Below are 72089 nucleotides of genomic sequence, written 5' to 3' on the forward strand. Positions count from 1 at the left end.
TTAGTTTAGATATATGTGTTGGGTTGGATCTATGTGTTAATTTAGATATATGTGTTGTTTGGAGATATGTTAGTTTGGATATTTGTTAGTTTAAACATGTTTGTTAGTTTAGATATATGTTTGTTTCGATATATGTTAGTTTGGATATATGTGTTAGTCTAGATATATCTGTTAGTTTAGATATATGTGTTACCCTGGACATATGTGTTAGTTTAGATATTTGTTAGTTTGGATATATGTGTTAGTTTAGATATATGTTTGTTTAGATATATATGTTGAGTTGTATCTATGTGTTTGTTTAGATATATATTAACTTTAGATATGTTAGTTAAGATATATGCGTTAGTGTGGATATATGTGTTAGTTTATATATCTGTTAGTTTCGATCTATGTGTTTGTTTAGATATATATGTTACTATGGATATATATGTTAGTTTAGATATATGTTACTTTGGATATATGTGTTAGTTTGGATATATGTTAGTTTAGATATATGTTTTGGGTTGTATCTATGTGTTTGTATAGATATATATTAACTTTAGATATGTTAGTTTAGATCTGTGTGTTAGCCTGGATATATGTGTTAGTTTAGATATATGTTAGTTTGGATATATGTGTTTGTTTGGATATATGTTAGTTTAGATATATGTTTTGGGTTGGATCTATGTGTTAATTTAGATATATGTGTTGTTTGGAGATATGTTAGTTTGGATATTTGTTAGTTTAAACATGTGTGTTAGTTTAGATGTATGTTTGTTTCGATATATGTTAGGTTGGATCTATGTGTTAATTTAGATATATGTTTGGATATATGTGTTTGTCTGGATATATGTGTTAGTTTAAATATATGTTAGTTTGGATATATCTGTTAGTTTGGATATATGTGTTAGTTTAAATATATGTTAGTTTGGATATATGTGTTAGTTTGGATATATGTGTTAGTTTAAATATATGTTAGTTTAGATATAAGTGTTGAGTTGGATCTATGTGTTAGTTTAGATATATGTGTTGGGTTGTATCTATGTGTTTGTTTAGATATATGTTAACTTTAGATATGTTAGATTAGATATATGTGTTAGTGTCGATATACATGTTAGTTTGGATCTATGTGTTAGTTTGGATATATGTGTTAGTTTAAATATATGTGTTGGGTTGTATCTATGTGTTTGTTTAGATATATGTTAACTTTAGATATGTTAGTTTAGATATGTGTGTTAGCCTGGATATATGTGTTAGTTTAGATATATGTTAGTTTGGATATATGTGTTTGTTTGGATATATGTTAGTTTAGATATATGTGTTGGGTTGGATATATGTGTTAAGTTAGATATATGTTTGTTTAGATGTGTTAGTCTGGATATATGTTTTAGTTTGGATATATGTTAGTTTAGATATATGTTTTAGTTTAGATATGTGTTAGTTTAGTTATATGTGTTAGTTTAGGTATATGTGTTACTATGGATATATGTGCTAGTTTGGATATATGTTAGTTTAGATATATGTGTTGGGTTGTATCTATGTGTTTGTTTAGATATATGTTAACTTTAGATATGTTAGTTTAGATATGTGTGTTAGCCTGGATATATGTGTTAGTTTAAATATATGTTAGTTTGGATATATGTGTTAGTTTGGATATATTTGTTAGTTTGGATATATGTTATTTTGGATATATGTTAGTTTATATATAAGTGTTGGGTTGGATCAATGTGTTAGTTTAGATATATGTGTTGGGTTGTATCTATGTGTTTGTTTAGATATATGTTAATTTTAGATATGTTAGATTAGATATATGTGTTAGTGTGGATATATGTGTTAGTTTACATATGTGTTAGTTTGGATCTATGTGTTAGTTTGAATATATGTTAGTTTGGATATGTTTGTTAGTTAACATATATATAAATTAACACATATATCCAAACTAAAATACATGTAGGTTGGGATATATATGTTAGTTTAGATATATGTGTTAGGTTGGATGTATGTGTTTGTTTAGATATGTTTGTTTATATGTGTTAGTTTGGATATATGTTAGTTTGGATATATGTGTTAGTTTATATGTGTTAGGTTGGATCTATGTGTTTATTTAGATATATGTTTGTTTAGATGTGTTAGTCTGGATATATGTTTTAGTTTGGATATATGTTAGTTTAGATATATGTGTTGGGTTGGATCTATGTGTTAGTTTAGATATATGTGTTGGGTTGTATCTATGTGTTTGTTTAGATATATGTTAATTTTAGATATGTTAGATTAGATATATGTGTTAGTGTGGATATATGTTAGTTTAGATATAAGTGTTGAGTTGGATCTATGTGTTAGTTTAGATATATGTGTTGGGTTGTATCTATGTGTTTGTTTAGATATATGTTAACTTTAGATATGTTAGATTAGATATATGTGTTAGTGTCGATATACATGTTAGTTTGGATCTATGTGTTAGTTTGGATATATGTGTTAGTTTAAACATGTTTGTTAGTTAACATATATCTAAACTAACACACATATCCAAACTAACATATATCTAAGTTTGGATATATGTGTTAGATTATATGTGTTAGGTTGGATCAATGTGTTTGTTTAGATGTGTTAGTTTGGATATATGTTTTAGTTTGGATATATGTTAGTTTAGATATATGTTAGTTTGGATATATGTTAGTTTGGATATATGTGTTAGTTAACATATATACAAATTAACACATATATCCAAACTAAAATACATGTAAGTTTAGGTATATGTGTTACTATGGATATATGTGTTAGTTTGGATATATGTTAGTTTACATATATGTGTTGGGTTGTATCTATGTGTTTGTTTAGATATATGTTAACTTTAGATATGTTAGTTTAGATATGTGTGTTAGCCTGGATATATGTGTTAGTTTAGATATATTTTAGTTTTGATAAATGTGTTTGTTTGCATATATGTTATTTTAGATATATGTGTTGGGTTGGATCTCTGTGTTAAGTTAGATATATGTGTTGTTTGGAGATATGTTGGTTTGGGTATATGTTAGTTTGGATATATGTGTTAGTCTGGATATATGTGTTAGTTTAAATATATGTTAGTTTGGATATATGTGTTAGTTTGGATATATGTGTTAGTTTAAATATATGTGTTGGGTTGTATCTATGTGTTTGTTTAGATATATGTTAACTTTAGATATGTTAGTTTAGATATGTGTGTTAGCCTGGATATATGTGTTAGTTTAGATATATGTTAGTTTGGATATATGTGTTTGTTTGGATATATGTTAGTTTAGATATATGTGTTGGGTTGGATATATGTGTTAAGTTAGATATATGTTTGTTTAGATGTGTTAGTCTGGATATATGTTTTAGTTTGGATATATGTTAGTTTAGATATATGTTTTAGTTTAGATATGTGTTAGTTTAGTTATATGTGTTAGTTTAGGTATATGTGTTACTATGGATATATGTGCTAGTTTGGATATATGTTAGTTTAGATATATGTGTTGGGTTGTATCTATGTGTTTGTTTAGATATATGTTAACTTTAGATATGTTAGTTTAGATATGTGTGTTAGCCTGGATATATGTGTTAGTTTAAATATATGTTAGTTTGGATATATGTGTTAGTTTGGATATATTTGTTAGTTTGGATATATGTTATTTTGGATATATGTTAGTTTATATATAAGTGTTGGGTTGGATCAATGTGTTAGTTTAGATATATGTGTTGGGTTGTATCTATGTGTTTGTTTAGATATATGTTAATTTTAGATATGTTAGATTAGATATATGTGTTAGTGTGGATATATGTGTTAGTTTACATATGTGTTAGTTTGGATCTATGTGTTAGTTTGAATATATGTTAGTTTGGATATGTTTGTTAGTTAACATATATATAAATTAACACATATATCCAAACTAAAATACATGTAGGTTGGGATATATATGTTAGTTTAGATATATGTGTTAGGTTGGATGTATGTGTTTGTTTAGATATGTTTGTTTATATGTGTTAGTTTGGATATATGTTAGTTTGGATATATGTGTTAGTTTGGATCTATGTGTTTATTTAGATATATGTTTGTTTAGATGTGTTAGTCTGGATATATGTTTTAGTTTGGATATATGTTAGTTTAGATATATGTGTTGGGTTGGATCTATGTGTTAGTTTAGATATATGTGTTGGGTTGTATCTATGTGTTTGTTTAGATATATGTTAATTTTAGATATGTTAGATTAGATATATGTGTTAGTGTGGATATATGTTAGTTTAGATATAAGTGTTGAGTTGGATCTATGTGTTAGTTTAGATATATGTGTTGGGTTGTATCTATGTGTTTGTTTAGATATATGTTAACTTTAGATATGTTAGATTAGATATATGTGTTAGTGTCGATATACATGTTAGTTTGGATCTATGTGTTAGTTTGGATATATGTGTTAGTTTAAACATGTTTGTTAGTTAACATATATCTAAACTAACACACATATCCAAACTAACATATATCTAAGTTTGGATATATGTGTTAGATTATATGTGTTAGGTTGGATCAATGTGTTTGTTTAGATGTGTTAGTTTGGATATATGTTTTAGTTTGGATATATGTTAGTTTAGATATATGTTAGTTTGGATATATGTTAGTTTGGATATATGTGTTAGTTAACATATATACAAATTAACACATATATCCAAACTAAAATACATGTAAGTTTAGGTATATGTGTTACTATGGATATATGTGTTAGTTTGGATATATGTTAGTTTACATATATGTGTTGGGTTGTATCTATGTGTTTGTTTAGATATATGTTAACTTTAGATATGTTAGTTTAGATATGTGTGTTAGCCTGGATATATGTGTTAGTTTAGATATATGTTAGTTTTGATAAATGTGTTTGTTTGCATATATGTTATTTTAGATATATGTGTTGGGTTGGATCTCTGTGTTAAGTTAGATATATGTGTTGTTTGGAGATATGTTGGTTTGGGTATATGTTAGTTTGGATATATGTGTTAGTCTGGATATATGTGTTAGTTTAAATATATGTTAGTTTGGATATATGTGTTAGTTTGGATATATGTGTTAGTTTAAATATATGTGTTGGGTTGTATCTATGTGTTTGTTTAGATATATGTTAACTTTAGATATGTTAGTTTAGATATGTGTGTTAGCCTGGATATATGTGTTAGTTTAGATATATGTTAGTTTGGATATATGTGTTTGTTTGGATATATGTTAGTTTAGATATATGTGTTGGGTTGGATATATGTGTTAAGTTAGATATATGTTTGTTTAGATGTGTTAGTCTGGATATATGTTTTAGTTTGGATATATGTTAGTTTAGATATATGTTTTAGTTTAGATATGTGTTAGTTTAGTTATATGTGTTAGTTTAGGTATATGTGTTACTATGGATATATGTGCTAGTTTGGATATATGTTAGTTTAGATATATGTGTTGGGTTGTATCTATGTGTTTGTTTAGATATATGTTAACTTTAGATATGTTAGTTTAGATATGTGTGTTAGCCTGGATATATGTGTTAGTTTAAATATATGTTAGTTTGGATATATGTGTTAGTTTGGATATATTTGTTAGTTTGGATATATGTTATTTTGGATATATGTTAGTTTATATATAAGTGTTGGGTTGGATCAATGTGTTAGTTTAGATATATGTGTTGGGTTGTATCTATGTGTTTGTTTAGATATATGTTAATTTTAGATATGTTAGATTAGATATATGTGTTAGTGTGGATATATGTGTTAGTTTACATATGTGTTAGTTTGGATCTATGTGTTAGTTTGAATATATGTTAGTTTGGATATGTTTGTTAGTTAACATATATATAAATTAACACATATATCCAAACTAAAATACATGTAGGTTGGGATATATATGTTAGTTTAGATATATGTGTTAGGTTGGATGTATGTGTTTGTTTAGATATGTTTGTTTATATGTGTTAGTTTGGATATATGTTAGTTTGGATATATGTGTTAGTTTATATGTGTTAGGTTGGATCTATGTGTTTATTTAGATATATGTTTGTTTAGATGTGTTAGTCTGGATATATGTTTTAGTTTGGATATATGTTAGTTTAGATATATGTGTTGGGTTGGATCTATGTGTTAGTTTAGATATATGTGTTGTTTGGATATATATTAGTTTAAATTTGTGTGTTAGTTTAGATATATGTGTCAGTTTGGATATATGTATTAGTTAACATAAATCTAAACTAACACATATATCTAAACTAACATATATCTATGTTTGGATATATGTGTTAGTTTAGACATATGTTAGGTTGGATCTATATGTTTGTTTGGATATGTGCTTTAGTTTATATATTTGTTAGTTCAGGTAGGTTAGTGTAGATATATATGTTACTTTGGATATGTGTGTTAGTTTATATATATGTGTTAGTTTAGATTTGTGTTAGTTTGGATATGTGTTAGTTTGGATATATGTGTTAGTTAACATTTATGTAAACTAACACATATATCCAAACTACCATATATCTAACTTTGGATATATGTGTTAGGTTGGATCTATGAGTTTGTTTGGATATCTACTTTAGGTTAGATATATTTTAGTTTAGATATGTTAGTTTAGATATGTGTTATTTTGGACTTATGTGTTAGTTTGGATATATTTTAGTTTAGATATGTGTTAGTTTAGATATATGTTAGTTTAGATCTATGTTAGACCCAAAATAACACATATACATAAACTGTCTTAGTTTAGATATGTTAGTTTGGATCTATGTGTTAGTTAAAATATCCGTGTTAATGATGATATACGTTTGTGTTAGGTTAGATATGTGTGTTAGTTTGGCTCTAGGTTTGTTTACATATGTGTTAGGTTGGATCTATGTGTTAGTTTAAATATGTTTGTTTAGATACATGTGTTAGTTTAGATATATCTGTTAGATTGGCTATATGTGTTTGTTTAGATGTGTTAGTTTGGATATATGTTTTAGTTTGGATATATGTTAGTTTAGATATATGTTAGTTTAGATATATGTGTTTGTTTAGATATATGTTAACTTTAGATATGTTAGATTAGATAAATGTGTTAGGTTGATATACGCGTTAGTTTAGAAATGTGTTAGTTTGGATCTATGTGTTAGTGTGGATATATGTTAGTTTGGATATGTTAGTTTAGATATATGTGTTAACCTGGATATATGTGTTAGTTTAGATATATGTTAGTTTGGATACATGTGTTAGTCTGGATGTATGTGTTAGTTTAAATATATGTTAGTTTGGATACATGTGTTAGTTTGGATATATATGTTAGTGTAAATATATGTTAGTTTGGATACATGTTAGTCTGGATATATATGTTAGTTTGGATACATGTTTTAGTCTGGATGTATGTGTTAGTTTAAATATATGTTAGTTTGGATATATGTTAGTATATATATAAGTGTTGGGTTGTAGCTATGTGTTAGTTTTGATATATGTTTGTTTCGATATATGTTAGTTTGGATATATGTGTTAGTCTAGATATATCTGTTAGTTTAGATATATGTGTTACCCTGGACATATGTGTTAGTTTAGATATTTGTTAGTTTGGATATATGTGTTAGTTTAGATATATGTTTGTTTAGATATATATGTTGAGTTGTATCTATGTGTTTGTTTAGATATATATTAACTTTAGATATGTTAGTTAAGATATATGCGTTAGTGTGGATATATGTGTTAGTTTATATATCTGTTAGTTTCGATCTATGTGTTTGTTTAGATATATATGTTACTATGGATATATATGTTAGTTTATATATATGTTACTTTGGATATATGTGTTAGTTTGGATATATGTTAGTTTAGATATATGTTTTGGGTTGTATCTATGTGTTTGTATAGATATATATATTAACTTTAGATATGTTAGTTTAGATCTGTGTGTTAGCCTGGATATATGTGTTAGTTTAGATATATGTTAGTTTGGATATATGTGTTTGTTTGGATATATGTTAGTTTAGATATATGTTTTGGGTTGGATCTATGTGTTAATTTAGATATATGTGTTGTTTGGAGATATGTTAGTTTGGATATTTGTTAGTTTAAACATGTGTGTTAGTTTAGATGTATGTTTGTTTCGATATATGTTAGGTTGGATCTATGTGTTAATTTAGATATATGTTTGGATATATGTGTTTGTCTGGATATATGTGTTAGTTTAAATATATGTTAGTTTGGATATATCTGTTAGTTTGGATATATGTGTTAGTTTAAATATATGTTAGTTTGGATATATGTGTTAGTTTGGATATATGTGTTAGTTTAAATATATGTTAGTTTAGATATAAGTGTTGAGTTGGATCTATGTGTTAGTTTAGATATATGTGTTGGGTTGTATCTATGTGTTTGTTTAGATATATGTTAACTTTAGATATGTTAGATTAGATATATGTGTTAGTGTCGATATACATGTTAGTTTGGATCTATGTGTTAGTTTGGATATATGTGTTAGTTTAAACATGTTTGTTAGTTAACATATATCTAAACTAACACACATATCCAAACTAACATATATCTAAGTTTGGATATATGTGTTAGATTATATGTGTTAGGTTGGATCAATGTGTTTGTTTAGATGTGTTAGTTTGGATATATGTTTTAGTTTGGATATATGTTAGTTTAGATATATGTTAGTTTGGATATATGTTAGTTTGGATATATGTGTTAGTTAACATATATACAAATTAACACATATATCCAAACTAAAATACATGTAAGTTTAGGTATATGTGTTACTATGGATATATGTGTTAGTTTGGATATATGTTAGTTTACATATATGTGTTGGGTTGTATCTATGTGTTTGTTTAGATATATGTTAACTTTAGATATGTTAGTTTAGATATGTGTGTTAGCCTGGATATATGTGTTAGTTTAGATATATGTTAGTTTTGATAAATGTGTTTGTTTGCATATATGTTATTTTAGATATATGTGTTGGGTTGGATCTCTGTGTTAAGTTAGATATATGTGTTGTTTGGAGATATGTTGGTTTGGGTATATGTTAGTTTGGATATATGTGTTAGTCTGGATATATGTGTTAGTTTAAATATATGTTAGTTTGGATATATGTGTTAGTTTGGATATATGTGTTAGTTTAAATATATGTGTTGGGTTGTATCTATGTGTTTGTTTATATATATGTTAACTTTAGATATGTTAGTTTAGATATGTGTGTTAGCCTGGATATATGTGTTAGTTTAGATATATGTTAGTTTGGATATATGTGTTTGTTTGGATATATTTGTTAGTTTGGATATATGTTATTTTGGATATATGTTAGTTTATATATAAGTGTTGGGTTGGATCAATGTGTTAGTTTAGATATATGTGTTGGGTTGTATCTATGTGTTTGTTTAGATATATGTTAATTTTAGATATGTTAGATTAGATATATGTGTTAGTGTGGATATATGTGTTAGTTTACATATGTGTTAGTTTGGATCTATGTGTTAGTTTGAATATATGTTAGTTTGGATATGTTTGTTAGTTAACATATATATAAATTAACACATATATCCAAACTAAAATACATGTAGGTTGGGATATATATGTTAGTTTAGATATATGTGTTAGGTTGGATGTATGTGTTTGTTTAGATATGTTTGTTTATATGTGTTAGTTTGGATATATGTTAGTTTGGATATATGTGTTAGTTTATATGTGTTAGGTTGGATCTATGTGTTTATTTAGATATATGTTTGTTTAGATGTGTTAGTCTGGATATATGTTTTAGTTTGGATATATGTTAGTTTAGATATATGTGTTGGGTTGGATCTATGTGTTAGTTTAGATATATGTGTTGGGTTGGATCTATGTGTTTGTTTAGATATATGTTAATTTTAGATATGTTAGATTAGATATATGTGTTAGTGTGGATATATGTTAGTTTAGATATAAGTGTTGAGTTGGATCTATGTGTTAGTTTAGATATATGTGTTGGGTTGTATCTATGTGTTTGTTTAGATATATGTTAACTTTAGATATGTTAGATTAGATATATGTGTTAGTGTCGATATACATGTTAGTTTGGATCTATGTGTTAGTTTGGAAATATGTGTTAGTTTAAACATGTTTGTTAGTTAACATATATCTAAACTAACACACATATCCAAACTAACATATATCTAAGTTTGGATATATGTGTTAGATTATATGTGTTAGGTTGGATCAATGTGTTTGTTTAGATGTGTTAGTTTGGATATATGTTTTAGTTTGATATATGTTAGTTTAGATATATGTTAGTTTGGATATATGTTAGTTTGGATATATGTGTTAGTTAACATATATACAAATTAACACATATATCCAAACTAAAATACATGTAAGTTTAGGTATATGTGTTACTATGGATATATGTGTTAGTTTGGATATATGTTAGTTTACATATATGTGTTGGGTTGTATCTATGTGTTTGTTTAGATATATGTTAACTTTAGATATGTTAGTTTAGATATGTGTGTTAGCCTGGATATATGTGTTAGTTTAGATATATGTTAGTTTTGATAAATGTGTTTGTTTGCATATATGTTATTTTAGATATATGTGTTGGGTTGGATCTCTGTGTTAAGTTAGATATATGTGTTGTTTGGAGATATGTTGGTTTGGGTATATGTTAGTTTGGATATATGTGTTAGTCTGGATATATGTGTTAGTTTAAATATATGTTAGTTTGGATATATGTGTTAGTTTGGATATATGTGTTAGTTTAAATATATGTGTTGGGTTGTATCTATGTGTTTGTTTAGATATATGTTAACTTTAGATATGTTAGTTTAGATATGTGTGTTAGCCTGGATATATGTGTTAGTTTAGATACATGTTAGTTTGGATATATGTGTTTGTTTGGATATATGTTAGTTTAGATATATGTGTTGGGTTGGATATATGTGTTAAGTTAGATATATGTTTGTTTAGATGTGTTAGTCTGGATATATGTTTTAGTTTGGATATATGTTAGTTTAGATATATGTTTTAGTTTAGATATGTGTTAGTTTAGTTATATGTGTTAGTTTAGGTATATGTGTTACTATGGATATATGTGCTAGTTTGGATATATGTTAGTTTAGATATATGTGTTGGGTTGTATCTATGTGTTTGTTTAGATATATGTTAACTTTAGATATGTTAGTTTAGATATGTGTGTTAGCCTGGATATATGTGTTTGTTTAAATATATGTTAGTTTGGATATATGTGTTAGTTTGGATATATTTGTTAGTTTGGATATATGTTATTTTGGATATATGTTAGTTTATATATAAGTGTTGGGTTGGATCAATGTGTTAGTTTAGATATATGTGTTGGGTTGTATCTATGTGTTTGTTTAGATATATGTTAATTTTAGATATGTTAGATTAGATATATGTGTTAGTGTGGATATATGTGTTAGTTTACATATGTGTTAGTTTGGATCTATGTGTTAGTTTGAATATATGTTAGTTTGGATATGTTTGTTAGTTAACATATATATAAATTAACACATATATCCAAACTAAAATACATGTAGGTTGGGATATATATGTTAGTTTAGATATATGTGTTAGGTTGGATCTATGTGTTTATTTAGATATATGTTTGTTTAGATGTGTTAGTCTGGATATATGTTTTAGTTTGGATATATGTTAGTTTAGATATATGTGTTGGGTTGGATCTATGTGTTAGTTTAGATATATGTGTTGTTTGGATATATATTAGTTTAAATTTGTGTGTTAGTTTAGATATATGTGTCAGTTTGGATATATGTATTAGTTAACATAAATCTAAACTAACACATATATCTAAACTAACATATATCTATGTTTGGATATATGTGTTAGTTTAGACATATGTTAGGTTGGATCTATATGTTTGTTTGGATATGTGCTTTAGTTTATATATTTGTTAGTTCAGGTAGGTTAGTGTAGATATATATGTTACTTTGGATATGTGTGTTAGTTTAGATATATGTGTTAGTTTAGATTTGTGTTAGTTTGGATATGTGTTAGTTTGGATATATGTGTTAGTTAACATTTATGTAAACTAACACATATATCCAAACTACCATATATATAACTTTGGATATATGTGTTAGGTTGGATCTATGAGTTTGTTTGGATATCTACTTTAGGTTAGATATATTTTAGTTTAGATATGTTAGATTAGATATATGTGTTAGTGTCGATATACATGTTAGTTTGGATCTATGTGTTAGTTTGGATATATGTGTTAGTTTAAACATGTTTGTTAGTTAACATATATCTAAACTAACACACATATCCAAACTAACATATATCTAAGTTTGGATATATGTGTTAGATTATATGTGTTAGGTTGGATCAATGTGTTTGTTTAGATGTGTTAGTTTGGATATATGTTTTAGTTTGGATATATGTTAGTTTAGATATATGTTAGTTTGGATATATGTTAGTTTGGATATATGTGTTAGTTAACATATATACAAATTAACACATATATCCAAACTAAAATACATGTAAGTTTAGGTATATGTGTTACTATGGATATATGTGTTAGTTTGGATATATGTTAGTTTACATATATGTGTTGGGTTGTATCTATGTGTTTGTTTAGATATATGTTAACTTTAGATATGTTAGTTTAGATATGTGTGTTAGCCTGGATATATGTGTTAGTTTAGATATATGTTAGTTTTGATAAATGTGTTTGTTTGCATATATGTTATTTTAGATATATGTGTTGGGTTGGATCTCTGTGTTAAGTTAGATATATGTGTTGTTTGGAGATATGTTGGTTTGGGTATATGTTAGTTTGGATATATGTGTTAGTCTGGATATATGTGTTAGTTTAAATATATGTTAGTTTGGATATATGTGTTAGTTTGGATATATGTGTTAGTTTAAATATATGTGTTGGGTTGTATCTATGTGTTTGTTTAGATATATGTTAACTTTAGATATGTTAGTTTAGATATGTGTGTTAGCCTGGATATATGTGTTAGTTTAGATATATGTTAGTTTGGATATATGTGTTTGTTTGGATATATGTTAGTTTAGATATATGTGTTGGGTTGGATATATGTGTTAAGTTAGATATATGTTTGTTTAGATGTGTTAGTCTGGATATATGTTTTAGTTTGGATATATGTTAGTTTAGATATATGTTTTAGTTTAGATATGTGTTAGTTTAGTTATATGTGTTAGTTTAGGTATATGTGTTACTATGGATATATGTGCTAGTTTGGATATATGTTAGTTTAGATATATGTGTTGGGTTGTATCTATGTGTTTGTTTAGATATATGTTAACTTTAGATATGTTAGTTTAGATATGTGTGTTAGCCTGGATATATGTGTTAGTTTAAATATATGTTAGTTTGGATATATATGTTAGTTTGGATATATTTGTTAGTTTGGATATATGTTATTTTGGATATATGTTAGTTTATATATAAGTGTTGGGTTGGATCAATGTGTTAGTTTAGATATATGTGTTGGGTTGTATCTATGTGTTTGTTTAGATATATGTTAATTTTAGATATGTTAGATTAGATATATGTGTTAGTGTGGATATATGTGTTAGTTTACATATGTGTTAGTTTGGATCTATGTGTTAGTTTGAATATATGTTAGTTTGGATATGTTTGTTAGTTAACATATATATAAATTAACACATATATCCAAACTAAAATACATGTAGGTTGGGATATATATGTTAGTTTAGATATATGTGTTAGGTTGGATGTATGTGTTTGTTTAGATATGTTTGTTTATATGTGTTAGTTTGGATATATGTTAGTTTGGATATATGTGTTAGTTTATATGTGTTAGGTTGGATCTATGTGTTTATTTAGATATATGTTTGTTTAGATGTGTTAGTCTGGATATATGTTTTAGTTTGGATATATGTTAGTTTAGATATATGTGTTGGGTTGGATCTATGTGTTAGTTTAGATATATGTGTTGTTTGGATATATATTAGTTTAAATTTGTGTGTTAGTTTAGATATATGTGTCAGTTTGGATATATGTATTAGTTAACATAAATCTAAACTAACACATATATCTAAACTAACATATATCTATGTTTGGATATATGTGTTAGTTTAGACATATGTTAGGTTGGATCTATATATTTGTTTGGATATGTGCTTTAGTTTATATATTTGTTAGTTCAGGTAGGTTAGTGTAGATATATATGTTACTTTGGATATGTGTGTTAGTTTAGATATATGTGTTAGTTTAGATTTGTGTTAGTTTGGATATGTGTTAGTTTGGATATATGTGTTAGTTAACATTTATGTAAACTAACACATATATCCAAACTACCATATATCTAACTTTGGATATATGTGTTAGGTTGGATCTATGAGTTTGTTTGGATATCTACTTTAGGTTAGATATATTTTAGTTTAGATATGTTAGTTTAGATATGTGTTATTTTGGACTTATGTGTTAGTTTGGATATATTTTAGTTTAGATATGTGTTAGTTTAGATATATGTTAGTTTAGATCTATGTTAGACCCAAAATAACACATATACATAAACTGTCTTAGTTTAGATATGTTAGTTTGGATCTATGTGTTAGTTAAAATATCCGTGTTAATGATGATATACGTTTGTGTTAGGTTAGATATGTGTGTTAGTTTGGCTCTAGGTTTGTTTACATATGTGTTAGGTTGGATCTATGTGTTAGTTTAAATATGTTTGTTTAGATACATGTGTTAGTTTAGATATATCTGTTAGATTGGCTATATGTGTTTGTTTAGATGTGTTAGTTTGGATATATGTTTTAGTTTGGATATATGTTAGTTTAGATATATGTTAGTTTGGATATATGTTAGTTTGGATATATGTGTTAGTTAACATATATATAAATTAACACTTATATCCAAACTAAAACACATGTAAGTTTGGATATATGTGTTAGTTTAGATATACATGTTAGGTTGGATCTCTGTGTTTGTTTTGATCTATGCTTTAGTTTAGATATATGTTAGTTTAGATGTGTTAGTTTAGATATATGTGTTTGTTTGGATATATAATAGTTAGGTTTGTGTTAGTGTGGATATATATTAGTTTAGAAATAAGTAAGATCCAAAATAACAAATATACATAAACTAAGTTACTTTAGATATGCTAGTTTGGATATAGATGTTAGTTTAGATATATGTTAGTTTGGATATATGTGTTAGTTTATATGTGTTAGGTTGGATCTATGTCTTTATTTAGATATATGTTTGTTTAGATATGTTTGTTAGTTAACATATATCTAAACTAACACACATATCCAAACTAACATATATCTAAGTTTGGATAAATATGTTAGTTTATATGTGTTAGGTTGGATCTATGTTAGTTTAGATATGTGTTAGTTTGGATATTTGTTAGTTTGGATATATGTGTTAGTTAACCTATATAAAAATTAACACATATATCCAAACTAAAATACATGTAAGTTTGGATATATCTGTTAGTTTAGATATACGTGGTAGGTTGGATATATATGTTTGTTTAGATATGTTTGTTCAGATGTGTTAGGTTGGATATATGTTTTAGTTTGGATATATGTTAGTTTAGGTACATGTGTTGGGTTGGATCTATATGTTAGTTTAGATATATGTGCTGTTTGGATATATATTAGTTTGGATATATGTGTTAGTTAACAAATATCTAAACTAACACATATATCTAAACTAACATATATCTATGTTTGGATATATGTGTTAGTTTAGACATATGTTAGGTTGGATTTATATGTTTGTTTGGATATGTGCTTTAGTTTATATATTTGTTAGTTTAGGTAGGTTAGTGTAGATATATATGTTACTTTGGATATGTGTGTTAGTTTAGATATATGTGTTAGTTTAGATATATGTGTTAGTTTAGATATATGTGTTAGTTTAGATTTGTGTTAGTTTGGATATATGTGTTAGTTAACATATATGTAAACTAACACATATATCCAAACTACCATATATCTAAGTTTGGATATATGTGTTAGGTTGGATCTATGAGTTTGTTTGGATATCTACTTTAGTTTAGATATATGTTAGTTTAGATATGTTAGTTTAGATATGTGTTAGTTTGGATAAATGTGTTTGTTTGGATATATGTTAGTTTAGATATATGTGTTGGGTTGGATCTATGTGTTAAGTTAGATATATGTGTTGTTCGGAGATATGTTAGTTTGGATATTTGTTAGTTTAAATAGTGTGTTAGTTTAGATATATGTTTATTTCGATATATGTGTTAGTTTATATGTGTTAGTCTGGATATATGTGTTAGTTTGGATATATGTGTTAGTTTAAATATATGTTAGTTTGGATATATGTGTTAGTTTTGATATATGTGTTAGTCTGGAATAAATGTGTTAGTTTAAATACATGTTAGTTTGGAAAAATGTGTTAGTTTGGATATATGTTAGTTTATATATAAGTGTTGGGTTGGATCTATGTGTTAGTTTAGATATATGTGTTGAGTTGTATCTATGTGTTTGTTTAGATATGTGTTAACTTTAGATATGTTAGTTTAGATATACGTGGTAGGTTGGATATATATGTTTGTTTAGATATGTTTGTTCAGATGTGTTAGGTTGGATATATGTTTTAGTTTGGATATATGTTAGTTTAGGTACATGTGTTGGGTTGGATCTATATGTTAGTTTAGATATATGTGCTGTTTGGATATATATTAGTTTGGATATATGTGTTAGTTAACAAATATCTAAACTAACACATATATCTAAACTAACATATATCTATGTTTGGATATATGTGTTAGTTTAGACATATGTTAGGTTGGATTTATATGTTTGTTTGGATATGTGCTTTAGTTTATATATTTGTTAGTTTAGGTAGGTTAGTGTAGATATATATGTTACTTTGGATATGTGTGTTAGTTTAGATATATGTGTTAGTTTAGATATATGTGTTAGTTTAGATATATGTGTTAGTTTAGATTTGTGTTAGTTTGGATATATGTGTTAGTTAACATATATGTAAACTAACACATATATCCAAACTACCATATATCTAAGTTTGGATATATGTGTTAGGTTGGATCTATGTGTTAGTTTGAATATATGTTAGTTTGGATATGTTTGTTAGTTAACATATATATAAATTAACACTTATATCCAAACTAAAACACATGTAAGTTTGGATATATGTGTTAGTTTAGATATACATGTTAGGTTGGATCTCTGTGTTTGTTTTGATCTATGCTTTAGTTTAGATATATGTTAGTTTAGATGTGTTAGTTTAGATATATGTGTTTGTTTGGATATATAATAGTTAGGTTTGTGTTAGTGTGGATATATATTAGTTTAGAAATAAGTAAGATCCAAAATAACAAATATACATAAACTAAGTTACTTTAGATATGCTAGTTTGGATATAGATGTTAGTTTAGATATATGTTAGTTTGGATATATGTGTTAGTTTATATGTGTTAGGTTGGATCTATGTCTTTATTTAGATATATGTTTGTTTAGATATGTTTGTTAGTTAACATATATCTAAACTAACACACATATCCAAACTAACATATATCTAAGTTTGGATAAATATGTTAGTTTATATGTGTTAGGTTGGATCTATGTTAGTTTAGATATGTGTTAGTTTGGATATTTGTTAGTTTGGATATATGTGTTAGTTAACCTATATAAAAATTAACACATATATCCAAACTAAAATACATGTAAGTTTGGATATATCTGTTAGTTTAGATATACGTGGTAGGTTGGATATATATGTTTGTTTAGATATGTTTGTTCAGATGTGTTAGGTTGGATATATGTTTTAGTTTGGATATATGTTAGTTTAGGTACATGTGTTGGGTTGGATCTATATGTTAGTTTAGATATATGTGCTGTTTGGATATATATTAGTTTGGATATATGTGTTAGTTAACAAATATCTAAACTAACACATATATCTAAACTAACATATATCTATGTTTGGATATATGTGTTAGTTTAGACATATGTTAGGTTGGATTTATATGTTTGTTTGGATATGTGCTTTAGTTTATATATTTGTTAGTTTAGGTAGGTTAGTGTAGATATATATGTTACTTTGGATATGTGTGTTAGTTTAGATATATGTGTTAGTTTAGATATATGTGTTAGTTTAGATATATGTGTTAGTTTAGATTTGTGTTAGTTTGGATATATGTGTTAGTTAACATATATGTAAACTAACACATATATCCAAACTACCATATATCTAAGTTTGGATATATGTGTTAGGTTGGATCTATGAGTTTGTTTGGATATCTACTTTAGTTTAGATATATGTTAGTTTAGATATGTTAGTTTAGATATGTGTTAGTTTGGATAAATGTGTTTGTTTGGATATATGTTAGTTTAGATATATGTGTTGGGTTGGATCTATGTGTTAAGTTAGATATATGTGTTGTTCGGAGATATGTTAGTTTGGATATTTGTTAGTTTAAATAGTGTGTTAGTTTAGATATATGTTTATTTCGATATATGTGTTAGTTTATATGTGTTAGTCTGGATATATGTGTTAGTTTGGATATATGTGTTAGTTTAAATATATGTTAGTTTGGATATATGTGTTAGTTTTGATATATGTGTTAGTCTGGAATAAATGTGTTAGTTTAAATACATGTTAGTTTGGAAAAATGTGTTAGTTTGGATATATGTTAGTTTATATATAAGTGTTGGGTTGGATCTATGTGTTAGTTTAGATATATGTGTTGAGTTGTATCTATGTGTTTGTTTAGATATGTGTTAACTTTAGATATGTTAGTTTAGATATACGTGGTAGGTTGGATATATATGTTTGTTTAGATATGTTTGTTCAGATGTGTTAGGTTGGATATATGTTTTAGTTTGGATATATGTTAGTTTAGGTACATGTGTTGGGTTGGATCTATATGTTAGTTTAGATATATGTGCTGTTTGGATATATATTAGTTTGGATATATGTGTTAGTTAACAAATATCTAAACTAACACATATATCTAAACTAACATATATCTATGTTTGGATATATGTGTTAGTTTAGACATATGTTAGGTTGGATTTATATGTTTGTTTGGATATGTGCTTTAGTTTATATATTTGTTAGTTTAGGTAGGTTAGTGTAGATATATATGTTACTTTGGATATGTGTGTTAGTTTAGATATATGTGTTAGTTTAGATATATGTGTTAGTTTAGATATATGTGTTAGTTTAGATTTGTGTTAGTTTGGATATATGTGTTAGTTAACATATATGTAAACTAACACATATATCCAAACTACCATATATCTAAGTTTGGATATATGTGTTAGGTTGGATCTATGAGTTTGTTTGGATATCTACTTTAGTTTAGATATATGTTAGTTTAGATATGTTAGTTTAGATATGTGTTAGTTTGGATAAATGTGTTTGTTTGGATATATGTTAGTTTAGATATATGTGTTGGGTTGGATCTATGTGTTAAGTTAGATATATGTGTTGTTCGGAGATATGTTAGTTTGGATATTTGTTAGTTTAAATAGTGTGTTAGTTTAGATATATGTTTATTTCGATATATGTGTTAGTTTATATGTGTTAGTCTGGATATATGTGTTAGTTTGGATATATGTGTTAGTTTAAATATATGTTAGTTTGGATATATGTGTTAGTTTTGATATATGTGTTAGTCTGGAATAAATGTGTTAGTTTAAATACATGTTAGTTTGGAAAAATGTGTTAGTTTGGATATATGTTAGTTTATATATAAGTGTTGGGTTGGATCTATGTGTTAGTTTAGATATATGTGTTGAGTTGTATCTATGTGTTTGTTTAGATATGTGTTAACTTTAGATATGTTAGATTAGATATATGTGTTAGGTTGGATCTATGTTAGTTTACATATGTGTTAGGTTGGATCTATGTTAGTTTAGATATGTGTTAGTTTGGATATATGTTAGTTTGGATATATGTGTTATTTAACATATATATAAATTAACACATATATCCAAGCTAAAATTCATGTAAGTTTGGGTATATGTGTTAGTTTAGATCTACGTGTTAGGTTGGATCTATTTGTTAGTTTAGATATATATGTTGGTTTGGATATTTGTTAGTTTAAATATGTGTGTTAGTTTAGATATATGTGTTGGGTTGTATCTATGTGTTTGTTTAGATATATGTTAAATTTAGATATGTTAGTTTAGATATGTGTGTTAGCCTGGATATATGTGTTAGTTTAGATATATGTTAGTTTGGATATATGTGTTTGTTTGGATATATGTTAGTTTGGATATGTTTGTTAGTTAACATATATTTAACTAACACACATCCAAACTAACATATATCTAAGTTTGGATAAATGTTTTAGTTTATATATGTTAGGTTGGATCTATGTTAGTTTAGATATGTGTTAGTTTGGATATTTGTTAGTTTGGATATATGTGTTAGTTAACCTATATAAAAATTAACACATATATCCAAACTAAAATACACGTAAGTTTGGATATATCTGTTAGTTTAGATATACGTGGTAGGTTGGATATATATGTTTGTTTAGATATGTTTGTTTAGATGTGTTAGGTTGGATATATGTTTTAGTTTGGATATATGTTAGTTTAGGTACATGTGTTGGGTTGGATCTATATGTTAGTTTAGATATATGTGTTGTTTGGATATATATTAGTTTAAATTTGTGTGTTAGTTTAGATATATGTGTTAGTTTGAATATATGTTAATTTGGATATATGTGTTAGTTAACAAATATCTAAACTAACACGTATATCTAAACTAACATATATCTATGTTTGGATATATGTGTTAGTTTAGACATATGTTAGGTTGGATTTATATGTTTGTTTGGATATGTGCTTTAGTTTATATATTTGTTAGTTTAGGTAGGTTAGTGTAGATATATATATGTTACTTTGGATATGTGTGTTAGTTTAGATATATGTGTTAGTTTAGATATATGTGTTAGTTTAGATATATGTGTTAGTTTAGATTTGTGTTAGTTTGGATATATGTGTTAGTTAACATATATGTAAACTAACACATATATCCAAACTACCATATATCTAAGTTTGGATATATGTGTTAGGTTGGATCTATGAGTTTGTTTGGATATCTACTTTAGTTTAGATATATGTTAGTTTAGATATGTTAGTTTAGATATGTGTTAGTTTGGATAAATGTGTTTGTTTGGATATATGTTAGTTTAGATATATGTGTTGGGTTGGATCTATGTGTTAAGTTAGATATATGTGTTGTTCGGAGATATGTTAGTTTGGATATTTGTTAGTTTAAATAGTGTGTTAGTTTAGATATATGTTTGTTTCGATATATGTGTTAGTTTATATGTGTTAGTCTGGATATATGTGTTAGTTTGGATATATGTGTTAGTTTAAATATATGTTAGTTTGGATATATGTGTTAGTTTTGATATATGTGTTAGTCTGGAATAAATGTGTTAGTTTAAATACATGTTAGTTTGGAAAAATGTGTTAGTTTGGATATATGTTAGTTTATATATAAGTGTTGGGTTGGATCTATGTGTTAGTTTAGATATATGTGTTGAGTTGTATCTATGTGTTTGTTTAGATATGTGTTAACTTTAGATATGTTAGATTAGATATATGTGTTAGGTTGGATCTATGTTAGTTTACATATGTGTTAGTTTGGATCTATGTGTTAGTTTGAATATATGTTATTTTGGATATACATTAGTTAACATATATCTAAACTAACACACATATCCAAACTAATATATATCTAAGTTTGGATAAATGTGTTAGTTTATATGTGTTAGGTTGGATCTATGTTAGTTTAGATATGTGTTAGTTTGGATATATGTTAGTTTGGATATATGTGTTAGTTAACATATATATAAATTAACACATATATCCAAGCTAAATTTCATGTAAGTTTGGGTATATGTGTTAGTTTAGATCTACGTGTTAGGTTGGATCTATTTGTTAGTTTAGATATATATGTTTGTTTGGATATGTGCTTTAGTTTATATATTTGTTAGTTTAGGTAGGTTAGTGTAGATATATATGTTACTTTGGATATGTGTGTTAGTTTAGATATATGTGTTAGTTTAGATATATGTGTTAGTTTAGATATATGTGTTAGTTTAGATTTGTGTTAGTTTGGATATATGTGTTAGTTAACATATATGTAAACTAACACATATATCCAAACTACCATATATCTAAGTTTGGATATATGTGTTAGGTTGGATCTATGAGTTTGTTTGGATATCTACTTTAGTTTAGATATATGTTAGTTTAGATATGTTAGTTTAGATATGTGTTAGTTTGGATAAATGTGTTTGTTTGGATATATGTTAGTTTAGATATATGTGTTGGGTTGGATCTATGTGTTAAGTTAGATATATGTGTTGTTCGGAGATATGTTAGTTTGGATATTTGTTAGTTTAAATAGTGTGTTAGTTTAGATATATGTTTGTTTCGATATATGTGTTAGTTTATATGTGTTAGTCTGGATATATGTGTTAGTTTGGATATATGTGTTAGTTTAAATATATGTTAGTTTGGATATATGTGTTAGTTTTGATATATGTGTTAGTCTGGAATAAATGTGTTAGTTTAAATATATGTTAGTTTGGAAAAATGTGTTAGTTTGGATATATGTTAGTTTATATATAAGTGTTGGGTTGGATCTATGTGTTAGTTTAGATATATGTGTTGAGTTGCATCTATGTGTTTGTTTAGATATGTGTTAACTTTAGATATGTTAGATTAGATATATGTGTTAGGTTGGATCTATGTTAGTTTACATATGTGTTAGTTTGGATCTATGTGTTAGTTTGAATATATGTTATTTTGGATATACATTAGTTAACATATATCTAAACTAACACACATATCCAAAATAATATATTTCTAAGTTTGGATAAATGTGTTAGTTTATATGTGTTAGGTTGGATCTATGTTAGTTTAGATATGTGTTAGTTTGGATATATGTTAGTTTGGATATATGTGTTAGTTAACATATATATAAATTAACACATATATCCAAGCTAAAATTCATGTAAGTTTGGGTATATGTGTTAGTTTAGATCTACGTGTTAGGTTGGATCTATTTGTTAGTTTAGATATATATGTTGGTTTGGATATTTGTTAGTTTAAATATGTGTGTTAGTTTAGATATATGTGTTGGGTTGTATCTATGTGTTTGTTTAGATATATGTTAACTTTAGATATGTTAGTTTAGATATGTGTGTTAGCCTGGATGTATGTGTTAGTTTAGATATATGTTAGTTTGGAATTATGTGTTTGTTTGGATATATGTTAGTTTAGATATATGTGTTGGGTTGGATATATGTGTTAAGTTAGATATATGTTTGTTTAGATGTGTTAGTCTGGATATATGTGTTAGTTTAAATATATGTTAGTTTGGATATATGTGTTGGGTTGGATCTATGTGTTAGTTTAGATATATGTGTTGTTTGGATATATATTAGTTTAAATATGTGTGTTAGTTTAGATATATGTGTTAGCTTGGATATATTTTAGTTTGGATATATGTATTAGTTAACATATATCTAAACTAACACATATATGTAAACTAACATATATCTATGTTTGGATATATGTGTTAGTTTAGACATATGAAGGTTGGATCTATATGTTTGTTTGGATATGTGCTTTAGTTTATATATTTGTTAGTTTAGGTAGGTTAGTGTATATATATATATGTTACTTTGGATATGTGTGTTATTTTAGATATATGTTTTAGTTTAGATTTGTGTTAGTTTGGATATATGTTAGTTTGGATATATGTGTTAGTTAACATTTATGTAAACTAACACATATATATCCAAACTACCATATATCTAACTTTGGATATATATGTTAGGTTGGATCTATGAGTTTGTTTGGATATCTACTTTAGGTTAGATATATGTTAGTTTAGATATGTTAGTTTAGATATGTGTTATTTTGGACATATGTGTTTGTTTGGATATATGTTAGGTTAGATCTATGTTAGACCCAAAATAACACATATACATAAACTGTCTTAGTTTAGATATGTTAGTTTGGATCTATGTGTTAGTTAAAATATCCGTGTTAATGATGATATACGTTTGTGTTAGGTTAGATATATGTGCTAGTTTGGCTCTAGGTTTGTTTACATATGTGTTAGGTTGGATCTATGTGTTAGTTTAAATACGTTTGTTTAGATACATGTGTTAGTTTAGATATATTTGTTAGATTGGCTATATGTGTTAGTTTAGATCTACGTGTTAGGTTGGATCTATTTGTTAGTTTAGATATATATGTTTGTTTGGATATGTGCTTTAGTTTATATATTTGTTAGTTTAGGTAGGTTAGTGTAGATATATATGTTACTTTGGATATGTGTGTTAGTTTAGATATATGTGTTAGTTTAGATATATGTGTTAGTTTAGATATATGTGTTAGTTTAGATTTGTGTTAGTTTGGATATATGTGTTAGTTAACATATATGTAAACTAACACATATATCCAAACTACCATATATCTAAGTTTGGATATATGTGTTAGGTTGGATCTATGAGTTTGTTTGGATATCTACTTTAGTTTAGATATATGTTAGTTTAGATATGTTAGTTTAGATATGTGTTAGTTTGGATAAATGTGTTTGTTTGGATATATGTTAGTTTAGATATATGTGTTGGGTTGGATCTATGTGTTAAGTTAGATATATGTGTTGTTCGGAGATATGTTAGTTTGGATATTTGTTAGTTTAAATAGTGTGTTAGTTTAGATATATGTTTGTTTCGATATATGTGTTAGTTTATATGTGTTAGTCTGGATATATGTGTTAGTTTGGATATATGTGTTAGTTTAAATATATGTTAGTTTGGATATATGTGTTAGTTTTGATATATGTGTTAGTCTGGAATAAATGTGTTAGTTTAAATATATGTTAGTTTGGAAAAATGTGTTAGTTTGGATATATGTTAGTTTATATATAAGTGTTGGGTTGGATCTATGTGTTAGTTTAGATATATGTGTTGAGTTGCATCTATGTGTTTGTTTAGATATGTGTTAACTTTAGATATGTTAGATTAGATATATGTGTTAGGTTGGATCTATGTTAGTTTACATATGTGTTAGTTTGGATCTATGTGTTAGTTTGAATATATGTTATTTTGGATATACATTAGTTAACATATATCTAAACTAACACACATATCCAAACTAATATATTTCTAAGTTTGGATAAATGTGTTAGTTTATATGTGTTAGGTTGGATCTATGTTAGTTTAGATATGTGTTAGTTTGGATATATGTTAGTTTGGATATATGTTAGTTTAGATATGTGTTAGTTTGGATATATGTTAGTTTAGATATGTGTTAGTTCGGATATATGTTAGTTTGGATATATGTGTTAGTTAACATATATATAAATTAACACATATATCCAAGCTAAAATTCATGTAAGTTTGGGTATATGTGTTAGTTTAGATCTACGTGTTAGGTTGGATCTATTTGTTAGTTTAGATATATATGTTGGTTTGGATATTTGTTAGTTTAAATATGTGTGTTAGTTTAGATATATGTGTTGGGTTGTATCTATGTGTTTGTTTAGATATATGTTAACTTTAGATATGTTAGTTTTGATATGTGTGTTAGCCTGGATGTATGTGTTAGTTTAGATATATGTTAGTTTGGATATATGTGTTTGTTTGGATATATGTTAGTTTAGATATATGTGTTGGGTTGGATATATGTGTTAAGTTAGATATATGTTTGTTTAGATGTGTTAGTCTGGATATATGTGTTAGTTTAAATATATGTTAGTTTGGATATATGTGTTGGGTTGGATCTATGTGTTAGTTTAGATATATGTGTTGTTTGGATATATATTAGTTTAAATATGTGTGTTAGTTTAGATATATGTGTTAGCTTGGATATATTTTAGTTTGGATATATGTATTAGTTAACATATATCTAAACTAACACATATATGTAAACTAACATATATCTATGTTTGGATATATGTGTTAGTTTAGACATATGAAGGTTGGATCTATATGTTTGTTTGGATATGTGCTTTAGTTTATATATTTGTTAGTTTAGGTAGGTTAGTGTATATATATATATGTTACTTTGGATATGTGTGTTATTTTAGATATATGTTTTAGTTTAGATTTGTGTTAGTTTGGATATATGTTAGTTTGGATATATGTGTTAGTTAACATTTATGTAAACTAACACATATATATCCAAACTACCATATATCTAACTTTGGATATATGTGTTAGGTTGGATCTATGAGTTTGTTTGGATATCTACTTTAGGTTAGATATATGTTAGTTTAGATATGTTAGTTTAGATATGTGTTATTTTGGACATATGTGTTTGTTTGGATATATGTTAGGTTAGATCTATGTTAGACCCAAAATAACACATATACATAAACTGTCTTAGTTTAGATATGTTAGTTTGGATCTATGTGTTAGTTAAAATATCCGTGTTAATGATGATATACGTTTGTGTTAGGTTAGATATATGTGCTAGTTTGGCTCTAGGTTTGTTTACATATGTGTTAGGTTGGATCTATGTGTTAGTTTAAATACGTTTGTTTAGATACATGTGTTAGTTTAGATATATTTGTTAGATTGGCTATATGTGTTAGTTTGGATATGTGTTAGTTTGGATATATGTGTTAGTTTAAATGTGTGTTAGTTTAAATATATGTGTTTGATTGGATATATGTGTTAGTTTAGATATGTGTTTGTCTAGATTTATGTGTTAATTTAGATATGTTAGTTCAAATATGTTAGTTTTGATATATGTGTTAGTTTGTATATATGTTAGTTTTTATATATGTGTTAGTTTAGATATATGTGTTAGTTAAGATATATGTGTTAGTGTGGATATATGTGATATTTTGGATATATGTGTTAGTTAAGCTATACGTGTTAATGATGATATATGCGTTAGTTTAGATAATTGTTAGTTTGGATCTATGTGTTAGTTTAGATATATACACTAACACATATATCCAAACTAACACATATATCCAACTAACACACACACACACACACACACACACACACACACACATATATATATATATATATATATATATATATATATATATATATATATATATATATATATATATATATATATATATATATATAACACATAGATGTCTAAACTAAGGAAAAATAAAATCACTGTCCAGGAACACAAACACCAGCCAGGATGACTGCCGGAACTGCTGGTGTGCTTGGGCTAGCAGTCAGCTTAGCCTGCCCCGCTTTCGCGTCATATCAGGCCGCCCTCGGTGTTTCCTCTTCGCGTGCTGCTCCGGTCAGGGCCGTGGTCCCTGGGCCATCCGGACGCAGCAGACCAAGGTGTTTCCTGATCCATGTTCAAGTATTTTTATTGTTCGTGGTACTGGTGCCAGCAATTCACTTTGAATTCAAATGAATCTCTGGTACTTAGGGTGCCCAAACACCATTGCAAATCCCATCATCATCATCATCACTATCATCATCATCATTGGTGTGACTACATTAAATAAAAATGCCAATGTTAAGGTTTTGTAACGATGGATTCCTGTTATTTTTTCGTGCACCACAGCGCCCCCAGTCGTTCCAGGCAGCTACCTTCTAATTCATCCTCTGCACGGACCGAGAAGAACGAATACACATTGTAAAAGTGCAAGTATTAAGTGTCAAACCCAGTGCACAGCTTCCGGTCTTAAACGTGGCCCCATGCAGTAAGCGTCCCTGGATATGTCAGGGGAAGACCGCATGTGTGAATAAGATACAGAATAGTCCAGTACTGTCCAGCACATTGTTGTATACTCAGAATTCCTTTTCATGTTTTCTTATATTTTCGCCTTACCTAATGTCAAATTTATTTTGTTTTTTATATCCTGTAAAATATTTTTCATATTATAAATTATAATTTATAAAATTACAATTATTACAATTACAATAATAGCAATGGCAATAATAATGAAGATAATAGTAATAATAATAATAATAATAATAATAACAATGCTACTACTACCACTACTACTACTATAATAATAATAATAATTATTATTATTATTATTATTATTGCAAAGAGGTCATGTAAAGGGGATGAATATCATATTTAAATGACCTCTTTGTGTGTTTAAGTCCACATACAAGTGTGTGACTAAGGAAAGAGCTATTAACTTCATAATTAGTTTATTTATTTGCTAATTTTCATATTCTAAATACCTTACCCAATCTCATCAATTTTGTGATTATTAAAATTTGGATAAACGTCATAATGTCTGACAACAACAAAAAAACACAAACACAAACAAACTGAAAACTCAGAAATTCTAAAAACATTTTTAAATGGCACCAATGGACAAAATCCCCCCTTTTTTTGTTTCAACTGACATGTTAAGGTTTGTGATATACACTTTAAAGACAGTTATGTGACTCTTATGAAAAGTTCAGTGAATATTCAAGTTACTACTTGTGAACCACAGCAGTCGTACATATAAATGACTGTAAAGATTGAAAGCTGAAGCCTCACGGGAAAAAAAACATGATGGAGAAGAAAATATGAAAACATAAAGCAATATAACAAAGATGAGGTTGTTTGCAGAGTTATTATTCCTGCAAGATAAGCCAACAGATGAACCGGGGTGAAAAGCAAATTCTCTGAAATTGGGTTGATAAGTCAATTTATTAACGTCAGCTCTGCAGTCATAACTCCAATTCATGTTGGGGCGTGTTGGATAAGTACACAATGCAATAAAATGTTATCCATAACAACTATATAACTATATAACAAAGAAAAACAACACTTCATGCATACACTGTGTGTACAGTTTTATACAATATATGCTCTCTTGTTTCATTCTGTTCCTTATTAGTGAAATAAGGTAGAGATGAGTTTTGAAGGTACATTAAAAAAACCAAAAACAAAAGCTGATTTGGAGTCAATTCACTTCAACATAATCCTGTTCAAAAATGCCAGTAAGTTCTGCAACTCACATAAGCAGGGCCGGAGCATCGTTTTCAGTAATCATTGCTCAATGGCCTAAGATGACCAGTTGTTGAGGTGAATATTTCATGACCGTATTTTCTTATCAATCTCAGCACTGCTGTGGTTTTCAACACTTTTAATGTCAAGTCGCGTTGCTCAAAGGGAACAAAACAACTATAAAATCCTAAGAAAATATGAAATAAAATGGTACACAAAGCCTGACTTGAGAGCACAACAGGGTGGTAAATGGACTGCAATTCGTGTTCTTCTCCTGGATCTCCACCTTGCCATGGTGAAGAAGCTGGTGTGCACCAATGATCCCAAGAGCTATGCCGTCTGGAGCTTGGCTCTTGGTAGGGTCACCCTAGGTGGATAGGTCGAGGGGGAGGATTCAGATGAAGCGCGATCCAACAAAGACCTCAACGGTGGAACTGGTGGACGATGTCTCCAGGTCACAACGGCACTGAAGGCGGATCAAGGCTGCAACAGAGCGTGGTCCCCAATCGTCTTGTTTCTCCATGCCATTGGATTCAGGCCACCCCCTGCCAAGGACCATGTAGTCCATGGCAGGGGGTGCAGCCTACCTCCCATTATGCGGCTGCAGGATCGGCCTCGACAGCCACCTGAGAACCCAGAAGGACCCAGAGGAAGGACGCTCATACCCGACCCCGATGGACTGCCGATGATGATTTTACATAGCTGCAACCGCCGCTCAAGGCGCTTTACAATTAAAGTACCCCCCCCCCCACTCAAAAAATGTGTTTTTCTTCTGTTTGTGTCCCCTAAAATGTCTGGCCTTGACTATACTGACTCGTATCCACAGTCCTCTACTGGACGAGCTGTCTGTGCGCTTCCCTAAAACAGTGAGCGGGAGTGTCATGGGTGTGTGATCTGGGTCATCGGGGCTCCCCCGTCCCCATCCCCTGATCGGCGTTTCGGTCCACCTGCGCCCGTTTGTCTGAGGGACCCTGACTGCCCGGCTTCACTCACCTGTTCCCTTTTTTCTCCGATTGGCTTGTCTGTTCTTGCCCTGTCCTGCGCGCCTGCGCCCAATCTGCCTCCCCTTTCTCCGATTGGCTGTGCGGTCCCTGCCTTGTCCTGCGCGCCTGCGCCCAATCTGCCTCCCCTTTCTGCGATTGGCTTGTCTGTTCTTGCCCTGCCCTGCGCTCCTGCGCCCAGTCTCCCTGATTGGCTCCCTACGTATATATTCCCCCTGGTTGCCATGGCTCCTTGTCGGATGGTCACTCGCAGACACGTTCACACTCTTGGTCGCCGGAAGCGTGCTGAGCCTTTCCTTCCTGTCTGTAAGTCTGCTTTTGCTTCATTAACGCTTTGTTCTTGACCAGCCCGTCTCTGCTCTGGGAGTGTGTATGAAAGTTCTGTATTTATTTTACTCAAACCAACAGTCAATTAAAAGCTTTCTGCATTTAACATATTGTAACGTGCATGAATAAGAAGACACGCTGGCCGCTGGCTCGCGGGTCTAACACTTTAGTCGAGCGGTTAGCGATGCCTCCTGCGGTGCGGGCGATACGGGTTCGCTTCCCGGCCGCGGCAGTTCTTGTGGTTGCGTTGTCCCCCCGAATTCGCTACAATATTTATTTTGTGACTTATAAATGGCGTTAACTGCGTTAGCTTTTTGCTAGCTGCTGTTAGTTTTTGTAGTAATGGTAAAACTGTCTTTAGCGAAGGTTTCAAAGTTCAGTCATATGGAACTAATAAATAAATAAATTAATGAATTAATAAAAAAAAAATATATAGTGTGTGTTGCAGTTGTTGGGGGGAACAATATTTTGTTTCATTTCATGTACATGAAGTGACACGAGTGATTGATTCCTGATCTTCATGCGCATGCGCACCGCTCTTTCACCAGCTAACCTAGAGCAAGCAGCAGCGGTGATGGGCGGCGCTTGAGGCCTGTGATATTTGCATATTCATATTTTCTGAATTTCCCAATGAGGGAGAATGGGATTTGCTGGGAATTAGATTTTTTTTAAACTGATGTGGGAAAGCCATGTTAAACTATATATTCATCTAAATATCTCATTTTTAGACTGTAACACTTGTCCAGCTCGTGGGATGTTTAATACCCCCCCCCACACACACACCGATGGTGGTGTCAATCATGCAAGGTAACAAGCGGCTCATGGGGAGCACTTAAGAGACGCGGTGTCTTGCTCAGCGACACCTCCACATTTCTGACAGGAGGATCGATCCTGCAGTTATCAGAGGACCTGCCCTACCTCAGGAGGTAGCGAAGCAACACAATAAGGTGGGACATATTGTTTGCTTGTTCTCATGTAATTTTGTTTCCATTATGTGGCAACCAATAATAATAATAATTAGGAAAAAAAACATGACAAACTTTGCCATTGAGTGAAATCTTAATCTCACGATGGTTTCGGTCAAACTCGGGTTTGACTTCCTTGAGGTCCGTTGAGTTTTCTTGTGGTGCCGGAAATTGTATGATACAAAGAATACAGCACTATGCATATTTTGGTATTAAAAGCATACATTTGTCCTTAAGAGAAAACTCTGGTATGTTCTTAACCTGAGTTCCTGTTAGGAGTCAAACCAAGTGAAGAACAGCAGAATATTTTAATGTTACTCAGTATTGAGCAAGCTAGCGTCATCCGACTCCTGCGCACCAAGCTGCAACGTAACACCACCAAATAGCGTCCACTGAAAGACCTGTCACTCTAACAGACTGAGAATCACGAGAGAGGAACCCCCCCCCCCAATTGTACCTGGCCAATAACCCCCCCCCCCTTCAGTAGAGCCGTCCCTGTCGCTGCTCCACCCCCTCTGCCGATCTGGGGAGGGCTGCAGACTACCACATGCCTCCTCCGATACATGTGGAGTCGCCAGCCGCTTCTTTTCACCTGACAGTGAGGAGTTTCACCAGGGGGACACAGCACGTGTAAGGGCCACGCCACGCCCCCCGGACAGGCGCCCCGGCCAACCACAGGAGGCGCTAGTGCAGCGACCAGGACACATACCCACATCCGGCTTCCCACCCGCAAACACGGCCAATGGTCTGTAGCGATGCCCGACCAAGCCGGAAGTAACACGGGGATTCGATCCGATGATCCCCATGTTGGTAGGCAGCGGAATAGACCGGTAGGCTACCCGGACGCCCTAACGTGACAGGAATCTAATGAGCTGAGACATATCAATCGTATAATGATACAGATATTGACATATGTAGAATATAAATCCACTTCTAACCCCGAGCAGAAGTGCCGATCTAGGATCCCGCGAGGAGTGAGTTGCTACAGGACGACGACAATGAACATCTGAGAGGGTTGGAGGGAAGTGCAAAAAAAAAAGCAGATAATAAAGGTCTATCACAATCCCAGTTTCCTAACGCAAGGTGCTTTCAGACGTTTCTCAAAACTCTCCGAGCCTGTTAAAGCGGAAGCGGAGCTCTTAGTGGACGCTATTTGGTGAGCACTACTATCCCGAGGGATTGCACAGCAGCTCGGCGCACAGCAGTTAGCTGGTTTTTAGCTTGCTCAGTACTGCATACATTTAAAACCAATTTGCCTATAAGGCTAAGGGGGGGGGGGCGGAGAGGATGCTGTGGTCTGCCTGCTGCACCTGGATTCCCCAGGCACCTTCGTCAGGATCCTCTTTGTGGATTTCAGCTCTGCTTTTAATACTATCTGATGATCCAGATGCTACATCATCTCGACACCCCCCCCCCCTTCCTGATCCATCTCATGCACACTTTCTTTAGTGACAGGCTGCAAGCTCTGTGGAAGGGTGCAGCCACATCACCTGCGTTCACCCTTAACTGTGGAATGCTGCAGGGTTGCATGTTGAGCCCACTCCTGTACACACCTTACGCCGGGTGATTGCACCAGTCCGTCACCACTTAACACAAATACTCAGCTGACACAGCAGTCCACCCCCCCTCCCCCATTTTTTTCCTCCCTAATTGTACTCGGCCAATTACCCCACTCTTCCAAGCGGTCCAGGTCGCTGCTCCACCGCCTCTGCCGATCCGGGCAGGGCTGCAGACTACTACATGATTCCTCCGATACACGTGGAGTCGCCAGCCGCTTCTTTTCACCTGACGGTGAGGAGTTTCGCCGGACATAGGAGGATCACGCTGTTCCCCCCCCCTCCCCCGAACAGGCGCGCCGACCGACCAGAGGAGGCGCCAGTGCAGCGACCAGGACACATCCGGCTTCCCACCTGCAGACATGACCAATTGCGTCCGTAGGGACGCCCGACCAAATGGTAACACGGGGCTTCAAACCGGCGATCCCCAATTCTCGCCCTACTCACAGACAACCCCTCTGCTCTGGACTACCACAACACTGTTGCACACTTCGCCCAGTGGTGTGAGGATAACCATCTTCACGTCAATGTCAGCGAGACGAGGGAAGCAGTAATTGGTCCCCCCTCACCTCAGCACCCCATTCTCATCAAGCTGAAATGGTTGACAGTCTCAAATACCGCAGAGCGACACAGGACAATGGACTCCTCTTCAACCAGCACACTAACGACCCCCCAAAAAAGGAGCCACCACATGCTATCAGTCATCTGCAAGCTTGAAGGACCCGATGTTGCCCCCCTATGTCCTCATTGTTGTACCGGATCAATAGTCAGCCTATCGTACTGTCCCGTTCCACCTGCTCCTTCAACACGTTTTCCGGGCCAAACTCGTGATTAACCAACACTGCTGCCAGGATAATTGGTCTCCCCACACCCAGCATGACATCACTCACCATTTTACCCTACTGCCCTGCGGGTGCAAGTGCAGAGCACTGAGGTGCAGAAGGACTCGATTTGGGGGGGGGGGGAAGTCTGGTCCACGTAGAAACAATAGGCCTGGCTGAACAGGCCTGAGTGTGTCCTGTTGTCCATCATTGTATGTTATTACTGTGTGCTGTATGTGGAAAGGCATTTCCCCCTAGGGGACGAAGTCTAAAGCCTAGGGCTGGGGAAAAAAAGCATCTGCTACCCATTTCTCAGTTTGACTCCGAACAAAAAGGAAAGTATGACCTAGGCTGGGAAGTGCTGGAGCCTTCCTTTTGAGGATGAGCGGATGCAATACTTTCTAACGTAGAAATGGCCTTTGTTTTGTACAATTTCCTGCACCGCAAGAGAATTCGGTGGATCTCAGGGCAGTCTGTTCGACCCCGGGCGGTAAGTAAAATTGAGCTTAGGTTAAATAATACCAGAGGTTTCCTTTTTAAACGACATTTTGAATTGCCAAAAAAAAAAATCATTTCATATTCCTCAAAATGGGCAGAGTAATTTTCCATTTAGCAATTCATTTTTCATTTGCTACACCCGGTTAACCCATTTTCAATCAATATAAAGACTCGGGGGGGAGGAGGAGGCGGGGGGGGGTCTAATGGACTCTCCAGTCCGCTCCTCTTCAGACGGCGGAAGGACACTCCACGCAATAATGGAGAGACTATGCAGAATCCGAAGAGGAGGGTTGAAATTAAACATGGGGACTCTTTTTTGCCCTGACGTGGCAGTGGTACCCCTCATCACCCCCACAGCAATTTCGCTTGGCTGAGCAGAAGAGAGAATTTTTTTTTTTTGCGATCAGAGCCACGTTAGATGTGACGTCATATGAGCCGCAAAGCTTTTCCTCGACTTTGATCGATCAACCGATCCCGGGCGGGCTTCAGCATGGCGGAGGTGCGTCTTCAGAATGAATTGGAAGTTAATTCCTAGCCATTGTATGGTCCTCTCGTGGCACGATAACCCGGATGAAACCCGAGACCAGAACCTCCGAGCACATCGCCGCTTGAATAGGCCGTGTGTCTGAAAGCCTAACGGCTGAGCGGAGGGGGGGGGGAGAGATACGGGCAACAGCCGCCATTGTTCATATCAGGACTTGCACGTCACAGAGGGGAAATTAAATTTGTGGCCTCCCCCCCCAAATGTGCTTTTGGGGCTGTTGTGTTTTCATTCTTATCGGAGCTGGCTGGCGCACGTGCACGCTATCACAGCTCTGCAATATTAATGAACTTATCGCGAGGCATCGCTGTCATACAGCCCCCCCTCCAAAAAAAAAGCTGGGGTGGTGGAAGGAAGCAGGCCCTCCATCTTAATTGCTTGAATTCTGCCTTCTTTTTTTTTTAAATGCGATGAAGAAGTCTCGATTATTTCCAGGTGGGGACTAAACAATAAAGCGGAGGGCAACAAGCACAACCCTGGAAACTTTTGCAAGTGGCCAATAATACATTTTAAACTCGGGATGGATGACGATTTATTGCAGGGTGCAACAGCAATAGGGTTGTGCCTCTTTCAGTCTGGAGAGACACGGTGACTGAAGTAAAGATGATGATTATTTATTAGAACGGATGACTTGGCGGAAATGAACGCGTGTCAAGGAGGTCTTTGGAGCTTAGACTCAACAGGGAGAATTTTTTTTTTTTTTAAACAAGGGGCATCAGCCCTGAGCAGCAGCATAATATACCCCACGCCATGGAGTCCAGACACGTGGTGGTGGCTGATGACCTCTGCTGAGATGATAGATGTACTTAAATAACCCCCGGGTGGTGGGGGGTGGGGTGGGGGGTATTCATCCTTTGCATTTTACCCAGCCCAACACACACACACACACACTGGAAGGAGTGGGCAGTCGCGTAGCTAGGAGCAGTGGGCAGCCACCATGCAGCATCCGGGGACCAACCCCAGATATCCTTGCCATGCTTTGCTCAGGGGCACCGACAGGAGTATAAACCCTAACATGCATGTGTTTTTGTTGATGGGAGGAAACCCACACAGACACGTGGAGAATGTGCTAACTCCACACAAAATGGCTCCGGGACGGCCTGGGGTTCGAACCGCGGACCTTCTTGCTGTGAGGCAACAGTGCGAACCACTGGGCCCCCCCGTGCTGTACCGCGATGCTGATGATCTGGGAGGACTAGGCGGCGATGGGGGAGGTGGAGAAAGAAACCTATTTAAATAAAACGACAAGATTATAGGGTTGCCGCTGTGCTATTGGATAGAAGAGAACAGGTGACGTCATCAGCCGATAACTCAATTAACAGCCCCAGACAACGACAGCAAGGGAACATATGAGTGAGCATGCATAAGGGATGAGGATGGCAAGATGAAATGAGGAATATCACTACAGGCAAAAGACCGTCTTCCTGACTCAACTTTCGCTACAGCTCCATTAAAGCTGCTCGGGAATAACATTCCCGCCATTTCAAGATGTTCCCGCCGAGTTAAATAGTTATCTATATTCATCATTCTGCCATTCACTGCATATTTTCCCAATCCGATGCTTTTTACTCAACATTTTTCCTGTTACTTTCTAGTTAGATAGTTAATGAATAAATTGGACCGAAGGGACAAGAGACACAATTAATGAGGAATTATCACTCGCAGTGGAAGCTCGAGTTTAGATTGTCAACAGCTGGGACACTGCGTCATGCGCTTCTACTCCTCGAAAACAACAAATCACAATCTGGATTAAATCCTGCAGCGGTGTTGCGCAAAAGAAAAGCGGCCAGTAGACGAAACCCTCCTCATTCCCTGCAGCACCAAGGAACCTGAGAACAATCAAGATGTTTAAGGGCGTCCGGGTGGCGTGGCGGTCTATTCTGTTGCCTGCCAACACGGGGATCGCCGGTTTGAATCCCCGTGTTACGTCCGGCTTGGTCGGGCGTCCCTACAGACACAATTGGCCGTGTCTGCGGGTGGGAAGCCGGATGTGGGTATGTGTCCTGGTCACTGCACTAGCGCCTCCTCTGGTCGGTCGGGGCGCCTGTTCAAGGGGAGGGGGAACTGTGGGGAATAGCTTGATCCTCCCACGCGCTACGCCCCCCTGGTGAAACTCCTCACTGTCAGGTGAAAAGACGCGGCTGGCGACTCCACGTGTATGGGAGGAGGCGTGTGGTAGTCTGCAGAGGGGGGTGGAGCAGCGACCGGGATGGCTTGGAACACTAGGGTAATTGCTCTCTCCTAGAGTCGCGGGATGCTGGAGCCTATCCCGGCAGACATTGGGCGGAAGGCGGGGAAACACTCTGGATAGGTATCCTGTCCATCACAGGGCTTCAAACATCTCGTTGATCACAATCTGCAAAAAAATGAGGAAGACGTGAGAGTCTGACAGGATGCGGAAGCGGGGCAGGTTAAGCTAACTGCTAGCCCATGCAGACCGGTAGTTCTGACATTCATCCTGGATGGCGTTCGTTCTCCTAGACAAATATACTATATATATTAGTTTATATACATGTTAGTTTGGATAGCCGGGTGCAATTGGGGATAAACGGGGGGAAATGTTTCATAAAATGTGAAATTGATTCAATTTAGTCATTCATAATTCATATGCAATTCTGCAAGCGGCTGCTTTGATAATACCACTTGTACTGCTGACCTCTGAGCATCTCCAGTATGCAGCCGTGATGGTAACCCATGGCAAACTAAACATGAGTATTTCATCATGGCGCTTGTTATTAAGGGGAAGGTCGATTGTGGTGTCAGCAGCAGTTGTTGTTGTGCAAGTAAACTGTTTATTAGATAATTATGTTTGTGTGTTAGGGAAAACTAATTGCTGTTGGGGCCACTGACCTACTGTGTGTGTGTGTGTGTGCGCACGCAGCGTGTTTGTCTTCTGTCACCGACGTCCCTTACACAGCTCGACCATCACATCTTTGATTTGTAAACTATTACCGACGTACGGTATCTGATGAGGAGACCGTCTTTCGTCTTACGGCAACTGATGTTCGTTTTGTTTCGTCGGGCTTTGAAGTTTGCTGAAAATATGTTTGGGTATTTTTAACCGATACATACTGGCCGTCACGCGCGCATCTGAGCTGAGACACACGTTATAAAACCTGTCTGGAAACATTTATGCGAGTCTGCTGCATCTCTGGGCAAATATAGATACTCTGTATGAAAGAGAAACAATGTTTCTTACTGGAATTGATGCGACAACGTTTCCTTTTCATGTCACTCGCTACATGGAAACCACAAAGAGAAGCGAGGGCTACAATGTAACATATGTATACACTGGTTTAAAGACGGAGGCGTTCGAATAGTGTTACCAAAAATAACACTGCCTTTGACTGGCAGGTCACCCCTTTTATACAAAGTTATACTTCGGAAGGGTCACACAAAGTGATACTTTGTATAAAAGGGTTGTTTCGTTTGTAGTCGATGACGCGCTCTTGCGTATACACCATTTTTGGGATGCGTCGTGTACGACAATTAAAACCCAGAATCTGTCCCAGCGCATTAGAATGTAACAGCGTCTCGCACCTCCCTGCTCCACCCAGTCACCCGTGACGTCTTTAACGGGTTGTATTGCTATTCATAGCAAGTGTTTCAGAAACCAACGTCCCCGATCAATTATATGTGCCTCTCCAGATAACTACATTAATTACACTGCTGTTTGCACGAGCCTCTCTCGCGTTGCGGAGCACTTGAGAGTTGAGACTGAATGGAGGGCCACTGGGCCAGATGGGGGGCGGGGGGGAGGATTTCTCCTGTGTGCTCCTCCATCAGGATCTTGGTTCATTATGCATTCTTCTGGTGCCACGGCGAGAATAATTAAGCGTCGGATGAAGCGCACGAGATACTTCCAAATACTCTTTCTCGGAGTAAACCTTTTGCAAGAGTCAAAAGTCTAAATCTTCAGTCCACCAGCATCGTGTGCGAGCTGGGGTCTAAGTGTATCAGTCCATGAAGGGGCGTCCGGGCAGCGTAGCGGTCTATTCCGTGGCCAACACGGGGATCGCCGGTTCGAATCCCCGCGTTTCCCTCCGGCTTGGTCGGGCGTCCCTGCATACACACTCGGCCGTGTCTGCGGTTGGGAAACTGGGTGTGCGTATCCCAGAATTCACGAACTTGCACCCGTGCCTGTCGCCAAGGGGTAGAGTCGAGTTTTTCCGAGGATGAAAGGAGGAAATAAGTCTTTCAGGTGTACTTCAACAAGTCGTATTTTGTGCTGAGAGAGAGAGAAACGGAAGAGGAGAGAGGAAGAGGCAGCGATATGTGATGGCGAGAGGGGGGAGGGGGGGGAAGTAGAGGAACTTCCAAAGGGAGCTCCTCAACCGTGCGCAGACACTTGCTTGAGGAATAAAGAAAAATCCAGAGGCAGAACTGCTGAGTAATGCGTCGGTTGTAGGGGTCCCTACAGATACCGCGCGGGCACGGGCGCGCGCGCGCGCGCACACAAACACTTGAGTCAGCGCCGCCCGCAGCACGCATCAAAAAGGCCCCCTCAAGTGATAAGCTCCGGCGAGAAAAGCAGGACGAGGATCCCAATGCTAATCTGCTAAACATGATTTTTCATACTGCTTTGCACAACATGCCTCCGGATTAAAGACATTCTATTAGAGAGAAGGGGGCTTAACATATGGAAGGGCGAAGAAAAGCCTGCTGTACTTGCTCGGGTTTAGCCGTCTGAGCCATAGTTCAATAGTCACCCCCCCCCCTTTTTTTTTTTTAAAGTGCATTTTGCTCTACACTGTGTGCCGTGGGATGATCCCTCCAAGTAGTAAAAAAGGAGGGCAGAGATTTGGCCAAAAAAAAAGGAGGAGACTTTTCAGATTTACCCAGGTTGCATCACTTTTTTTTTTTTTTTTGGCTATCCAGGCGTCGCAACAAGCTTGCAAGCGTTTTGTTTTTGCATAACTTATTGTACCAGGAGTGGGCTAATCTTTGTTTTCCAAGGGCGCACGGCGTCATCGAGGCAAATCGCCGCTGGTCTGGTGTCCAGTCGGGGGACGTAGGGAGTCTGAGTTCAGTGCGCTTGCGCTGTGCATCCACCTGAGATGTGTAAACAAGAGATTCCTGTGTTTTACCCCATCTCCCCCCCCCCATTGTACAGGTCAATTACCCCACTCTTCCGAGCTGTCCCAGTCGCTGCTCCACCCCCCTCTGCCGATCCGGGGAGGGCTGCAGACTACCACATCCCTCCTCCCATACATGTGGAGTCGCCAGCCCGCTTCTTTTCACCTGACAGTGAGGAGTTTCACCAGGGGGGGCGTGCCTCGACCGACCAGAGGAGGCGCTAGTGCAGCGACCAGGACACACGCCCACACCCGGCTTCCCACCCGCAGACATGGCAAATTGTGTCTGTAGGGACGCCCGGCCAAGCCGGAGGTAACACGGGGATTCGAACCGGCGAGCTCTGTGTTGGCAACGGAATAGACCGCTACGCTACCCGGACGCCCCAGAATCCTGTGTTGTTTTCCATGTAAAGGTCACATTTTGAGTACTCTCAAACCTATGCAGGTGCCTTAATTATTTTTTTGGGGCCCTGCACACTGAGCGAGCCCCCAAGCTGGGTACAGAACGCAATACTTTGAAGGGTACCGACCAAATTACATCGGTACCTACTCACGTTAGACCAACTGAGGCCAAAGTTCAGTACCTCGAGGGCGGGTTGTGAATTGAAATACCTACCGTATTTCCAGGATTAGAAGTCACACTTGGTAAAACAAAAACGTGCTGTTGTGAGGAAAAACATATATGCTACGTCACTTCGGCGGTATGCGAGTCGCATATACATGGTGGTACTGTATTTTCAATTGAGTCACAATAGCAAACAGTGCCATCTAGTGGCCATACTTGAAATGCAGTGTAATCGTCCGACAAAGCCGGAGGCAACACTGGGATTCGAACCTGCGATCTCCGTGTCGGTGGGCAACGGACAGGCAGTGTGTTGGTACGCAAACTTGACGCCATTGCTCCCCTTTTTTTCCCCTAAAGTTGAAACAATTCCTCCGTTTGCTGAAATGCACAGTCCATCAGTGCCACTCGTGGTTCCACCTACCAGGAAGGGAACAAAGAGGACACGGAAGTTGTATATTCTTCCTCAAAGGGGATATGAAAACAAAGGATGTTAGCCCTTGATCATAACACAGTGACAACAGGAAATCCATGTTTTGTTTTGTTTTTACATCTTACAAAATAAGAGAAACAACTACCGAGTGCCCTGCACCTGCTTTATTCCTCAATGCTATCCACCATTCTGGTGCAAGACACCTCCGGTCAACATCAGACCTTACTGTACTGTGTGCTCAGTAGGCTTGTGGCTTACTAGCGCCACCTTTCACCAAGTGGCTCACAAGCCGAGTGTGTGAACGGAGAAGAGCGGAGGCAATTTTCCGCTCTGCACACTCGTAACGTTTAGCCACCGTTCCGCTCCAGCTCCACTCCGGGTTTTCTATTCGCCGCGTCGCTCATCACTCATACCTGAGTGGACACTCACTCGATGGCAAAATTCTCACTTCCACGGTGAAATTATCAATTCCTCTGATCTCTTGAATGTCTGGGCACTTAACGTTACCAAAATATCTGAGATGCAACAGTGCACACTGCTATCAGAGGAGGTGTCAGGGTTTGCTGAATGCTGCCGTTTATGATTCAGCACTGCAGGCTAATGTTGGGGATTTAACAGGAGCTCGCTCGGTATAAAATTGCTTTCACTCCCCCAAACAAGTGCCATATGCTGAATGAAATAAATTGGACAATAACAAAGAAAACAAAAGTACTATATGCTTGAGATAATGCTAGCTTTCCGGCACTCTCGTTGCTCTCCCCCCTCCGCCTTTTGACTAATGTGTATTTCTGAAGGCCGCTTTGACAGCGGTGTTTGGCTTTTTCCATATTTCACTGCAGATGCTGACGACGAGCATAAACCCGAGACCAATTTAGTGAGTTGTGTGACATCTACAAGTTAAAAACCATGTAAAGGCTGCAAACACGGCAGGCTGGGTCTTGGTTTTCTGTGGTGTTAGCATAGCAGGGTAAACATAGCTGCAGCTAAAAACCTTAATAATGGTATGATCCATGTAAGGGGAACGTACAAGAGACTGATCACTGAGCTGTTTGTTTTTACATTTGTACTTGAATATTTTCAACTATTAGTTGTTTTCATTTTCAAACCTCTCCCGCCTCATTGAAAACAATCATTTTGTTGTTGTTTCCTATGTTTACTCTCCCTCCCATAGAGGGAGGTGTTGAAAGGCGATATTTTTTTTTTGAGCTGAAAACATGTTGGGATGTTGGAACTCGGTGCCCTCGTGATAAATTGAACAAAAATCGAGACGCATCGCAAAGTCTGCTTTAAGGGAGGAAATCTATGCTTTTTCTAACGTAAGGGGGAAAACGCACATGACCATTAACACCCTTGCAATTGCCTACCTCATATGGGGTTTCAAAAACGGTGAGATCCACGTGACGTAGGCGACACACATAGTGTCCCAACGTGTTAGACCAACAACATATGAGGTGAGTAGACAGGTGACACCATAGCAACAGCAGTAATGATGATGATAATAATAAAACTTTGTTTGTATAGCACATTTTGAAACAGGGTTACACAAGTGCTTCACAGAAGAGGAGAAAATGGTTAAAAATGACACACACACACATTGTAAGAGAATAAAAACAAAAACAAAACACTAACAAATAACCATAGATCTTCCTTGACAGTTTTTGTGCACTATTCAATATGTTATGTTTTGATTTCCTTCAAATATTTTCTTCCAAAATCAGTTTATGGAATCAAAGCAAAAGAAAACATAAAATATTTAAACGGTTATAAACACTTAAATGCTTTTGGATCGTTAAGTGTGTCGGGTGGGACCATGAATCTGAACTGAGCTGTTTACACCCTTTCTCTGGCATCAGTAATGGTTTTATTTGTTTAAATGTTTGTGTGTTGTCAAGGGAAAACGATTGGGCCGTGTTTTGACCAGTGAATCTTGATCTGTGGAAACTGTTTACGTGTTATCAGTTAGGCGTAGTAGCCTACCTATGAGGTACAAAGTAACATTATGTTTAATTACTGAATTATGCATCATTACCTGTGAAAACATAGCACTGCAAAATATGATGATTAATCATCGACCATCACTCCATCCACCTACCAGCCACAGTCTGCATCAGGTGAGTTAGTTCAGTCCTGTACTACTCACATATTTGTTCCAGAGTAACAAACGCACACCTTACATGCCCGTGCAGTAACAGGGCTCAACATTATCATTTTACTTGGTAACACTGGTACTCCAAAAAGTTAGGAGCACCAGCAAACTGTAAGGAGCAGCAGCAATATATGTAAAATATTGGTTTTTACTGATTTTAAAAAATAACAACAAAAGCAGTACGGCCTGCGAGTAACTTAAAGTAAGTATCGGGCAAGTATACTTAATGTTTTACATTACTTTCTTACCGTATACTTACCGTTTTGTGCGAGTGTACGCTGTGAACTAGACTAACATGGATTAACATCAATCCACCTGCAGCAGATCCTGCAGACGGGCCAGCCTTGACACAGAGAGTAGGGACCGAAAGCCAGATTTTAGACGTCCAAAAAGGGAGGATGGTAGGAGTCTCTACCGTTTCTGCGGCAACCTGTTTTCAAAGGAAGATTACAAGCTTGTGGATGAAGGTCTCTATGGAAACACTGAAGTTGGATACTGAAGAGCCGTGAGAACGGTCCTGGACATTCCACGTACCCATGGACGTATCCATCATGGAAGGATTTGGCAGTCAGACCGGGAAAGGGACGAACGATAGACAAAGTAGAAATGGCACTGATGGAAGCTGAGAGGAAAACAATTGTGTGAGGTCCTGACCTGGAAATGGCCATAATCCAACATCTGGCAGAAAGAAATATCACATGCATCTGGGTGGCGGGGTGGTCTATTCCGTTGCCTTCCAACACGGGGATTGTTGGCTCGAATTCTGGTGTTGCCTCCGGCCTGGTCGGCCGTCCCTACAGACACAATTGGCTGTGTCTGTGGGTGGGAAGCCGGATGTGGTGAGTATGTGTCCTGGTCGCTGCACTAGCACCTCAGTAGGGGTGCCTGTTTGGGGGGGGGGGAAATAGCATGATCCTCCCACATGCTATATGTCCCCCTGGTGAAACTCCTCACTGTCAGGTGAAAAGAAGCGGCTGGCGACTCCACATGTATGGGAGGAGGCATGTGGTAGTCTGCAACCCTCCTCGGATCGGCAGAGGGGGTGGAGCAGCGGCCGGGATGAGTGGGGTAATTGGCCGAGCAAGACGGAAGTAATACAGGGATTCGAACTGGCGATCCTGCAACAAAATAAAATGCCACGGCACCCGGATGCCTACACATACTCATTTTTTTTTTGTCAAGCATGAGTGGAGATGTGTGGCCTATGTGGACACGGGGTAACTATGACCTCTGTCTGATGGGTGAGTTTATGAGGTGCGTTGATAGACTCAGGTTTCGGTTGGCTTACAACTGACAGGCGGGGCTCATGGGTCTTCTGTGTGAGGTCAGGTGTTCCCCTGCACGCATAAATAATTTTAAAAAAAGGGGTCAAACGTGAACAAACATTATCTTGAAGCACTAAGAGTTATCATTTAGTTGTTCATTGTGTATTGTTGTGCAACGGTCTCTCCATACCACGTTGGTCAAATCTCCTGAACAAAGCGGGTCTGTGCCGTCTCGAGCTAGGCCCTGACCTCTCCCCAGAGAGGCGACGGGTACAGAATGTTCTAGATGGGGGTTGGGAGGCTGTTTCCTCCCCCCCCCTATATTTTCTCCTTAAACTCTTACACAGTCCTGCTACTGTGGTACTGCAAGGGGCTGTCAGGAGATAAATCATAAGGGGGGCGGTCCGAGAGGGCTCCGAGTCCTGTTTATATTTTACTCACAGTTCCATATGGTCCCTTAACTGGTGAGGACCAGATGACCACGTGTTTAAACCAGCTTATTCCCCTACAACGTATAATGGTTTAAGTTGACCAATGGGTCGGCGTTTCTTTCTCCAGGGAGAAGGCAATATAAAGGAGGCGACTCCTTTGCTCAGTGAGAACACAGGGGACGGGGCCCGTTGGGGTCTGACCTGTGTTGCTCCATATGGTACAGTGGGGGGGATGCAGGGCGGTGTTCTCCTGTTGTATTATACTGTTTTTTTGTCCTGCATTGTACACTACTGTCTTTTATAATCAACCGTCATTGTTTTGGGTTATTATTTCTGACTCCAGTGTGTTTTGCAGGTACATTTCTGTGACATACTGTCAGTACTGCATACATACTGCAGTACTGTGAGAAGAAAATAACTACTGCACTGGGAATGTAATAATAAGCAGAGATATCCATTACAGCGGCACGGCGGTGCAGTGTTTAGTGTGGTCACCTCACAGCAAGGAGGTCCTGGGTTCGAGCCCTGGGGTTGTCCAACCTTAGGGGTCATCCTGGGTCGTCCTCTGCGTGCAGCTTGCACGATCTCCCCCGTGTCTGTGTGGGTTTCCTCCCACAGTCCCGATTTCACACAAGTGGCTTGGATAATGGATGGATGGATCCTGCAATATGTATTTATATTATTTATGATATCATTACTCTTCTTAATAAAATAACGTGGGTATTCTGCTTCCCCAGATGCATTTCTGATTATGCCATTGAGCACTCTCCATGTTCCTCAGCTATTTTTTCTATTAACCTCCAGTAATTTCCTATTATGTTCTTTCTTTTGATCTCACTAAGCACATCGATTCATTTTTATATTTCTCATACTTGAGTTGCTTCTTCCATCCCATAGTTTAGACATTCCTGAGACAGTGCATTTTTCATCATGCATTTTGTCATCCTTTAATGATCCCTGACTCATCCAGATACGTTTGTTTTCCACTGTTCCTTATTAATAATAGACAGTGTTCATCACATAGATGTGTTAATATTGCCGGGGCATCATTGTAATCTCTATCGGGACCCTCAATATAAACCACTTCCCAATCGTATTTCAGTCGGGTCGTTTTCATAAGCTACAATCTTCTTCGGTGGTCTGTGTCGAATCTTTTTGATGAATACTGGTAATACTTTTGGCTCTTAAGATCCCTCCGCAAAAACTGGAAGATGGTCACTTATGTCATTTATGAGTAATCCACTCAATATTTATTTTCACTTACATTTTTCAATATGTGGTCAATGTTGCATTCTCCTTTTTTAATTCTTCTTGGCCTTGCAATCATTGGCTAGGCACTTGTACTGTGCATGGCGTTGATGAAACCTGTAGTCTTTGTATGTTCATTTGATTTGAACAGATCAATGAATCAATCAATTTGATCAACAATCAATTTACCATACAGTCCATCTACCATATCCTTGAAGTGTTCTTTATGTACAATTTATCTTTTCTGGGTAAGATGCTAAACTGCAACCGAAGGCTGTGGAGGGCTAGCACCTTACCTCAGCAAGGGCCCTTTGGCTAAGGACGACGTCCCACCTGATAGAGCTGGTCCTCCTGCATGCCTGTATGGTACTTCCCATGGTGCCCAGTCCAGCCAAAACATTGGGATAGGAGAAGGGAACTCTGAATTCAAATCCCCGGGCACAGTCCACCCAGCTGTCAGTACCCGGAAAGGGTAAGCCATTCCCCGGGCGCTGCACGGCGGCTGCCCACTGCTCCTAGCTACACAGCTAGGATGGGTTAAATGCAGAGAGTGAATTTCATTGTATGTACAAATGACAGTGTATTCTGTATATGTCTGGAATTTTCCATCTCAATTCCAATAGTTAACCATTCCATGACCTTGTCTCTAGTAGTTGTGATGTTCTCTATAGTATGACGTTTGAGAGCTGTATCCACATACAAGGCCGCTCCTCCTCTCTTTATTCCCCCTCTATCCAGATGCACTATTAAATTCATTCAGTGATCAGTGCCTATCCATCCTCGAACCAAATTGCACCATTTAAAAGTAGGAAACAAATATCAAATAACCTCCCCAGGCTGGATGATCTGACTCATGCCCTTAGCAGACTCCGTAGAAAATCAGAACGACAATGGAAGGTCAACAAGTCCGGATTAGCAAATAGAACCCTTAACAACCAAATGTTAATTTACCAGAAGGCAGCTAAGGATGCGAGCTCAGCTTACTTCTCTGAACTAATATCAGGAAATGGCAAAAACATGAGGCCATTTTCAGGGCAATGGATTCCGTTATTAATGGTCCCTCCACTTCTTTTTCTGAACCTAATGTTGAGTTGTCGGAAAAATGTCTCACTCATTTTGTATATAAGGTGGAGAATATCAGGTCCCAGATCCAGCCAGGCTCTTGCATTCGTTCCATTCCCCATGATAATTCTGCCTTTTCCACTCAGTTTCCACCCATTACAATTTCAGTGTTAGAGAGCACAGTCTCCAATATAAACTCCTCCTGCTGCATGCTACACATCATCCCCACTAAGCTGCTTGGTGCATGTTCAATAGTCCAGGTAAGGACATCCCAGAAAGGTGAATCGGCTCATCTGGGAGACTGTCCGCCACCAAAAAATGACCCCATAGGTCGTTTGTACAAGCAGCTTATTATGACCTATAGCTCCATTCTAAGCTACTTCCTCGTGCTCCTCCGTAATTATAACACGCTACTTTCCCTGTAACAATAAGCATCTCCTTCCATAAACTATCGTGAGAATGAATATTAATAAAAGCAAAGTTTAATGTCACATAGCGGTTATAATGTCCACGCTAGCTGACTTTCTAACTTTTGGCTAATGTTAAGTTGGCTCTTATGACGTCATTCATAGGTAAACTTACTGCCAATAGCAATCTTACTTACTATACTATACGGCGAAACAACACACTGACTCCATATTCTGCGGTCCTCAGATTGTTTTAAAAACACACAATGCACAGATGCCAAAAAGTATCTGTGGCATATCTCTTGCCACCGGTAGGGGCGCTAATTTCGAAAATTCTACTGTGGATTGTATTTGAGGACAAGCTACCTATGTTGTTGTATGGGTTGGAGGAATTGTTGGAGAGGCTACCCCCACTCTTATAAACAACACAGTGGCATAACGACTGAAATCAACGATCGGTTTCATATGGAAATCCCCATGACCATTAACTAGAGTTAACAAGGCCATGTGTACTATTCACATAGGATTGGGGAATAGTGGCAATCACCGCATTGTATGTTAAGTACACTGTGAAAGCCACTAAACCGGAGTCAATTTCCATATGTGCTCAAACTTGCATGGCCAATAAATCCAATTCTGATTACAATTTATTTTGTTATCATAACTTCATATTGTGTATTTCACCATTTGCACTTGTAAATTATCATGACTTTAAGTGTCTTCATTAAGTAAAGGCATGTTTTGTTTTACAACCTGCATGATTTTGCGTGTTGGACGGGGGGGGGGGGCTCATGCATCTTCGCCCAGGGCAGCAAATAGGCTAGCGCCGGCCCTGCTGAGACAGACTAAGAAGGAGCGCTTGATGAGAACCAGGACGTGTTAAGGTCTAATTAGACCCAAATGCTGCGTTGAAATCCGTAGCCCCAATTTGGTCCTGGCTTCCTCGGGTCTATTAGACCTTGATACAGCTCTAGTTTCCTCTAATTGGACAAGTTAATTCCCCACCCTGACAACGGATTTTGAGCAGTTTGTACATAGAAGGAAATGGCCTTGTGCTTTGCAGTTATCTTCCCGTCACAGGTCAGAATGACTTGATCCATTCACGTCTGATGCAACCAAATGAGGAGCCTGCAATCAGTATTGACAAAGAGGAGACAAGTCAACGCATTAGTCACGCCGAGCACGTGCCCTTCATTAGATGTAACTGGAATTAAAGGGATTTTATCATATTGAGCAAGAACAAGATGGGGCTTGTGTATGTCGTGTAGGTTTTTGTATGTGAATATCTTGGTGTTCTAACCACTAGTAGGCTCTTTATGATGAGAGTGATAATGATAATGTATCATTATGTGTTATTCTATCTTATATGTTACACTGTGAGAAGCGAATCGTTACTTAACACACCACTTGTTGTGTCACGTGATGCTATTAGGTCATCGCTTCTGTAACATCCCAAAACTGGAAAGTTTATCCTCCTTTTCTCTTAAACAGCCGGATAACGTGCGATTTCCGGTGATACCCAGGTTAGAAATGGCTCTGAAGGCAGGTACACGGCAGTGCATTCAACAGGTTTTCCGCACCAGGTTGTGGCTTGTGAGGCTCTGAGCAGAACCGGAGCGGAACCGGTTCTGCGGGGAATCTGTCTTGCAGTCTACATTTGAATATACAGTGGAAACTATTGTGAATCCAATCATTTCACAGCGGCAGCACGTTCATCTTAAAATGACGAACTCTGGGCATCCGGGTAGTGTAGCGGTCCGTTCCCTACCGACACGAGGGTCGTCGGTTCGAATCCGGCTTGGTCGGGCGTCCCAACTGACACAGTTGGCCGTGTCTGCGGGTGGGAAGCCGGATGTGGGTATGTGACCTGGTCGCTGAACTAGCGCCTCCTCTGTTCGGCGGGGAGGGGAAACTGGGGGGGGGGGTATAGCGGGATCCTCCCACGCGCTACGTCCCCCTGGCGAAACTCCTCAATGTCGGGTGAAAAGAAGCGGCTGGCGACTCCGCATGTATGGAGGAGGCATGTGGTAGTCAGCAGCCCTCTCCGGACCGGCAGACGGGGGTGGAGCAGCGACCGGGACGGCTTGGAAAATAGGGTAATTGACCAAATACAAGTGGGGTGAAACGGGGGGGGGAAGCCCCCCCCCAAAAAAAAATCCAGCTTGCATCCAGCCAGTCTCAATGTATTTGAGTCCACTGAGAGGCTTGACAACCATGCTGGCTATGTCAGAAAGACAGGGGTAGGAGGCATGATGGGTCCATCACTTGATGTTGATTATGCCACACCCTAAGGCCACCATGATGATAGGGTTCAGGGGGCAGTTAGAACCTAGACTCTTCAGATCAGACAACCTGTTTCCTGTCAGGTTGTCCAACGCTGGTGTTTCTTAGCCCGCTGCAACAGCTGCAGAAGTTTGTGTGTGTGTGCATGTGTGTGTGCTCCACAATGTGTTGTTGTACTCCACAATTGCCTCGTGGCGTTAACTGCGGTGCTGTGGACTGATGATTGCGGGCCCGAGCCACCGATTTGTCTCTTGACTTTCATCTACCGAGAGCCGGCCCCCCCTTTGTGACGAGGTGTCTCGTGTTGGGCTCCGTTCACTGTGCACCTTGTGAGATTGCCGCCTTCAAAAGCAAATCTCTGGTCTTGGCAATTCTCCATCCCCTCCCCTCCCCCCCCTCCCCCCCCCCGGCACCCGCAATCAAGCCCCTTTCAGAGCCTGTCGCGTTCTGCCCACCCCGGGTAAATCTGTTTACATGCAAATCAAGCGTGGCGGCGGAGTTGTTGTTGTTGCATTTACCTGTTTAGGACTCGAACACAAAACAGAGTGCCCGGTTCTTTTGCAGGGGGGGGGGGTTCTATTTTGCTGGTCCCTCGTGAATTGCACGCGCCGGAAGTGATGCAATGCAATTACACCCCCCCAAAAAAAACTCCCTTTACATTTGTTTTTACAGAGTGATCAAGACAACTCTTGCTAAACTGATGACTATCCATTGCTAAATCCTCCCCTCCCCTCCCTCCCCCATTTTTCTCTCCTATAGTATCCAGCCACCCCACTGGTCCGAGCCGCCCTGGGTGCTGCTCCACCCCCTCTGCCGATCCGGGGGGGGGGGTCCGACTACCACATGCCTCCTCCGATACATGTGGGGTCGCCAGCCGCTTCTTTTCACCTGACAGTGAGGAGTTTCACCAGGGGGACGTAGCGCGTGGGAGGATCACGCTGTTCCCCCGAACAGGCGCCCCGACCGACCAGAGGAGGCGCTAGTGCAGCGATCATGACACACGCCCGCATCCCACTTCCCACCCACAGACACGGCCATTTGTGTCTGTAGGGACGTCCGACCAAGGTGGAGGCAACACGGGGACTCGAACCGGCGATCCCTGTGTCGGCCGCCGCGCCACGCGGTCGCCCTCCGTTGCCGCGTCCAACAGGGTTAACACACTTAGTTGAGACGTCGCAGCATCATCAGCAGCGACTGCTGCTCGAATGTTCCCCGCGATCTGCTGCCATCTCAAGGGCAGACTTGAACCGGAGAACGGTGGCGTGTTCGAGAACATTTGTGTGTTCGAGAACGCGCCGGAAAATCGGCAACAACAGGCTCACAACAGCGAGTTTAGCGCACCCGCGTGAGTCTTGCTCTGTATTTCCTCCATTTCTGTTGCCGTCACAACTACTGTAGTGTTTAATCAACTCCCCCCCACCCCACCCCCCCCGAGGCTCTAACCTGTTATTTGTTTTTATTAAGGGGGGGGGGAAATTGGTTTATAATATAGCGGCGCTGACACGAGGCCAATTCATATCCACAGCGCGAGAGGGGTGCAATAAGTGAAGTATTAAAAAAAAAAAAAAAGAGGGGGAGGGTATCACAAAGTCAGCTCTCCCGGAGAGGGTGAGATGTGCAAAATGAGAACCTGCCTCGGTCGCCCCACCCGGTGATCAGCTCCCGACTCCTGTCTCAGCGCCGTGCCCCGAAATGCTCCCGCTCTCACTCTGAAAGGCGTGAGTCATCCCGCACCGCCTGTATCTAAACTGCCCTACTTCTTCTTCCTCCTCCTCCTCCTCCTCCTCCTAATGTACTCCACCAGCTGCAACGCCCACGCGCAAGCTACCGAGTGGAAGGGGGGGGGGGGTAATTCGTAGCTGCAAATTAGGATGTATTAATTGTGTAAGCACGCACATTACAGTTAAGGGCGAAAAAAGGAGGAGATAATTGCGCATGGATTATTGAGAAGCCCGGTTTGCAGATAAAGGTGAGTGACGGTTCCATCCAGCCGTCCATTACCCAGTCCAATTATCCTGGTCGCGGGGATGCTGCAGCCTATCCCAGCAGCCATTGGGCGGCAGGTGGGGAGACACCCTGGACAGGCTATCACAGCCCCCCCCCCCTCACACACACACACACACACCTAGGGACAATTTAGGGTGGCAGATTGACCTGACCTGCATGTCTTTGGACCGTGGGAGGAAACCCACCCTAGACACGGGGAGAACATGCAAACTCCACCCAGAGGACGACCTCCCAAGGTGGGGACTACCCCGGGCAAGGTTGGTCTACCCCGGGGCTCGAACCCAGGACCTTCCTGCTGTGTGGCGACCGCGCTAACCACTGCGCCCCCGTGCGGAGAGTGACGGTTACAGGACATAATATCGAGAGGGTTCAAGAGATCTCACGTCGTGTACATTTACCCCACGCATATTAAGTGACTTTGTTAATTAGCATGGCAATCAATGGCCGTTTAAGGATCCAAGGCATTTGATTGGCAGCGGCTCGAGCCATTCCCTTGCCACAACCACCGGGGAAACAAATAGCATGGGGGGGGGGGCTAACTATAATTGGCATGCCAGAGCAAGAGTGTCCTTTTTCGTGGCAAATTATGCAGTTTGCCTCTTACCTATATAACAAGCAATTAAAGATGCAGTTCCCCGATTGTGAATTGCTCCCCGCTAAACACGGGTAATTGGAATTTTATGTTAACCCGATTCGCCTTAATTGGGATGCGGGTCTCTGTTCAAAGAGCGGAGTAATTATTTTGGCTTCCACCTATTTACGGTGGCTCTTACATTTCAGCAAAACTTAAATGTCTCCTCAATTAACCTTATCAGACTCATTTCCCCCGCACGTACCTGCTGCGAACTTATTAACTTTTGGTTTTTGACAGACACCGCTCATTATTCCCCTAATGCGGCCAAATTGGACATTTCATATTTGTTATTGCCGCGCCAAGAGGCGGTCCGGTTTCAGCAGTACGAGGAGTTTGGACCACATAGTAGGTGTGATGGCGGACGATGCCACGCTTATACACTGAGACTGGCTGGATGCAAGCTGCATTTTTTTTGGGGGGGGGGGGTTCCCCTCTGTTTCAACCCACTTCTATTTGGTCAATTACCCTATTTTCCGAGCCGTCCCACTCGCTGCTCCACCCCCCTCTGCCGATCCAGGGAGGGCTGCAGACTACCACGTGCCTCCTCCCATACATGCGGAGTCGCCAGCCGCTTCTTTTCACCTGACAGTGAGGAGTTTCACCAGGGGGACGTAGCGCCTGGGACGATCAAGCTGTTCCCCCTCCCCCCTGAACAGAAGACCCGACCGGCCAGAGGAGGCGCTAGTGCAGCGACCAGGACACATATCCGTATCCGGCTTCCCATCCGCAGAGACGGCCAGACTGTAGGGACGCCTGACCAAGCCGGAGGTAACACGGGGATTCGAACCGGCAACTTAATATTGTGTTTCGATGTTAAGGGTAAAGGATCAGTCCATTTCGAGTTATCACCCAGTATGAGGGAGAGAGGTGTCTTACATATTGCTGTCGACCTTTCAGACTGAATACAGAGATTCAAGATCGGTACATGCTGTTCCCCTGAGTGAAAAGTAAGGAGCATTTGGAGTGCGTAACGGCAAATGGGGGGGGGGAGGAACAGTCTGACCAGCACATGACATGACACATGACCCCCGGTCACTCTCTCCAGTCAAATCCCTTTTGTCATCGAGGCGGGGACCAGGAAGACTGCAGGATTGTCACAAAAGGCTCCACTGCTCAGACAAAGTGCCCTTCAACATCTCCACTTCTGGCATCGGTCCAATCTCTCTTCTGAAAGGAAAGTTAATATAATTTGTTTGTGTTAAATCTATTATCGAACAGGCAGATAGACAGTTGGCCACAGAGCCAGTTTAATCCATTCCTTCTGAGAGTTTGCTGAACAAAGTTTTTGTTTTTGTTATTTTTTTGTTGTTTTTTTTTCCCATGGTGCATTTGCGTCAAATACATAATCCCCCGTGGAAGTGCCTTCAGGAGTTGAGGAGCTGTGAATGAAGACAAACGCATGGACGGTGTGCTGGCCAGCTAGCTGGCACCAGTGGCTCCTGCAGCGTAAAGGGCAGCCGGTTGTGTTCCCCTCTTTCGTTGACGGTGTTCCACTAGGGAGCATTACTGGTGACCCGCCAGATCAACCTCTCCAGTCAGGACGGAGAGTGTAGCCGCAGGGGCCCTGCTCGTGATCCTCCCACCCGCATCAGAGGTGTTTTCGGGATATCACAGGTGGGCATCACACTACGAGTTCATCTGAGGCTGCTGTTCAGATGAGGACCCCTTATGGGTACACTCTATAGTGGCACGAGTTAAGCGATAAAACCTGTGTTCTACAGACAACAAGCAACATGGCGCCTCTCACCATCGGCTCAACATGGGGAACTTGTTTGAGAGATGGAGACAACTGAGAGCATAAACATGAATTAAAAGCGACGCGCCATCGGCTGGTTTTCTCATTCGCAAGTAATAAAGCAAAAAACCGAGTGGGGCGTCCGGGTAGCGTAGCGGTCTAGTCCGTTGCCTACCAAGACGTGGATCGGGCGTCCTTACAGACATGATTCGCCGTGACTGCGCGTGGCAAGCCGGATGTGGGTATGTGTCCTGGTCGCTGCACTAGCGCCTCCTCTGGTCGGTCGAAGCGCCTGGAAAAGCGTGATCCTCCCACGCGCCACGTCCCCCTGGCGAAACTCCTCACTGTCAGGTGAAAATAAGCGGCTGGCGACCCCACATGTATCGGAGGAGGCACGTGGTAGTCTGCAGCCCTCTCTGGATCGGCAGAGGGGTTGGAGCAGCGACCGGGACGGCTCAGAAGAGTGGGGTAATTGGCCAGATACAATTGAGGAGAGAAAAAAAGGGGGGGAGGGGGTGACTGAAACAACGGCAGAAGTGGGGCAGAAAGTCGCCATGTGCGTCAGTTGGAGATTGCACTTTTGACACTGTGCACAGGACAGGAAGCAAACGACGTGGATGTTGCGTGGGTGGTGGGACGGAAAGACCAACCCTTGTGTTTATAAGAGAACATGCACAAGAAGAAAACGGTACTGACACCAGCCAACAGATATTCTATATTTCAATGACGTCATTAAGATGTCTTAATATGAAAAATAACCCCCCCTCCTCCACCCACCCTTGTCTCGAACTCCATTGTTTGGTGCCAAAGAAGAAAATGAAATAAAACGGTGGTCATAATGAGAAACAAGATGAGCTTCTTGGATGCAGTTCAGAGTGAAACACTTTAGCAAAGTGATCAAAACGAGCGGGGAAAGTCCGCAACGTCACCGGGCCAAGTTCTACTTGACTGAGAAATCACTTCAATTACGGGTTTCAAGTTTTTAAGAGCAGGGGGGGGGTCATGCATTAAATAACAGCACGTGAAAAGCATGCTCGGCAATGGACACCCCTGCTAAATATTACATTTTCAGAGCTATAGTTTTTCTCCTCTGGCAGGGCAGGAGGCAAATGTGTCTAATACAGATAACTGCGCCATCTTGTTGGCGCCCCCTGCAAGTCCTGGTGACAAATCTCCGTGAATTATTTTGGTTTTTTTTCCCCCCACATTTAGATGCTGGAGCACCGAGCTTATCCCCGGCACACCTGGAAATCAAATGAGCGACGTTATCCTGCTGATACGTGCGCATCTGTCATCCGCTAATTTCGGCACGGCGAGCGCATGAGCAGGACGGCTGCGGCGCGCGCTCCTTCCCGAGCTCGACTTCTGCCTCGTGGCATTTGTCAGTCGAGCAGCTGCCTTGTAAGGTCGGACTGAAATGCATCCCGAAGAAGAGATTTGCTGCCCCGAGTGCCTCGCAAAACCTGTTGTAATCCACCCATCCATCCATTATCCGAGCCGCTTATCCGAGTTTGGGTCGCGGGACGCTGGAGCCTATCCCAGCATCCATTGCGCAGCAGGCGGGGGAGACGCCCCGGACAAGCCGGCCAGTCCATCACAGGGCCGATATACTCACACCTAGGGTCAGTTTAGTGCGGCCGATTCACCCGACCTACATGTCTTCGGACTGTGGGAGGAAACCGGAGCACCCGGAGGAAACCCACCGCAGACACGGGGAGAACATGCAAACTCCGCACAGACGACGACCCACCCCACCCCCCGAGGTTGGACAGCTCCGGGGTTCGAATCCAGCACCTTCTTGCTGTGAGGCGACCACTTTAGCCACGGTGCCGCCGTTGTAATCCACATAGTTAATGCAATCTATAATTCACAACCTCGTCAGATTTGCATAAATTGAATATGAACACACTTTTAGGCATCTCTTAATGAGCGATTGCGCGGTAGCTCACGAGGGGCTCGCAGTAGTACAACGCTACTGTAAGAATTTACATCAGCGTGACTTTAAACAGGGTAGAATTCGCCTCTTCTGTGACGAGCAAGGTTGCTAAATTAACGCAGAGCCGAGCTGAGCTGGCCAGCGGAGGAGGACCGCTAGCATGCAGCCCTTTTCCAACGACGACCCGGTAGACCCCCGTCCTCCTCTCTAACAAGCAGAACGCAACCAGTAATAAGGTGAATTCGGGCCTGGATTTGGCCCATTTTGAATTTGCATTAAAAAAAAACACACCCCTGTTCTCAGTGCTGGCCTCGAGCAGGTGCGTTGTGCTGTGCAGAAACCTGTGCAGCTTAGCCAAAAGCGCTGTTGTCTTTGAGACAGGTTGGCAACTGGCAGTGATCAGATAATTACTCTTCCCTCCGCTTTAATGATGAAACAACGATAAATAATGTGTGTGGGAGGGGAGGGGAGGGGAGGGGAGGTAGGGGGGGTGGCGGCAGCAGCAGCACACAAACAGCATATGGCGGCAATCTGTGAGACGCTGAATACTGTAATGAAGCTTTTTTTTGGTGTTTTGTTTTGTTGCTTCACCCTCTGCGCCACGAGAACGGTAATAGATTCCCAGCATGCAACGAGAAGCTGAGGGAGGGAGGGGAGGGGGGGCAAACCCCACGAGTTTTCGTGACATCGCCAAAAAATCCCTCACACCGTAAGAACGGCGCAGTTAAACTCCAAGAGAGAACTCGTCAGAACCTCCGAAGTTCCGCATCCGCTGGCTGTGGGGGAGATGTACAGGGAGGGCTCCGGAGGAAGGAGTCGTGTTGCGGCTGGGCGGTGCAGGATCCTGTGGTCCAGCAGCGTTTCCAATTTGCTTTTTGGGTTCGGATGCACCTGCAGCCTCTGCAGCATGGGGACACCGGCGGAGTTTGCAGGCCTCTACTCAAGCAGGAGGCACGGAGTGTCTTCAATCCGTCATCCGAACCGTTTATCCGGGTCTCAGGGTCGCGGGGATGGCGGAGCCGATCCCAGCGGTCACCGACCGCAACTGTATTGAATCACTGGCTTTCCCATCATGCACCCTGCAAGAAGGTCTACGATGCTGTCCAAGGACCAACAAGTCCTCCAACCCCATGCGACCACATGAAGGTCGTTTTTCCTCTCTAACAGGACACACAGAGGCGTTTCCTAAATTAGCGCCCCTACAGGCGGCAGGAGATATGCCACAGATACTTGTCGCCTATGTGGATTTTGTGTTGTTTCGCCGTCTAGTGTAGTAACTAAGATGCTATTGGCAGTAAGTTTACCTATGAATGACGTCATAAGAGCTAACTTAACGTTAGCCACAAGTTAGAAAGTCAGCTAGCGTGCACGTTATAACCGCTATGTGACATTAAAATTTGCTTTTATTAATATTCGTTCTCGCGAGAGCTTATGGGAGGAGACGCTTATTGTTACAGGGAAAGTCACGTGTTATAATTACGGAGGAGCGCGAGAAAGTAGCTTAAAATGCAACTATAGGTCGTAATGAGGTGCTTGTACAAACGTCGTTTTTTTGGGGGGGAGGGGGAAGGACATGTTGGCGTCTGGGTAGCGTGGCGGTCTATTCCGCTGCCTACCAACACGGGGCTCGTCGGTTCGAATCCCCGCGTTATATCCGGCGTGGTCGGGCGTCCCTGCGGACACAATTGGCCGTGTCTGCAGGTGAGAAGCCGGATGTGGGTATGTGTCCTGCTTGCTGCACTAGCGCCTCATCTGGTCGGTCGGGGTGCCTGTGAACTGGGGCCCCTTCCTTCTGCTCGAGTCGCTCAAAATAATCATCACCTGACTTTACTGGACCGACACGCACAGTACGTGTACACACACACACACTCGTTTCACTATCCTTATGAGGACCCCTCATTGCCTACATTCATTTCCTAACCCTAACCCTAATTCTAACCGGAACCCTAAAACCAAGTCCTAACCCTAAAAGAGACCCTTTTCCTTGTGAGGACCTCTAAAATGGCCACACGAGGTAGGTGGTTTCTGGTTTTTCTATCCTAATGAGGACATTTGGTCCACATTAGGATTGTTAAACATGTACACATACAAACACACACACACACAAATACTTTTTTTCCTCATTCATCATCTGTTGACTATTTGTTGACTGTTCATTTCTATGGTTTATTGTGAAAGGGAGCAAGCAGGAACAGCAGATATAATAAGACTATCTGCAACACTTTGCCCCCCCCCAAAAAAAATACAACTATTTGTTTTTTTTGTGTTGTATTTTTCCCCTTTTTCCTCCCCCAATTGCCCCACTCCTTCGAGCCGTCCCGGTTGCTGCTCCACCCCCTCTGCCGATCCGGGGAGGGCTGCGGACTACCACGTGCCTCCTCCCATACATGTGGAGTCGCCAGCCGCTTCTTTTCACCTGACAGTGAGGAGTTTCGCCAGGGGGGACGTAGCGCGTGGGAGGATCACGCTACTCCCCACAGTCCCCCCCCCAGTCCCATCAGGCATCCCCACCCACCAGAAGAGGCGCTAGGGCAGCGACCAGGACACGTACCCACGGCCAATTGCGTCTGTAGGGACGCCCGACCAAGCCGGAGGTAACACGGGGATTCGAACTGGCGATCCCGATGTCGGTAGGCAATGGAATAGACCGCTACACTACCTGGACCCCAGACGACCCCCCCCCCAAATAAATAAACAAATAAATAAATAAACAAAACTATTATTTTCACTGCATTCTCTGCTCTTTAATATTTATTTATTTATTTAGTCTTCTTCTTCTTCTTCTTCTTTCCATACCGGAACAAACGCAGTTAACGACTGTATTTTCCGAATCCATCTCCCGGCTCCGCTTCACCGGGTTTTCGCCCTCTCCCTGGTCCGAGATAATCTGGGAGTGCAGCGCGCGGTGTTATGGTGTTTGTTATTTCTTCTTCTTTTTCTTCTTCTTCTTCTCTCATTAAATCTGGTGCGCGAGTCTCGCGGCCCGCAGTGAGTCATGTTTTATTTATGGGGGAGATGTGTCGGCTCCGCTCGTCTTCAGCCGAGGCCTTTTTTTGATCTTCTTTCATTAGAAAGATGTTCAATATTTATCAGCGCGGTTTCCCATTATTCTGCCCGTGGATACATCCACGTCCCTCTCTCTCTCCCCCCACCCCCACCCCCAACCTCACCCCCCGTTTAAGCATGTGGCAACCATCACAGCTTCCTTATTACACACATTTGTTAAGGAAATGGTTGTTGCGTTAATGTGCGACGCTGCGAGTAGAGGAAGAGAGTCAACTACGGGTAAGATGACTGGGGACCCCCCCCCCCCAAAAAAAAACAAGTAGATGAATAAACATCAGATACCTGTGATGTGGTGTGCATGGGGATACATCTCGATTTCCTCAGGTACGCTTCTCCTCATCGTCATTAGGATGGGACAAAAACTGCAGAAGAAGAATGGTTAGCCATGCCGAGAGCTTTAAAGCACCGAGCAGTGGCAGCTGGCCAGTATAGGACGCGTGATTTTTTTCCGTACCCGTATTCCGGGAACTCTACCTCTGATTGGCTAGTGCTCGTTGCCTCCGTTGGTTAGGTTGGTTAAGGTTCGGGATGGGATTAGCAAATCAGAGATAGAGTAGGGGCGGGTCTTCCTGGAATCCAGGTGGGAAAAAATAATAATGCCACTGAAAACGGGTACGAAAAAAGATCACGCGCACAGGACGCTGGGGCGCCGCCCCCCTCAAATATCAAGAGGCAAACATCTACTTAAACATGTTAAATATAATTTAGTTGTGTAATGCAAATAATTATTAAATAAAAGTGTTTTCAGTCAGTCAGCAGCATTAAATATTGGTTGAAATGGTATTTGGTTGGTTCCTGTCTGAATACATATACTTCCTGTCTGAATACATATACTTCCGGGGTGAGGGGCGCCGGCCACACCACACCTTATGTAAGCCCTCAGACTTGTGGCGAGCAGGTGACCTGAGGCTGCTGTTTGATTGGTTTCTTCAGATTTCCCACGGGGCGCAGTTCTGTGCTGCCCCAGACACGCCCACTTTTATTGGCAGCGAATTGGTATTGTTTTAAAGTTTTTTTGATCTAATGTGATTGGCCAATTCTCGTGGCTGTCAATCATGTTCACGCCCACCACGACGCCTCGCCTCGACTGTCAATCATCCACCGTCTACCAACCCTGATAAAATCTATAGGCTACATTGTCCGTCTTAATAACTTCGTGACTGTGTGGACGTTAAGGCAGCGGTCAGGTGTGCTGCGGCAAGGTAAACTGCCCCTCCCCTCCCCAAAAAAAGCACCAGCCGCCACTGGACTGAGAGAATGGCAAAACTATTGAACCACTTCTACATCACCTAATTTGTTCCTCAGAGTGTAATTGCATTGTTTGAAGTAATTTAACGCTGTTGTGCACGAGTGGTAGATAAACAGCATCTCAAAGTACCAAAGTGTTCGCCCGTTTTCAAGATCCAAAAGATTAAAAATAATTATTATTATTATTATCATTATTGCCTGTTAACTCAAGTAGTACCGGACCCCCCCCCCCTTTGGTAAAGTGCATAACTGATAAAAGGTACACTCATCCATGCAATACAAAACACAGCAGACATAGTAAATACATCAAGTGCATATAATAAACACAGTAAGGGGGTCGTGCGGGTGGCGTAGCGGTATATTTCGTTGCCTACCAAAACGGGGAACGCAGGTTCGAATCCCCGTGTTACCTCCGGGTGGGCGGGCGTCCCTACAGACAGTTGGCCGTCTCTCTGAATGGGGAGCCGGAAGAGGGTATGTGTCCTGGTCGCTGCACTAGCGCCTCCTCTGGCCGGCCGGGGTACCTGTTTGGGGGGGGGGGGCTGGGGAGAATAATAATCGTTACATTTATACAGCGCTTTTCTAGACACCCAAAGCAATAACGTGACCCTACCACGCGCTCTCTCCCCCTGGTGAAACTCCTCACTGTCAGGTGACAAGAAGCGGCTGGCGACACCACATGTATCGGAGGAGGCATGTGGTGGTCTGCAACCCCCCCCCCGGATCGGCAAACGGGGTGGAGCAGCGACCGGGACCGATCAAGGAAGTTAAAAGTCTAGTATATCACTACAATAATACTAATAATAATAGTAATAGATTACATTTATATAGTGTTTTATCTAGACACCCAAAGCTCTTCACAGCGGAGGGGCTAACTCACTTCAACCACCACCAATGTGGAGCACCACCTGGATGATGCTCGGCAGCCATTTTGCACCAGAACGCTCACCCATACATCAGCTTGAGGTGGAGGGGGAGGAATCGTTGAGTCAGTTACACGGGGGGGGGGTAATTAGGGTGGCCAGATGGAGAGAGCCAGGTTGGGAATTTTGCCAGGACACTGACAACCCCCTACTCTTTGCGATAAGGGCTATGGGATCTCAGGAGCTCAGTTTAACGTCTCATCCGAAGGACGGCACCTCCTACAGCACACTCTCACCATCACTGCACTTGTGCATTGGGATTTTTGTTGTTTATTAGGACCAGAGTGAAGACTGCCCCCAATTGGCCCAACAAATCCACTTCAAGCGGCAACTCGGTTGTCTTGGGAGGTCTCCCATCCAAGTACTAGCCAAGCCCACACCTGCTTAGCTTGTGTCATTCAGCAGGTCCAGGGTACATGCTGGTATGGCTGCAGGCCGCTAGCTGGATGTTACATTGTTGTTAAATGTTGCAAAACAGTTATTTTATCATCATAAATGCTTCCTTTTCCCCCCTTTTGGTAATTTTCCCCCTTTTTTCTGCCCAATTGTATCCGGCCAATTACCCCACTTTTCCAAGCTGTTCCGGTCGCTGCTCCACCCCCTCTGCTGATCCGGGGAGGGCTGCAGACTACCACATGCCTCCTCCGATACATGTCGAGTCACTAGCCACTTCTTTTCACCTGACAGTGAGGAGTTTCGCCAGGTGGACGTAGCGCGTGGGAGAATCACACTACCCCCCCTCCCAGTTTCCCCTCTCCTCCGCACAGACGCCCCGACCGACCAGAGGAGGCGCTAGGGCAGCGACCAGGACACATACCCACATCCGGCTTCCCACCCGCAGACACGGCCAAATGCGTCTGTAAGGACGCCCGACCAAGCTGGAGTTAATACGGGGATTCGAACCGGCGATCCCCGTGTTGGTAGGCAACATTACCCAGACGCCCAAATGCTTCCTTCTTTAACACGAAATGTGTATGGTGCCATCTCTGGGCTTGTAAAGTAGGTACGTTTAGAATCAGCTCATATAGAATAGAATCAGTTCATATAGAATATAGAATCAGCTCGTATAGAATCAGCTCACATAGAATATAGATAGATATACAATCAGCTCATATATAATATAGATATAGAATCAGCTCATATAGAATCAGCTCATATAGAATATAGATAGATATAGAATCAGCTCATATAGAATATATATAGAATCAGCTCATATAGAATATAGAATCAGCTCATATATATATAATCAACTCATATAGAATATAGATATATATATAATCGGCTCATATAGAATATAGATATAGAATCGGTTCATATAGAATATAGATATATAATCAGCTCATATATATATATATATATATATATACGCAACTCATATAGAATATAGATAGATATAGAATCGGCTCATATAGAATATAGATATAGAATCAGCTCATATAGAATATAGATATAGAATCAGCTCATATAGAATATAGATAGATATATAATCAGTTCAGCCTCCCAAACAAGATCAAGTTAAAGGCGCAATCTGCAACTTTTCAGCCATATAAACGTGAGGTTCCTTCACGTGCATAATAGAGTTTAAGTCACCGATGGCTAAAAATAATTATGTATAATTCCAAATTGACCATAACCAAAAACATATAGGCCCGTTTTACTCAAACGTTTGTGAACATACCCCATTTGAGCACCCCCTTCACAGCGTAAGAACATTCCAGTCTCGGGTGTAGCCCTGGTCTCGTGTCAGTCCTCGTACTGGGAGAGCCGTGGGGTGACTTTGGAGGGACAGCTGGCTCCACCCCTGTGTTTTGAATCTTGTTTACAAGTGAATTAGAGATCGGCCCCCTTCGACCAGACGAGGGTCACTGATCCTGCGTCCGCATATTTTTGCTGCAAGAGGCCTTCCATGTCAGGGCCAGGGACCCCCCCCTGTGCTTAACACCCCCGGTCCTTGCGGCGAACAGCTCTGAGGTCACGGCCTCATTGGTATGAGCTGATGCTAGTCAGACTGCCACGTCTGCCATCGGATCCAGCTCGCCAGCCTGACAGCAGGGGGCCCTGCCTGTCGCCCCGGTTCTGAGGTCAAGCCTCTCAGCGTGTCGCTGCGGGCCGAATGCATAATGGCGACCTCACGGCGGGACATGTTCGGAGCGCTGTTTTAACCGCTGCCCACACGAGGTGAGAGACTGACGAGAATATGGACCGCGGTGAAGTCAGAGGGCACCGGGCTTCCGTCAGCCGCGTGGACAGGTGCAACAGAGGAAAGCGGAGGTGTGTACGGGGATCCGAGCCGACCTGTGTATCTGGCTGACCTTTTGCAGCGTGCACCTTTAATCACCTGTGAAAGCCGTGTTGGCAGTGGCTGCACAAGTCAAGCTACTGCCAAACTGCTGCAAATATCCTGCAGCGGATTTATTATTTATTTTTTTTAAGCAGGATGTGAAGAGATGGGGTGTATGGCACGTCGTTTTACCACTTACTCATTTAAAGGCGATAGTCACTAGACATTAGACACACACTAGTCCCTATTGTAAACCCACTAACTGCTAAATAATAGACTCTAGCTCTATTAGAATAAGCACTACTTAATAATTATGACTAGTCACCATTATATTTTACTAGTAACAATTCCATAAATACTAGCTATTTAATTATATTATTTATTATTGTTGCCCTGTAATGGCCTGGGGGCCTGTCCGGGGTGTCTCCCCTCCTGTCGCCCAACGACTGCTGGGATAGGCTCAAGCATCCTCGTGACCCTGACAGCAGGATAAGAGGTTTGGATAATGGATGGATGGATTTTTCTCCCTAATTGTACTTGGCCAGCTACCCCACTCTTCTGAGGAGTCCCGGTCGCTGCTCCACCCCCTCTGCCGATCCGGGGAGGGCTGCAGACTACCACAAGCCTCCTCCCGTACATGTGGAGTCTCCAGCCGCTTCTTTTCACCTGACAGTGAGGAGTTTCACCAGGGGGACGTAGCGCGTGGGAGGATCACGTTCTTCTCTCCAGTCCCCCCCTCCCCCCGAACAGGAGCCCCGACCGACCAGGGGAAGCGCCAGTGCAGCGACCAGGACACATAACCACATCCGGCTTCCGAGGCCAATAGACCCTTTTACAGTTGGCAAACAGTGATCACGGGATTTCGCTGCCAAAATGCGCGCGCATACTAGGCGTGGCGTAGGTCATAAAAGGGTCTTAGTAGACTGTGCATAACTGTAGTCCACTTACTTCCGGTTTCTACTGCACCGGTCAAACCAGTTTCCGCGATGCCTGCAAGATTTAGCATGGATAAATGGCGACGACATGCACACAAATGTCCACACACTTTCACCTGCACCTACCAGCAAACGGGTGGAAAGTTTCAAGTTGTGCCCATCAGGTTACATCCACAAGTATGAGGATGATGTAACCTGATGGTAACGTGGACATAACTTGCTGCTAGGTGCAGGAGAAAGTGTGTCGACAGTGGTGTGCATGTCGTCGCCATTTATCCATGCTAATTATTGCAGGCATCGTGAGACATATGCCATTGTCAATAGCACACGCGCACAAACAGGAAACTGGTTTGACCGGTGCAGTAGAAGCCGGAAGTCAGTGGACTACAGTTATGCACAGAGCCAACTGTGTCTCGAGCGGCGCCCGACCAAGCCGGAGGTAACACGGGGACTCGAACCGCCGATCCCCGAATACACCGCCACGCTACCCGGATGCCCTGCAATGGGTTTTTTCCAACAATGGCTACCGGGCTACTTATATATGCTATCGTAACCAAGCTATTTTCTCGCCCGCTACGGGATTCGACGCCAAGGCGACGTCGCTAACCGCTCGACTACAGGGGGCTGACCCCCCCCCTGACGCCCGGCCAGTGATATTCATACATTCATTAATTCATTTACTTATTGAAGGTCACACTATTATTAAAATGTGCATGTTGTTTTCTCATACCATCGCAGCTTTCTTGCCATAAATGATCCAACTCAACTTTTTCCTGCAGTCTTGCAGTGCCATCCAGCCAGTAATCCGGAGGAGATGCAGACTACTTAAATATTAGAGGGGTGGAGGAGGGGGGAGGAGGGGGGGTGGATCACTGAGCTGTATGAGAGCGAGACACGTTGCGTTCAGCGTGGAGAGGGCTACACGCCGTCGAATCCTTCACTCTTACATAACCTTAAATCATGCGCTTTGAAGAGAGAGCGAGCACTCTGGAGGCTTCTGCCAGACTTTAAAAGCTTACAATAACATCTCGACGAGGTATCGCGTGGGTGGCTGCAAAAAGAGGGGGGGGGAGGGGGGGGAGAGATTCTGCAGAGCACTTCGGTGCAAAATCTTGATTTAACAGATGTAAAGACACCCCGGGCCTGATTTCAAGGGGTCTTCAGTAAACCGTTCAGAAAGTCCTCCTTTTTTTTTTTTTATTTCCCCTCTTTTCTCCCCCCCAGTTATATCCGGCCAATTAGCCAACTCTTCCGAGCGCGTCCCTGTTTCTGCTCCACTCCCCCCCCCCCCGCTGATCCGGGGAGGGCTGCAGACTACCCTATACCTCCCTCGATACACGTGGAGTCGCAGGCCGCTCCTTTTCACTTGACAGTGAGGAGTTTCACCAGGGGGATATAGAGCATGAGAGGATCATGCTGCCCCCCCCCCAACAGGTGCCCCAACCAACCAGAGGAGGCGCTGGTGCAGCGACCAGGACACATCCCCACATCCGGCTTCCCACCCGCAGACACGGCCAATTGTGTCTGTAGGGACGCCCGACCAAGCCGGATGTAACACGGGGATTCGAACCGGCGATCCCCGTGTTGGTAGCTAACGAATAGACCGCCACGCCACCCGGACGCCCAGGAGAAAGACATATTTAACAAAGGAGAGAGAGCAAATGATGATTCTAATAATACGAAAAGTCATTAAGCAATAATAAATGCATTTCTAAAGCAGGCTTATTAGCAAATATTAAAAACTGTGATGATGATGATGATGATGATGATGATGATGATGATGATGGTGAGATCATCAATCAAACTGGAAAACGCGGTGCTAATCACGAGTCTTGCAGAGGACTCGGTTTCCCGTTCGGCTTGCGAGCTGTGTTTCAGGGCTTAGAAGACGGGTGGCGCTATGGAGGCAGCGCCAGACCGAGGGAACAGACGCGGCTCCGAGTCTCTGGTGTGTCTGGAAGGCTGCTCTTGGGTGTTCTCACTGTACCCTCTCCCCTTCTCCGCTAAAGAGATGACGTGATTACTTCCCCGGGACTGGGCACCCCCCAAAAACACCTCCCGTCTGATCGCATATGTCGAAAGTACTTTATTCTGAAGCGTCTTCTCATCCGGTTTGTTTTCCTCTAATTTGCAAGGAAGAGCAGGGATGTAAGCGCACGTGCGTGTGTGTGTCTGTTTGTGTGTTGTTGTTGTGGTGGTGGTGGTGGTGGTGGTGGAGGGGTTCGTTTATCGAGCTGTCTTTGTAACAAAACTGCACTCCAACCAGTTTTACTTTATCCCGGAGTTTCGGGAACACTTCGCAATCCATTAATTGCAGAAGACCGGGTAATTATCCACCTGCACAGTGTGTACAAGCCAAGAAGAAGAAAAAAAAGTTAATGCTGTCTAGATTTAGACCCTGTTTTTAACTGAACCTGAACATTAAATCAAAGTCCCAGGCCTCAGTCGGGTGTCATGGATGATCTCCCAGCTTGGGGAGGTGGGGGCGGGGGGGGATGGGGGTCACAGCCTACCAATACTGGGGCCACTTCGGCCTTCACTTCCCACGTCCTCTCTCTCTCTTTTTCCCCCCTCCCTTCATTCGTTAGTATTTCTCCAGCTTCTCGTATCTCTTCTTCTTGATATCCCTGCCATGTGGGGTTGCTGCATCGATCACCACTGCAGCTCTCTGATCCTAATCTGCCTTCACGACGTCTGGTTGATTGGTCACTACTCGTTTATCGTCTGGATCCGGAAGTCCCACGGGATCTTAGCTGTGATACCCAGTAGATGCCAGTGTTGTGGAACGATATTAGGCTAAACAGGGAGGTCTTCTTTGCCTAGTATGCACAGAAGGATCCTAGGTTCAGCTCAGAGGCACTGGCAGGCACCTGCTGCAGTTGCAGAAATGGAAGCTGAGGAGTAGGAATGATTTTGGGAGGAGATGGAGGGGGACTTTTAATCTGAAATGAGCTCTGGCAAATAATTTGGCAACACAGGAGGGGAAGGATGGATATCTTCTAGGTTCAGCAAGTGCGGGGTCACACTTACACTGCAGGCAAACCTAGATGAAATGTAGGGGGGGGTTTGAGGAGCTCCTTACTTCACAAGAGGCAAGCTGGAAGATCCCGAGAGACCTCCAACAATCTCCTTGGTGGGGGTCTCTGCAGTAGATAGGAAGATTTGTGGCTACCAGGGCTGGATGAAGTCCACCCAGAGATACTGATACTCTTAAAAAGTTGGTGTCATGGCTGGGATGTCTTCAGTATCACAAATATATCAGGGATGATGCATTGGACTGAGAGACAAGTGGTCCAGATTTTTTAAAAGAGGGGCCTGGAGAATGTGCTCAAACTATTAAAGCATCACACTTCTCAGCTTTCCTGGGAAAATCCTACACCACAATGTATAAGAGAAGAATCCAGCTCGTTGTCAAACCTAAACCAGGACCTAGCATCATGGGGACATAGTGGTTAGCATGGGTACCTCACAAGAAATATTGTCTGGGTTTAAGTCCTCCCTGTGTGGAGCTCAGATGTCCTCCCCATATCTGTGTGGGTTCCACCAGACACTCCTGTTTGTGAATTTATTCACCATTGCATCAAGGGACCGTCAAGGTCAGAAGATGATCCATCTTGGAGCCATCAGGATAGTGTCTCTATCGAGAGCTTCCTCCATAACTGAATAGAGCCGAGTTTCTGGATCTTGTCAGTTGTCCATAATATGGTTGCTGATTCCATAACTTGCTCGGCAGTCAATTTAAAAGCCTGTTGTTAGTTTCTAGAGACTCAACTGGGAGTTGAAGGTGTCAGTTGAAACGCCATATTTATCTCGAGTATGTTCCACATAATTAGCTTCAGCTCATGGGGCTGGTCACATGTATATTTTTTATTTTGGGGAAGGGATTTTCCCCCTTTTTCTCACCAGTTGTATCCGGCCAATTACCCCACTCTTCTGAGCCATCCCGGTTGCTACTCCACCCCCTCTGCCGATCCGGGGAGGCCTGCAGACTACTACATGCCTCCCTCGATACATGTGGTGTCACCGGCTGCTTCTTTTCACCTGACAGTGAGGCGTTTCACCCGGGGGACGTAGCGCGTGGGAGGATCACACACTATCCCCCTCCCCCCGAACAGGCGCCGCGAACGACCAGAGGAGGCGCTAGTGCAGCGACAAGGACACGTACCCACATCCGGCTTCCCACCCGCAGACCCGGCCAATTGTGTCTGTAGGGACGCCCGGTCAAGACGGAGGTAACACGGGGATTCAAACCAGAGAACCCCGTGTTGCTAGGCAACGGCATAGACCGCTACGCCACCCGGATGGCTTCATATGCATTTTTGAGATTTTACCTTTTACTGTCAGATACAAGAGCAACCAGAGTAGAATTACTGTAGAGCGCTCTTTAAATCACATTTCCAGGTGTAATTCGTTATGTGCCTTCTTCAAGGTGAAGTAATGAAACATCAATCCTAGATAAAAGTACAACTGTGTGAAGATGATATTTAAAAGCCTCCCTCCGACTATGTACAATCTATATTTATCAAATAACGCTTTATTGATAGGTAACTTTCATTGAAAACAGTTAATGCTTTTTTTTCTGCTTTATTTTATCCACTCAGCAGATTCTCCACCATTGCTGCTCGGTCCCTATAGCTGTCGAGTTGTCTCCGTACAGGAAAATATAAATTCGGCAGTGAGATGGATATAATAACAGCGTGTCTGCGGCCGAATAACGTGTCCCCGGGGACCACGGCATCCGGGGACTGTGGCTTCGTTACCAGAAATGCTGATAAGCGGTGTGGGCAGGAAACACGGTGGTGCTTTTGTGTCCACCTGTGCTGCATGTGAAATGAGACGGCCCTCTGCATCGGTTACCATGCAATTTTTGTCTTCTCATTTATTCCCTAGTGTGGAGTGGGGGTGGGGGTTATGTGGGGGTTATGTGGGAACTGAAAATTGTCTAAAATAATTTGGTCAGAAATCAAAATATTGTAAAACCTATTCCACTCTAATCTTTAGGAAAGAGTGAAGTGCTGTTGAGATGAGGAACCAGACTTGAGGGTTGCTCTGCTGGAGGACCACACAAACTGAATCATGTCTGGCGGTCGAACATCCGTTCTCTATAACACGTCACAGGTGTAGGTGTACTTGGAATGCTTTTACTCTCTAATAGGTTTAAATCGGAATTTTTTTTTCTTTTAGCATGATGTGCAATTATTTGCAAGGATATGCCATCCAGGGGCGTCTGGGTAGCGGTCTATTCCGTCGCCTAGCAACACGGGGACTGACGGTTCGAATCCCCGTGTTACCTCCGGCTTGGTCGGGCGTCCCTACAGAGACAACTGGCCGTGTCTGCGGGTGGGAAGCCGGATGTGGGTATGTGTCATGATTGCTGCCCTAGCGCCTCCTCTGGTCGGTCTGGGCACCTGTTCGGGGGGGGAGGAACTGGGGGGAATAGCGTGATCCTCCCACGCGCTACGTCCCCCTGGTGAAACTCCTCACTGTCAGGTGAAAAGAAGCAGCTGGCGACTCCACGTGTATCGGAGGAGGCATGTGGTAGTCTGCAGACCTCCCCGGATCGGCAGAGGGGGTGGAGCAGCGGCTTGGAAGAGTGGGGTAACTGGCCAAGAATAATTGGGGCGAAAAGGGTATGCCATCCATCTTAGCAGGGAAAGCACTGCTTGTCTGTTAGCTGATAAAGCCCCCCCCCCCCCGCAAAACCAGGTGAAAAGCCCCCCACACTCAGCCGCAGTCATACTGCTCATCATTTACTTCATACTGAGGATTTTTGGAGAAAGTTGTGCATAGATATTTTCTTGACAAGGTATCAGGATGGACTTTTCTTTCCAAACAACTTGTCCTAGTTTACGTTCAAAGTTTCTCCCGGAAACACAATCTGTGTGTCGTCGAGGTCAAACAAACCCAACGGATGCGTCTCCTAACACACAACACATCTGCAGAGTTTTGCAAGGCTGCATTGTTTATAACCGGCCTGTGATCCTCTTCTTGCCTCTTTTATTGTCGGATAAGACGCATCGCCACCAACAACTGTCGAGTTGGGTGAAACTGAGTGCAACAAGCTCAAAACGCCGTTCAGCTGCTCCCGGCCCTTCGTCTGACTGGCCCAGCCAAGTCTCTGAGCTAAACCCACTTCTCCCTGTTTACTTATCCATCACCTCACCAACTACAGCTCTCTCCACCCAAGAAGAGTCTCGCCAATATCAATGTCAGATGCTGAAGTTTCTATGCTTTCATGGCAGTTACTTCATTTCCTCTGGTTGACATGATGTCGTCTTTGTCCACAATTTCTTCTTCTTCTTTTTTGTGCTTTGTGTCTGCAGAAATATGTAGTAAGTCATCTTCGAGCTTGTAGCATGCTTGTGTAGCGAATTCGGGGGGGGGGGGGCGGCAGCTGGGACGCGAACCTGGGTCTCCCGCATCACGGGCGACTGCGCTAACCAGTCAACGGTCCGACCTGTTAGCCAAGGGCTGGCGAGTCTAGTCATCCGTGGTCGTTAGACCCCCCCCCCCCCTCGGTCCGGGAAGCGCATCCCGAGGCTTCAGCATACTAGCTCCCTCACGCCTCTGGGCGCACGCGGTTCCGATGGCCTCACGTTCCCCCCATCCCACTTCTGACACCGAAGTAGCGAATTCGGAGGGCAGCCGGGAACCGCCGCAGCTGGGACGCGAACCCGGGTCTCCCGCATCACGGGCGACTGCGCTAACCAGTCAACTAAAGGGTCCGACCCGTTAGCCAAGGGTTAGCGAGTCATTCTTGATCGTTACACTTGTACGTACATCATCACGCACATGCTGGAACGTCATACAAACAATACCAAGACTTGCTTTGCTTACTGCGCTCTATAGTGCCACTGCTGGTCAAACATTCTATTGCAGGTGTTACGGCCACGGGTGTGTCCGTATAGTTTTGTGTTGCCTCCTGTATTTAACTCTGGCTCTACATTCAGGTATCCGCCAGGTGCTCCTCATCACCTAATCAACCGGTCAACGAATCCAGTCTCCATCAGCTGTGCAGTCTCCCATTTAAACCCCCACATGTCTTCAGTTCAGCGGCCAGCTGGTTTACTTTGTGTGTTGGAGCTGCTTTGTGTTTGCAACGTCTGGCCCGTTTTTGGTTAAGGCAGTGCATTGCTAAAGACGGGGAAGCCATTTTCCGACGGAGAGAATATCATATGGAATTGAGGGGGCAGCCGGGACGAGAACCCGGGTCTCCCGCAACACGGGTGACTACGTTAACCAGTCGACTAAAGGGTCCGACCCGTTAACACAGTCGCCCGTGGTGCGGGAGACCCCGGGGGTTCGCGTCCCGGCTGCGGCGGATCCCGGCTGCCCCCTTGCCTTCGCCACAATACACAGGAGGCTTCCCTCAGCAGTTCGCAGGTCGCGTTTGACGGGTTACGAAAGACACGATCGTCAACCGGATCGAACAAGTCCCCGTTTCTGTGAACCGTATCGAGACGCAGTACAGACATGGCTGGGCGTGCAAGGCCCCAGCAAAGTCCTGCATGGAAAGATGCGTCGGCTCTTCGCGAGGCTGTGGATGTAAACGACGGTCTGCGTCTGGCAGCGGATACCAGATACTGAGACCAAACACGGTTCGCACTAAATCAGTGAGACTGCATCAATTATATTGTGTGCCCTCGTAGTTTGCACACATTTACACAATATGTGTGTGTGTGTGGAGATCTTTTGGCATGCAGAATCCAGACCGGGGGGGGGGGGCAAGCAGCAGTCAGTAAATAAATAGATAAAATGTTCATTTTGAAAATGAACTGGC

This window comes from Lampris incognitus, chromosome 21, assembly GCF_029633865.1.
Source record: "Lampris incognitus isolate fLamInc1 chromosome 21, fLamInc1.hap2, whole genome shotgun sequence".
In the NCBI taxonomy this organism is placed as follows: Eukaryota; Metazoa; Chordata; class Actinopteri; order Lampriformes; family Lampridae; genus Lampris; species Lampris incognitus.